Source organism: Chrysoperla carnea, chromosome 3, assembly GCF_905475395.1.
Source record: "Chrysoperla carnea chromosome 3, inChrCarn1.1, whole genome shotgun sequence".
In the NCBI taxonomy this organism is placed as follows: domain Eukaryota; kingdom Metazoa; phylum Arthropoda; class Insecta; order Neuroptera; family Chrysopidae; genus Chrysoperla; species Chrysoperla carnea.
This window is the reverse complement of record NC_058339.1, coordinates 30,650,194-30,722,282: the sequence shown is the minus strand read 5'-3', so window position 1 is coordinate 30,722,282 and position 72,089 is coordinate 30,650,194. Positions and strand designations below refer to the sequence as shown.

At 28.3% G+C, this 72,089-nt stretch overlaps 2 protein-coding genes across 2 annotated transcripts; one reads left to right on the top strand and one right to left on the bottom strand.

Moving 5' to 3' along the window:
• Window positions 1–12,979: 12,979 nt before the first annotated feature.
• Window positions 12,980–58,311, top strand: LOC123295550 (frequenin-1). The gene is made up of 7 exons (XM_044876937.1): window positions 12,980–13,043; window positions 23,487–23,511; window positions 25,307–25,355; window positions 32,512–32,601; window positions 55,802–55,880; window positions 57,251–57,339; window positions 57,916–58,311. The coding sequence occupies exons 1-7, from the start codon at window positions 12,980–12,982 to the stop codon at window positions 58,081–58,083; spliced, it is 564 nt and encodes a 187-aa protein (XP_044732872.1). The 3' UTR covers window positions 58,084–58,311.
• Window positions 58,312–68,124: 9,813 nt separating this feature from the next.
• On the bottom strand, window positions 68,125–69,547 carry LOC123295317 (major royal jelly protein 5). Its single transcript, XM_044876622.1, has 2 exons — window positions 69,072–69,547; window positions 68,125–69,011 (listed from the first exon to the last, which is right to left on the bottom strand). The coding sequence occupies exons 1-2, from the start codon at window positions 69,462–69,464 to the stop codon at window positions 68,265–68,267; spliced, it is 1,140 nt and encodes a 379-aa protein (XP_044732557.1). The 5' UTR covers window positions 69,465–69,547; the 3' UTR covers window positions 68,125–68,264.
• Window positions 69,548–72,089: the final 2,542 nt, after the last annotated feature.

Below are 72,089 nucleotides of genomic sequence, written 5' to 3'. Positions count from 1 at the left end.
AGTATAGGTATATTAATATGGGATTATCAGTTATGTATGTGTGACATGTATATGTGTAATGTGATATAGTAATCAACACTATCCATACATGGTATTTCAACAATTAACTCAGTCAATTATTTGTTTTCACTTATTTTTTATATATAGTTGAAAGATTTTAATTTGTGATTTGAGTACACAAAAAATAAAAAATAAAAGAATGGAGAAAAGAGAAAAGAGAACAGCTTTATTTGTGCTTTTATACTCCAATGACAGAGATGACGTTTATTATGGTAAATTCAAACATCATATGTCATTGACGCGTGATAATATTTATTGAAAGAATTTATTAATTAAAGTCGAGACAAAATGTTACCATAATATATTTTATGTCGTTAGATTGAAGATATGTTTGTGAATTCGTGTAGATTTGTAATGAAGATTATGGAGGCGACTTTCAATTTACTAAAAAATAATAAAAATTTAAGTTTAATTCATTCTTAGAATGAATTATGTATCAAATTTTTAAATGTCCGCCATTTACATAGATTAAATCTTAAATATAATTTTTTTTTTAAATTTAATTCGTGGAAATGATAAAACACTCTCAAGGTTAATAGAATGACAGAAAAGCTCGATAGAATTTAATTTATTTGTGTTTTTTGTATGAAAAATTATTTACTTTAAATTATTTAGTTCTTAATTTGTTTGCAACTAGTTTTTTGCCAATCTAGTAGTAAGTGTTTACCATGACTTTTCTTATGTACTTTTAATTAGCATTAAACGAAAAAATTTATACAAACACAGAGTTAAAGTTTCTAGTTGCTCGCATAAACAACTTTGTTGTTTTTGCCTTGTGGTTTTCTATCATAATGAAGTGGAGTTTCTTTTCTTTTTTTGGTGTACGTGTTATTGAAAGGGAAAATAAAGAAACGTGTAGTTACATAGGATATCATCATTTCGAAATCAAATTTTCGATTATGGTATATCGTTTTTATTTTTCAACAACTTGTTTCTGCTTATTGTATATGTATGTGAATGGTAGGAATTTGTTGTAATGGTTGCAAATTGAGCAATGACTCGTTTATGAATATATTATCGATCAAAAATTTTCTTATATCTTGCATTCCATTAAAAAATTTTCAAAGACTTTAAAAAAAAAAAACCACCTTAAAAAAGTTTTTTAAAAAAAGAAAAAAAATTATAAGTTTTTTTGAAAATAAAATTTTTGGTAATAAAAAAAAAAAGATATTATATCAAAGCTTTATTGATCATCTAAAATTTTTTGTGCCCTAAAATATCTATGACTTCGATAAAGTGAGTCAAATCTATTTCATTAAAATTATCTTTGCTTGAAAGATTTCCATTAAAGTCTGTTCAATGACTTGAATTCTAAGTAATGTGTTATATAATTTCTATAAACACTCCTATTCACGTAACTTGTTCTCAAAATAAATAGCAATTTCACTCCAATAACATTTAGTAATAGCAATAATTTTGAACTAACAACAACAAACTCTGTCTATTTGCTTAACTCTGTCGAATGTTAGTTTATTTAATGTCACAAATTCAAACTCTATCACAGTTATCGAGTATAAATCGTTTCATTTTGGAAATATGAAATACAAATATGTACATCAAAATTATAAAGATGGGCAGAATTATATATATATGATAAAACTGCAAAAAAATTATACACTGGTCTTAACAAAATCACGAGCGGCTACTATGCAGAACCAATTTAGAGCATGCATAGTCTCTATTCGAGTAATTAAACTCTTGGTAAATACTTTTAATAATGGCTACATGAGTCTCTCATTTCAAGAATATAGTCCAAGCGATATCGGTGGGACTTTATAAGCGTAAAACGTTAAAACAGGACGATTTTTAAACTCACTAGTAGGCGGGAAAATGTCCTCTTCAAGATAAAACCTATTAAAAAGTGAACAAACGTGGATCACTGCTGGTTATTTATATTGTTTAAACAATATTTGTGCAACTTACAATTACAATTAATACAGGAAATCACTCAAAAGTGATTTTTTTCTTATATAAGTTTTATAAATTCGTTATTTTTTAACGTTTTATCGTTATAGTCCCGCTGTTATAGTTTCAATGAGAATACATGACTTAATTTGAAGTATTTACCACAAGTTAAATTACAATATCCCCTCGAAATTTCAAGCTTCTATCATTAGTGATTTAGGTTGAGCGTACAATATTATTGGCGATATATCAGTTTCTGATTTTAAATAATATAAAAAAAAGAACCATTCAAGAAAAATTTATCAAAATCGAAGCTGTTCTTGAGGACTTCATATCTGCAAGACTAGATAAAATTTGCAAAATAAATTTCTCTAGATATGTATGCAGAAAGCAATACTTTCTTTTAATTAACTTTGTTCTGATATTACAAAAATATTTAAATTCCATCAAAAAATTTTTAGTATATATGGGTGTAAAATTGTCTATGTTTGTAGTAATTTGATGTAAAAATCCGTTCTTGCTTGACAACTCTATTAATAGATCATTTTATCGAATCGATCGTAATTTCTCATCTCAAAAAATACAGAATAGATTACAATTCATTTCTCATATGATCCGAGATCACAATATCAATTTTATATTTATACAACATCTCTAGCTTCAAACCAAATTGATTAGCATTTTGCAGATATACGATGACAAATCACATATATTAGAATAGAAATATCATCTCCAGAGAGACGAGTTGGATGATGATGTATGTGCTTGCTGACTTTTTACAAGTATGAGATAAATATTTATTGTTTTATAATCCCAATGGCTTTGATTCCTTCGTAACAGTTTTTGGAAAAATCAATAATCGTAATAACTCTATAATTAATACGTGATGTAAAGAATATGGGAAAAATACGTTCATTCATCTTGCCCAATCGCCCCTAAATTGCTGTGCTAAAATGAACACACTTTTTCCCTATCTAAGATGCTTTCATTTATTATGTTGTTTTTTTATATTTAAGTAGAAGATACCCGCCCACTTTGCTGGGCTATTTCTCCTTTTAAAAAAAAAGACCATCACGTTATACCCCTCACTTATCCTTCTTTTTGTTCAAAATTTTATGGATTGAAATTTTTTGGTTTGGAAATCTAACTTTTTTGATAATGAAGTTTTCTCCATGATACTCGCTGACATTGTTACTTTCTATAGGTCCAATCATCAAATTTATCTGATTTTTATACTTTTTGGATCAAAATAACCCCATCCACCAACTTTCATCAAATTCAAAATAAAAATTTTGTTGCGTTTTGTTTTCTCGATTTTATCAAAGGGATAAAAATGATTTTACCCCTTAAAAAAATTGCAAAAACTTTTTATATCTCCAATTTTGATAAAACTCGGTATATTAGGTAATTTTGACCCAAAATGTACAAAAATCGGGTGTATTTGATGACTGGTCTAATAGTTGTTGAGATACGGGCTAAAATCGATCCAAATATTGCGATATCTCAGAAACTTTACATCCAATCATTAAATTAACTTGATTTTTATACTTTTTGTAAATCATTTTCTAACGCAGTGTATGTATGATATGTGCTTCGCAGCTACAACACTATATTATATTAACATGTGGTCTGCATTGTGTCACTATTTTCTCTTCCTGTCTCTGAATTCTGATGTTGGTGTTGCTACATTAGTATCTCATCACGTGATACATAATAAGGCATAGCGTCGAGATACACTCACTGGAATGTAGAAAAGGTGGTGCATTTTATAGATACGAATACCATCATCACTATCAGCTTGAATGATAATGAAAGTTTATTAGTTCTAACTCACATAACTGTATACATTATTTCAGTGAATATACGATATCTAACGTCCTCTCAGCAAAATACTGTCTAAAAATCATTAAGAGGCTTTATACACATTTTTGATTGGCGTGAAAAGCGGTTTTCTTGATAAAAATGGTTAAAGCTAGGATTGAATTTCAAGCACTGCGACTATACCCTTTACTCTATCGATTTGAAATTTAGATGTGTTTTAGGTATTCTTTTTCTATCTTGGGTAATTTTTTTTTTCGAAAATCCTATTAATTTTCCTAATTTTCATTGTTCACATCCAGGTACAGTGGAATAACAAAAAAGTACTTGGATGTGAACAATTAAAATTGGGAAAATTAACAGGATTGTCAAAAAATAAAAGTAATAAGAGCATGTAGAAAATGAATACCTATAACATATCCAAATTTCTTGTCTTGTAGTTACTTACCACATGCCATAGTTTTTCCAGGATTTGAGTCACTGCTTGCAAGATTAGTGCATCAATATTGCTAAAATATTGTTTTGACTAAATGAAAGGCAAAGAAAAACGTTAGAAACAAAAAAATCATGGTTTACTGATTTCCAATACAATTTACTTATTAAACAAACTTAAAAAGGAATTTGCTTCAGTACATAGATTTGCCAAATTCTTTTTTATTTAGTTAAAAGTAATATGAAGAAATTTGACAGAAATTCTGTTTACAGAAAGGGAAATTTTTTTAAAGCATTTTCAAAAACACACACTTCTTTTTTGCCACCAGCTGTAAAGATTGTAGTAACGAGATAATTCCTCACGAAAGGCGTGGAAATGTAAAGTGACTATAAAGAAGGGTTCCACCATATTCATTAGTTCGAGAAAGGCGCAAATTTCTTTTTGCATGAACAACTGTTACTATTTCAACCAATAGGTTAAAATATAAGATTTTAGAGAAATATACCCTAAATAATTAGCATATTCTAACCAATATTTTTTGTTTGTAAAACGAATAGGATTGAGCGTCTTGATTACGGACTAGGTTTGTTTTTCAACAAGTTGACTGCTATTTATTAAATATAATAGCAATAGTATCCCCTGATGTAACTTGTATCCTAATGATATCTGCATTATGCTTATGCTCTTACCTAAATTACGGGAGTACAATATATTATTTTACGAATTACAAAAAAGCATTATTCTATTAAAATATTTTTAACAAAAAATAAAATATGTGACTGTGAATTTAAAATGAATTCTAAAGCATAGACAAACGTTTTTATTGCAAGACTGCATTGAGTTCATTATTCAAAAAGGTTGCGCACAAAGCAAGGTAACCACCACAAGAAAATTTAAATATTTTAAAACAGTTATTAAAGAAATGCGAATTTTTGACTTATTACCTAATATTTTCATGAACAACAAAATATTTGATGGCTTTCATATAAAGTACCAAATAGTAGAAGCTAATTTATCAACACTTATCACAATAGAAAATTTTTTCTCTTTGAACATAATAATTAGATATTAAATTAAACAATTATTTTAAAAGAAGAATACCGCCCTTGGTGAATCAAATATCTTGGATATATGCTATGAAATGAATTAAATTAGACATAATTATTTTAAAAGTGGAAAATACAGTATTTACTGTATGGGAAAGTTATCTAGATAGATTCTTGATCTAGTTCAGCCCACTTGTCTATTGGCTGAATTATCTAGATTAGTATTATGGATGTATGAGGAATTCAAGGTTGAAAATATGCTGAGTTTCAACTCATGGTGTATTTGTGGTGTTGTTAAATTGAGCTTTTCCACACCACAAATTTTCGATTCTAAAATATGAAAATAATGCGAAATTTCGATCTGTTTTTATTTATTATATGGAAACATTTTGGAATTTATGATTAACCTATTCTTTGGAAATATAACCCATTGAATTTCTCTCGAATTATAATTCCTGTACTACAGTAAAAAAATAAAAAAATTATTGTTTTTCAGCGATTTTCACAACCAGGATGAACATGGGACTAGCTTTCTGATTTCATCCAATCTATCGATAAATAGAAAAAAATAGAGAAGCAAAAATACCCCTGTTAAAAAATAGATGTTAACTATTGTGTGCTTGATTGCCCAAATTATTTTTTGTACGAAAGTTATGCCACACCTAGACGTCCTTCCTATTTAAAAAACGTTCAACATTCGTAGTAAAGACAGAAAGTACTTACATTTCTATTGTAAAATGTTATAAATCATTGATGCAATAATGTATTTCATTCTCTAAAGAGTCTAAAGTCTTATTTTATGCATTCAATCTTTTGTCAGCAAAATAAAACATACAATTTTTAAAAGAGTTGTTTTTATATTATACTAGCCTGATACCCGCTCGTTTCCCTTGGCTTAAAAGTAAAAAACACCGCTTTACTGCCTCTTCCTCTCTTGATGCACACATCTTCAATTTTGTTAAATGTAAAATAGTCATATTTCATTGAGTATATCAGAAAAGTTTGCCATGAATGGTTTGACATTGACTATTTTAAATTTTTACAGAATACTTTAATTTATGGTACAAAATGATGATTATAGTAAATGTCAGATTAAATTTTATTTTTTTTTAATATATCGTTATAAATTATAGCACATGTGTTATTCTGAAGTATGAGCTATATTGCTGTACAGTTTCATTAAAAACCGTTCGCTAGTTTTAGCGTGAAAGCGTAACAAACCAACAAACAAACATCCTTACTTTCGCATTTATAATATATAGAGATAGAGATTACTAACATAGTATGATATTAGTAAATTTCATCATTCTCTAATACCAATATGAAACATTTGTCTAAAATATGAATTTCTTTGTCATATCACATTTGTCAAAATTTTGTGATAATTTAAAATCACATTTCCTATCTATAGTTAAAACAACATAGCAAAATGCTATTTTCAGGATTTGATTAAATGCTCACAAAGCTTTGTCATATCCTATATGTTAAAGTACTGTCATTACATCCATGTCATTTCTAGTCCACGTTGAATAATCACAATCTAATTGCATATAAATTACAATATTACTAAATCTGTAATTTTAAAACAATAAACACAGTGTATTGAAAATTCATTGAAAATTTCAATGAAAAAACATTTAGTGTTTAATAATTATTCAAATGTAATAATTTTGATTCATTCTTGACGATGTATACCGAAAGGATTTTACTCATAGTTTTAATAAAAATGTGTCAGTAATAAAAATAGAACGTTGAATTAGAAAAAACAATAAGTGAATTTATTTTTGCTCATTACTAATGTTCGTCGTCGATACCGAAAAAAATTTAATCCGTAATTACAGTAATAAATAAATAATGAGATTTAGCCTCCGTTTCTCAGGCAAATACGTCTAGATTATCACGTTATAGCCCTTACTTATCCACCCTTTTGTTCACAATTTTATGGATTTTAATTTTTTTCCCATGATACTCGCTGACATTGTAACTTTCTATAAGTCCAATCATTATATTAACCTGATTTTTATAATTTTTGGATCAAAATTACCCCATCCACTGATTTTCATCAAATTCCAAAACAAATATTTTTTTGCGATTTTCTCGATTTTATCAAAGGGGTACCCCTTAAAAAATTGCAAAAAATCGAAAAATTTTTTGTATCTTCAATTTCGATAAAACTCAGTATATAAGGTAATTTTGACCCAAAAAGTACAAAAATCGGGTTCATTTGGCGACTGGTCGAATATTTTTTGAGATACGGACTAAAATCGATCTAAATATTGCGATATCTCAAAAACTCATTAAATTAACTTGATTTTTACCAATCATTAAATTAACCTGATTTTTACACTTTTTGGATCAAAATTACTCCATCCACTCAGTTTCATCAAATCGATTTAAATTTTTGTTTGTTTTTGAAGTGTAATTTGATCGAGAGTACCTATCCTTAGTTGTGTTTCAGTAAAATATGCCTAGTCGTTTGAAGATCATCACGTCTTTTCTAGTTGATATCGCGTATGTAACTGTATACTCGCACTTGAAACATAGCTACGAACAGTCTCGATTAAATTAGCATCCAAAAACAAACAAAAAAATCAAAATCGGTTTATCCGTTTGGGAGCTACGATGCCACAATTCAATTTTTTAATTAAGCTTAAACAAATAAATAATAATAATTTGACATACCCACTAAAAATTAAAATGATATATTTTTGAAAACTATTTGTAAAAGAGAACATATGTGGGTAATTGAATAATTCATAATATTAATGAAAAAATAATAAAAATTTCATTTAAACAAACACACACAAAATTTAAATTGCTTTTCAAATAAATATATATAATTTCATAAAAAATATTTACATATAACATAATTTTTTGTTTATTACAGTTTTAAATTTAATATTTATTTTAATGTAAATTTTTTTTTAAACATTATGCGTCATAAACTATTTAAGATGGTTCATTAAACTAAAGCTTCTGATGGAAAGTTCTTTAATATCTTACTTCATTTACCCGTGAAGTAAATAACAAATATAGATATAATTTCAATCCTGATTGGGCATTGCTGATGAGTATTGACATAGAATGATAAAATCGATTCCGGGTTGTTAGAAATCACCGGCCTCTAGTCTTCTTTTAAAAAATAAATATTTCTTGTATATTTAAGTATACGAACATATTTTCTTGCAACTAGCACTTTTCTGATGAGGAGTAAATATTAACCTGCTTAATTTTCAGTTCAATAAAATAAAAACTTTAGGTTAGGTTAGGTTAGAGTGGCTGTCCTGGGGTGAGACACACTTCGACGATAGGGTCCCTTGTGATACCGAAAAAAGGGTTGGCCCATCCCCGGCCACTAATCCATGAACCATTTGGAGCTGTTTAAGAACAGCAGGAGAGCTTTGATGTCGACGAACTTTAGGTCGGAGAGGTCGTCAAAGAGAGGCTGGCTCAAGTAAGTCCATCTCCTCATGAAAAGGGCAGTGACAGAGAAGATGAGACATTGTCTCCTTTTCCTCACCACTGTGACAGCTCCTGCAATAGTCGTGATACACTGCTAGGCCCAATCGTTAAGCATGCCTGCCGCCCAACCAATGTCCTGTAGTAGCCGCAACAACTTTGCGAACAGAGGCTCTTGGAAGTGATATATAATCTTCGAAACGCCTGTGATTGTACTCAAACCATATTTGTCTTGTAGTACCACAAGTACGTTCCTCCCTCCATCTAAGATTGGCCCTTTTTAAGATATCCTCTTTTAGAAGCAACTTGCAGTTCGCAAATGAAACTCCCGGATAATTATTTATGCTAGTGTCCGGCAGCATTGTGCCATTTCTGGCAACCTCGTCGGCTTCTTAATTTCCAGGAATATCCCTGTGTCCCGGTATCCATACCAGGTTTACATTCATTTCTTCTGCCAGCTCATTTAAGGACGTACAGCAGTCCAAAATAAAGACTTTACCTTCCAACATTTTTATTAATTTTAATAAAAGTCATTGATATGATTTATTTCACATTCCAAAATAATATGTGTAAACACAAAATTAATGTCTTTGGCTCTTTTTGTAATACAATTGTATGCAAACAAAGAACCAAACACGCTATTTGAGTTATATTCGTCACTATATTTAAACAAAAACCTTATATAATGTGCAAAACACTACCTACTATTTATTATATTTTGGGTGGTACTAAAAAGGTCATACGAGAAAAAAATTATTTTATTATCATGTCATGTGTTGTGTCATGAAAATGTTATTATAATATTATGATTTCATGACACCAGGTACATTTTCATAAATAGTGTAGACACCATCTGTTTATTTAGTCAAATACCGAGTGTTTTAGAATACATTCCCTGGCTGGCGCTTGTAATATGATACTCTTAGTCTATAGACTAAGAAAACTCTTGCTACTCTTAGACAGGTTGTATGTAAAGAGGATAGGATAGAGGGGAAGTAGAAATATAATAGTAAGTGACATCTGGAGTTTGTGGCAAGTTAGGTACACGTTACAAATTTGGCGGATGAGATCTGGACTCAATAATCAGCAATATTTTTATGGATATAAAACTCTTTTTTTCCCATGAAAAACATTTGATGAACCTGAATACGAAGCGATGTGACCTATTTTCGGAGTCAAGTGCACATTCCATATATAATTACTTTAATACTAAGGCAGTTGGTTTGTACGTTTTATAGACTTTTTAAACAAACAATTTTCCAGGCGACTCGACAAAAGATGTTCTTTCAGCCCCCGAAACTTAAGTGCGGTCAAATTTCGAAATTTTTAGGCGGACAGCATAGGTATTAAGGTTCCCCGGAGTCTCAAATATTCAATACATATTTACTTTATAAAATCACTTCAAAACCTGCTTTATCTTTCTATAAAACCAACTTTGCACATGTATTTTAAAGTTAGGGTAATTATAAGTTAAATATTTAATGAATACTTTACGGTTATTATTTTTTAATGATATTTTCTGAATAAAGAAAAAAAAACAAATTTAATAATATAGAAATATATTTTATTAATAAAATCAATAGCTGATAGGTATTTTAAGTGTTTGTAGTACATTTTAATCACTTGTTGATATCATAACGAAAGCATATCGCATCATCGTTATTTGTTGATAATGTGTGTGAATTGAAGTATTTTTAATGATAACGTTGGCGTTTTTAACGATTTTATGAAAAAAATCGTTTTCCGGGTGACCATATTTAACGCTCCACCCCCGGCTTTTTTAGTGTGCGAAATTTTCATAAAAAAAAAAAGTACGTTTTACACCATGTATATATGAAATATATCAAGGTATACTAAGTTTAGTCCCAAGTATTTAACGCTTAAAAATGTAGATGGCACGAACAAATTTTTGGTATAGCTATTTAAAAAATCATCCCAAGAATTCATTTACCCTTCCGTCTGTCCATCTGTCAGCACGATAATTCAAGAACGAAAAGATATATCAAGCTGAAATTTTTAAAGCGTGCACATAAACGAGCAACATAGGTGAATTTGGTCTTGTAAACCGTAAGAGATGGAATAAAAGTTTAAATACAAAGGCTTCTTATAAAAAAACAAACAACTTTTGGTTGAAACATTTTTTCGTAAACATCACTTTTTACCCACGAGGGCGCAAATTAGTGCAAAATTTTGTGCATAACTTTCAATAAACATCATAAACGATATTCATTTAATCATTATGAATATAGTTTATTATTAATAAACGTATATTTTATTTTCTCAAAATTTCGCATTCAAAGATTTAAAAGTTTATGGAGCATTAAAAACTGATCACCCGGTATTTTTATACTTTATTATTTATTTATTATTAATATTTTAATATTTGTGTTATAGTTGAATGCGTTATTAAGTATTTAAACGGTTTGTTAATTAAATTTGTTTATTTTTGATATATTTTTCAATTTTCTAGTGATAAAAATTTAATTTATTTAAAATAGATTTTTAAGGCGTTAAATGTTAGGGGATCTAATTAAGTACATAACAGTTTCGACTTTTTTATTATCTAACCGGGTGGATAAAATCAATATCTGAGATAAATATGTGGTTCTTAAATATATAAAATTGCAAGGACGCACGGACCGTTAAAGACAACATAATTTCTACTTTTAATTTACATTACCATTTAAATTTAATGAATACATATTTAAGCAAATAAAAAAATTTTCTCGACAAGTGGTCGACATGGTTCTAATATTTTAACGAAACTTTCTCCAAAAGACACTGCAAAGTACCAAATGTACTATAAATTTAGAAAAAAGAGAATGGATTATTTTCTTTTTAATTATTTTATTAAAATTTTGCGTCAAAGACTGTTTATTAAATCGAAAACTTATGAAACAACCTTGATTACAAACAAAAGAGGTTCAATTAAAGTACAATAGCAAATAAATCTGATAAGTGACTGCATCGTCATGACAAAAAGTTTACCCTTTTCTATAAGCGTTAAAAGCAAACAAAAAATGTGGGCAAACATACACGTCATTTGTTTTCTTTTTTGTTTAAATAAATATGTCCGTGTTTGAAAATTAATACAAAAAATATACTGTTTTGTTCTGTACGTCTCTGATATAAATTAGCAGTGCTTAGTCGGTGTGGTACTGAAGTCGTGTGAGTGCGACCCCTGTAGTCCGAACGAATAACTTCCCAGAGGGGGAAAAACATTAAAAAAGGTCTTGTAAGCCTTTATAGATTATTCTTCGAACATGTACTGGAGCTTATGCTGGAACGATCATTATCTCCATAGATAAATTATGTGTTTTATTCACTTTTCAGCTAGATTCTGTTTATTCAGTTTTTTCCAGTTTTTTATTACCATTAAAAAACGGCTCCACTAATTTTGCTGAAAACTCTTTCAGTTCCTAAATACGCGATTACGCGTCGAATAAGCTCAGTCACGTGTAAATGTCATAAGTGGTTCCGAAATAATCGAGGCGAAAGAATCCGAACGAATATGCGAACATACGCACATACGTATATACATACTCACACACAGACATCACATTGAAAAGGTTTGATTCGGATATTGCGGCCTTGAAACCGCAAAAGTATGTAAAACTGGAGATTTTCAAAATCGGGTAAATTTTCAAAAATTCCTCTGGGAAGTTAATAAATTCCATTCATGTAAAAGTAATATTATTTTTAAATCTATAGTTAAAAATTGAAAAACTAGAATCTTATAAAGCATTATGAATAAAAAAATAGTTATTATATTCAAAATAAAATAAAAATCATACAAAAAATTCAATAAAATTTGACGATAAATTATTTCTCATTTATTATTTAATAATAAGCAAACAAAACTAAATTTCATTTTTCTTTCTTTTCTTTACAGACTTTGGTTGATTTTCAAAACTGACCACATATCATACAAACACATCTCATAAAGAACAGAGAAAAAAACCATCATAAGAAGAATTCAAACGTCATCAGTCAAGAAAAACCAACGAAAACAACATTTATATAACATTTATAGTGAGAACAAAAAATATAATATAATAATAATAAAATTATGATTTCATAAGAAAAATTAATTAAACGAGTGTGGTATTGTTGTTTTTATAGAGTTGTTTGTTGTTTGTTTTTATATAAAAAAATATAACTTAATAGTGTTCTTGTTTGTTTGTTTTTGTGTTTGTTTAACAAATATTAATAATAATAATAATAATAAACGTAATATTATTGTGATAAAAATAACAAAATGGGTAAAAAAAACTCAAAATTGAAGCAAGATACAATCGATCGATTAACGACTGATACATATTGTAAGTATTTTGTATTATAGTTATTTTTTAATATTCATTGAATCGCAATCTCAAATGAAATCTCAAGATAATGTGATTACATTTCTTTTGTGAGGAGAGGTCATGAAAACGTCATATTTTAAATAATTTTTCTTTACTTTATGAAAGCTGGTTTAGAATTAATGGTTTTAATTCTCTCTAAAAAGGGTTTAGGTCTCTCTAGCTACTTATCCAAAGTAAATTAGCACACAGAAAAGGCTAAATTTGCCGTTGGAGGCACGGAAAACAATGAAAATGAGGGTATTTAATCCATGAGTAAAGAAAAATAACTTCTCGATATGTACTTATGCTTTAAGCCTCTAAACAAGTGGGTATTCATTATACCGATACTTTTCTGTTAAAAATTTTACTGCCCAACAATGGTTGGGCTATCTTTAGATACCTCCTTTTCCTTATTTGCTAAATCTGGAACAAACAGCTATAATGGAAACAAACCGATTAAATTATTTTACTAGGTTACATCTTTTAATTAAGTTTGTTTTTTTAAATGAACAAAAATATATAGCCCTGACGAAATCGAATCTATTTAAATCGAATCGGTGAAAATATCCTTAATCAGTGGAAAAGATAAAATGTCGAATGTTAAGAATATAAAAAATAAACTACATTATGTTAGCAGTATTTATAGTATTTATAGTAATAATTATTAGCAATATCCAGTTCTATTTACGTTTTATGTTTAGATAAATAGGAATTTATTTTAGTATTATTGGAGATATTATATTTCAATAAACAACCATATTGATTACATCGCACCATATTATTTTTCACAACTTTTGCTACAAAACAATTTAAGACATTGCAAATATACATCGTGCCGCGAAAAGGAAATGGTAGACTTAAAGCTTCAGGGAAGCGCCTACTTACTTAAAAAAGTCAATGATTTGAATATTTTACCCTAAAACAGGATAATTGGTTTCATACTGGAAATATAATCGTCAAAATGCTGTAGGCGTTTTTTAAAGTTTTGTTGTAATGTAAAAATCATGGATTCATAATCTTAAACTGCGTACTTTGCTATCTTCATCGTAATAGTTTGCATCTGAGTACTACAACTCTGGTGGGAAAACCAGTTTTTAAAACTACCATACTTGGCTCCAAATTTTTGTCACTACACTCTTATGTTGAACTTTTTTGATACAACGGAATGAATCTGTGGGAAACACCAACAATATTGTTGCTTACGCCATATTGACAGTGTGTGGATTTAAGCACCAGGTGGCAGAAAGTATACTATTTCAGCGTCAAGTATCTAAACATTATCCATCCAAGGGATTTGCCTTATTTTATTGAATGGCTGAATATCGTTCAGGCCGCTGGTCGAACGCTACCGATTAGTAAAAAGTCTAAGCTATTTATTGAACGACTAATTAAGTCAGTTGGCAGCGACATATATGTTTATAATCAGAAGGTTCACTCTTTAATATAAACTACATTCATTGGCAAAAATGTCTCACCCAATAGAAATCTAAAAGAAAACAGTTGATGTTTTTATTTTTAATGGTAGTTTATTCAGTTACTTTTCTACTCAAGACCTAATACGATAGTGACAAGTGATTTGTAACGTGCCACGTATTTATTGTAAATTGTAGTCATAATACCTTGTTAGTTGTTTACGTTTTATATTGTTGTTTATCCCAAAGATTACTTACTGAATTGTGTTTTACCAATGTTTATTATTGTTTAGTAAACGATATGAAAAACTCGTTGAAAATACGTACATGGACTGCCAGTCATGAAGATTTTCCGTATATACAAATTTACAATATATATGCTAAATTTTTCAAAAATGGATGGGAATCTTAAAAAAGAGGAATTTTTTTTTTTATTTTGTAGAGATTCTGATTCTCTGCCTAAAAAAATCAATCTCCAAAAATAATATTCAAAATTTTTTGTTGTCAGCCTCGTTTTTTGGTACCTGATTTTGCTGCTTTTTAAGGCTAGGAGGATTGATCTATTTTGTCAAGGTTTGATAGATTTTTGACGATCATAAGCAAATAAAATTATCTCTAGATCAAATAAAATTTTTATCAAGTACATGTACCCTTTCTTACCAACAAATTTTATTGCAAAGACTAGTTTTCCAAATAAATATTGACCGACCTGGGCGCTTTATTGGGATTACACAAATTTCTGTTTAACTATCAATCCATGTAGGTACGTATTCTAAGATGAAATTCAAGTAGTAAGGCGTTGCCATGATTTAAGACGTTGCGCATCGGATAAACTACTAAATTATTTGGATACAGGATAATATTGGAGTTTATTACATACTTACTAATACGGTTAGTATTCAAGTCATTAATTTACTTTAATCCTTTTCTTAAGTGGTTTGGAGTATTTGCCATGTGTTTAACCAATTATTCATTACTATATCTATAATTCAAACCATTAATTTACTTTAATACTTTTCGTAAGTGGTCTGGAATATTAACAATGTGTTTAACCAATTATTCATTGCTATCCGATTGGTTAATATCATTTTAGGTATGAGCATATAATTACGATTTAAACATTGGACTGCACAAACCTTTTTATTTGCATTGAAGTAAGATATTACTAATTTTTGTCCGCAGTTGATCTATGAAATTTTATGGTATTATACCTAGAAGTATTTTGTCCCTAATTTTCCACCAACAAATTACTTTAGAATTTTGAAATACTACAATAAAATTATTAAGAACAATTTGGATAATTTTTAATTTCTTATCTTTTAAAATATTTACTAATGCTCTATTTTTAATGGTCACATAGTTTTTTCGGTTCCATAACGCTTGAAAATGATGACAGCTAAATATAACTCGGATAACTCGTTATAAGAGGTTTTCAAGAATTCTTCTTATAAATTATTATAACGATTGATTTTTAACTTTTTTTATTATTTTTCCTACTACTTATTCTATATTGTGTTCCACTGAGAGTGTATAATATTATATATGAAAAAAAAAAATCATTTCTTAGATGATTTCCACAAGACCTATTTCCACATATCGTTCGTACATGTGGATACACATTTATTACAGATGAATGATCAAATAAAAATATAAGCTTGTACAACTATTTAACTCTATATAGTACCGAAATACAGTGGCGTGCCAAACATAAACTCAGTAAGAGTGCCTACCCTACTTAACACAGATAAATATTTATAATATTGTGTAGCTAATATTATTTTATCTATGAATAGTAATTAGTTGTTAATATCAATAAACAAAAATTCTTTATCTACGCCAGTAAGATAAAGAAGTTGCTTAGAATATTGTTTTATTCCTATATACCGATTTTCATGACAAAATTCGAATTTTTGATTTTATCATGATTTTGGTCCACACTCATAATTATTAGAAGTTTATTGAAATATTTGAATACAGATCACTATTAAATTATCAATTTGTCCAGTTTTTACATAACATAGCACACTAATTATAGATTAGTTTATTTTTTAATTTTGCATAGTATGTAAAAACTGGACAAATTGATAATTTAAGAGTGACATTTTTTAAATATTTCAACTTGTAAAAAATTTGAGTATGGATCAAAATAATGAAAAAATTAAAATTGCAGATTTTGTCATGAAAAACGATATATGAGTTTATAAAAATATTCTAGGCAACTTTTTCCATTAATTTTTTTTCGATAAACACAATAATACAATGACACAAGTAGCGCACACAACCTTATAGACTAGATAGACACTGTCTTTCTTACTTCACGACAAATTACAACACATTATTAATGATTTGTTCTGGTTGTGAGCTGCTATATTATCAGGTACTTAAGATTTTAACGTTGAAAATAGTATAAAAAATGGATAATACTCACTGCGAAAGATGTTCAGGCGTCCTAAAGGGATAATAATTCGAGGTTGCAATTACCTACATCATTATTTAATCAACACGACGGTGAGCAAAAACTAACATGAACTATTTTTGGTTAGATAATAACTCTTAAAAAGTTCTGCCTACCCTGTCTAAAAACTGTGTGGACGCCTCTGCCGACATACATACATACATACACACATACATAAAAACTGTTACATCGAGATATAGAAAAAAATGAGTGGTGAGTCAAGTGATGATCATTATATGATGATAATGATCATAATGATAATGATAACATACTCGACGACATTAACGATTGTAACTACAACTGGAATGATAGATAATATGATAAAAGAAAATCAATAAATCTGTATCACCAAACTCTAAAAATATAATTTATTGTTAAACGAAACGATTTATCATTCAACAAAATATTTTTAACTTACTGTGTGGTGCGTCTTAAATTTCCACCCTTTGTTTTTAAGAAATTTTTAGGAAAAACATTCACCTATTGGCTATACGCAATCACCTTTAACCGTTTGACTACTGACTGTAAGCTTGTGGGTTCGAATCCAGGCAGCGACAGTCTGATCAATTATAATTCATGGGGCGGTAAATTGATCACATTGTCGTCGCTTGAATAAGAATGAAGTAACCAACTTTACCCACATCATTAGTTCAAATTTCAAAAGCAATGGCCGCCATTATGAATTTTAAGGATGGATTCAATTATTTGCAAGTCTATTGATTTAACGTGAAAACGATTTTAACAACAATTGCACGAAATCGTGTCTTTAATAATTTTTCCACGTAAATCAAATATTTACAGAGGCAGTTGGGGTTCGATGTGTTACCCTTTTTAAGACAATATTATTTAATTTTATCAGTGTATAGTATTCAAATTAAGTTTGAACCACTATGTAATATGATGCCATAAATATCATATGGATAAAATTGATATAACTAAACAATAGTACAACACTATTTTATTTTTACTATCCTAACATATACCTAGCTAGAAAGCTTTCAGAGCTCTCAAGCTGTATGGAAACTCAAAAATGTTATAATATAGAATAAAATAAGTAACAGCAAACATAAAAAAAACTAACAATTTATACATAGAATACACCTTAGAATATAACAAATCCAGGTGCTTATAGTCTTTAAAGGGTAGGCCAATTACTTTCGAACTATGTAAATTATTAATAAATTACAAAAAATTTTATTCATTAATTATGTTCTTTTACTTAATTTTGTTTACAAATTTTAAACGTCAAAGTCTTTTAATTCAAATTGACGCTCTTTATAATACAATATAATAATAATAAGGTTTAACCTCCGTTTCTCTGACATATACATCTATAACAGAGGCCACCCACATCATTATTTGTTAACCTTTATTTATTTACTTACAAACATATTTACAATTACATTTTTGATGTGGGTGGAGTCGGCTGCTTCGTTCTTATCCACGCGACGACAATGTGATCAATTTTACCGCCCTCATTAATTATGATTTATCACACTGCCACTGCCTGGATTCGAACCCGCAACCTAAGTCTAAATGGACAAACAGTCAAAGACAAACGCCTTAGACCGCTCGGCCATTTAGGCTCTATAATACAATATACTTACACACAAAGAATTGTCAAGTTAAAAAAATACTCACGTATCATTAGTTGAACCCGAGTCAAAGCCCTTAACCAACTAGCCTCAATGTGTAATTTTTTCAATTCAAGTTGAAATCACTTCATTCCTGTTTTCAAAATATTATATTTTTTCGCTATTAGTCGGAAAATATCTAATTCTGAACGTCTCCAGACATTCAAACTCACAATTTCAAAACCGGTTAGTGATATCAGCCCTGGTTTCGTTAGGATGGCAACTTCACCCTTATTTAATAATTTTTATTTGATTCCAAGAAGTATTTGACTCATTTTCATTTGACTTATTAATTCTCCTCTAACTTTTTTTTTTAAACACTGTAAATATTTTCTCAAAACGTAATAATATCGAAAACCTTGTTAATTTGATTTTCAGATTGAACAAATAACTTTCTATCAGAATTGGATAATACCTTCGTATACCAGTCAGTCAGTCAGTCAGCAAAATGTTGTGGCATACGTGGTTACATGTTGTATGGGGGTAATATTTATAGATTTAAATGAACATTCATATCATGATACTCATACGACGTAACTTCGCATACAGGTATACACACGTACACAAACACGTCTTCATGTAAAGTATTTTAACAGTTTTATAACGTATAGCTCCGAACATCTATAACAAAACACCTGGGTATTCTTTTTGATATCCATAGATAGAATATTTAAATCATACTTCTTGGGGTTGGTATTTATTTTTTGGTGGTAATACCAGCGAATACGTATCAGACGAGTAACGACATATATAAGTAGCTATTTCAGAAAATGCAATAATGTATTGTACACTCAATTAAATTGCAAGTTAAGATCCATTATTAATAAGTAAGAAATGCGTAAGGGATTTGAAAAGTACTTGCAGTCTATCGTATTTTCAACAGTTTCCTGAAAGTTGTGTTGGCCGTTCTTCCTACTCTCTCTGGCGTAAATCTTCCGAGATTTATCGTAAGCTTAGCATGTGTGTATTCGCCACGGAATATTTTCAAAGTTTAAGAGTAGGCCTTGCTCGAATTAACAAAACAAAGGTTGCGTTTTTATCGCATCAATGAACGAGTTGCCTAAACGCTTATGCCATCTGCTCTCTGATATTTTAGATTCAATATTTGACTCTGTACTCTATTTACTTTTTTGTTTATACTCTATTTTGCGTTAAATCAAAGTTCGTGGATACATCTTTATTTTGCATCCTAAAAGTTGCAATTTTGGTTTGTTTCACGACATTCAATTATCTTCTAGCTATAATAGCAAAATGAAAGCAAAGTCATCACATTTATGTTGTCGCTAGTAAAAATGTACGTAGCCCTGTGGAGAAATGGTTCAAGAAAGAACACCTACAGATATTTTCCTGTCATTTTGAGTCTTAAATTGTAGTTTACCTGAGTAGAATTAAAATCTCTACGTAGCAATTTCAACGCACTATTTCAAAAAAATCCTGCTACATACGAAGCTTTGAACCATGTTAATCAATAAATAGAGTGGTCTATTTTTTATTAATTGCACAGCCATATCCTTAAGGTTGTTGTAAATTTATTAAGGCTCACTTGACCGATTTGTATTTTTATACATTGCAAAAAATGTATTATGTTTATTATTATTTATTATTTTTTACTGTTTTCAAGAGAACCACACGCAGAAAATAAATTACATTGTACAAGTGAAATATTAGGTACCACATTTCAATTTTCAAAATAATGTGTCCGTTGAACACGAAAATATAATTTTTTTTTTTAAATAATTTAACAGTTACGAGTGAAATTTACAGAATGGAAAAAAAACCGACAAATGTGGTTCTTTCCTTGTAACTTTCTTCCAACTGTATCAATTTTCTTGAAACATATCTAAAACACTATCTTTTAAATTACCAAAACAAAAACAAAAAAGATCAACAAAATCGATTCTTCCGTTTAGAAATTGAAGCCGCAGCCAATCAGACCAACGCAACTCTTCTTCCCCAACCTCCTTTATTTTATTTTTATTTTCACTTATATGTAAAAAGATTTTGCTGCTTCTTCTATGTTAATCATATTGGAATTCGAAATTACACGACGAAATTTTCAGACGGTTTGTTTTATTTTTGTTTATTCAGAAACTTTCAAATAATATATAAAAGTAGATAATCTAATTTAATTAAGTTCATCAAAATTTTATCTAGCATCATTAAACTTTGAAGTTGAGACTATGAGAAAATTAATGAATTTTGTATTGCAGTATAAAATAAGTTTGCATCTCTCAAAATGTGTTGAAGAAGAGTTCAGTATCTATTCATTTAAATCAACAAATGTGTTTATATTATTCAATGCACAAAACTTTTCCACTCGTCACTTAAGTTTTCAAATACCGGGTGTTCCTGTAAAAGCTACTAAACCAAAAATTTTATAGGTAACTTTATTTAAAAAAAATTACTAACAAAAAATGTGCGGTCTGGTCTCACTTATTATATTAAAAACCAATTATGATTTTTCTTTTTCCTTTGACGTTTATTTCTTTCTCTTATAGGCTAAAAGCTCGTGCCATTTTATCAGAAATGTGAGATGCTAATTCAAAAAGTACTACTCACAAGTTCACTTGCGTTGACTACTTATATGTTACTACCCACAAGTAGTCAAGTGTATTTCGCTACATGGATTAGAAACTTTTTTGTTCTCGCAAGCAAAAACTTTTGTATTATTCCCGTGATATTTCGAAAAACACTTCAGTGGAGCATTTTGATGTAAGAAGAAAAGTCCCGTATTTGAAAAATTGAAATTTTGGCTCGTGTACCATTGTTATTTTCATGTTTGTCTAGACAAATAAAATGAGGAGGATACCCGATATTTGCACATTGAAGTAATACCTTTTACGATAGCTAGCTAAAGAGAATTCATTGATTAAAATTGACTTTGTTTTGAATAATTAATGAACTGTAAAAGTAATAGATATCTGTGTGTAATATTATATAGTACACTTTACAGGTTTCTCTGACTAAACTAATTCATTTGAAAATTAATTGACTCGATAATTGTTCATTATATAATCATTTGGTATATTGCTTAGTAATTAAGTTTATACAGTGGTCAAGTAGATGTTCATGCCAATATCTCAAATCATCGGGAATTTGCATTAATAGAGGTTACGATATAAAACTTAATTTTTATACCCTGTACATATATAATATAAATCCAAGTATACTAAGTTTAGTACCAAGTTGGTAACGCTTAAAATTATAAATGCTACTAATTAGTCCATTTCCTGTTGTCCGTAACACGATAACTCAAAAGATAAAAGAGATATCGAGCTGAAATTGCGTGCTCATGACGTTGAGTTCGTAAATGAGCAACATAGGTCAATTGGGTCTTACATTCGTAGGACCCATCTTGTAAGCCGTTAAAGATAGAACAAAAGTTTATATATAAAAAATTTTCCTCATAAGAAAGTAAAACAACTTTTGTTTGCAACATTTTCCGTAAACTTCACTGTTTACCAGTGAGAGCGCAAATTAGGACAAAACTTTGCTGTCCACTTTCTCCAAAACTATAAAAGATAGAGGATTGAAAATTTGCAAGTACCTCTACTTAGTGGTTTTAGTGGTTTTGTAAAATATTCTCGAAAAATGAAAAAAATTCTAGCAAATACTTTTGAAAATTTTTGAATTTTTCTATAAGCAAAAATGTGGGTCGAAAGGCCGCCATATTTGTGTTGATTTTTTTTTAAACTGCTCTAGTTTATGAAAACTAATGAAAGCACTGATAATTCAACACACTGAACTATATAATTATGATTCAATCAGCAACTTTTGTTCTGAGTTCACTAAATACTCAACACATAATTTGTAATTAATATCGACTAAAGTAAAGTAGATATTTTATTTGTATACTTGTTAATATATGTTATATATATTTTGTAGTATATATAATCTACCCAACCATAAAAGTAGAGTTATATCGCATCCTATTACATTTTAATATTTATGAATTGTAATTGAGTTTAATTATAGATTATCAAACAGTATTGTATACCAATTATTTACTAAAAGCTTAATTGTGTATACAAATTAAACGCAACATTAATAATTATATATTTTGATATATAAAAGACTATATTACAATACAGGGTGGGACAGCGATGTACAATGGTAGGGTGGGGCAGCGATGTTTTTAAAATAACATAAACAGCTTTTAAGAAAATTACGTAAATTGTACCTTTAAACTTATAAATTGTATTTTTAAAGATTGGAAAATGACTTTCTGTGAAACTTTTTCGAGCGCACCCTAAAATATTCTTTGGATCATTCTGATCAAAAGCTCTCACAACCACAAAAATTTTTAACGCTTAGTTTTCGAGCTACGGCTGATCAAAGGTACGATTATAAAATAGTTTAAGTATGTGACTAGGAAAATGGCGTTCTGAGAAACTTTTTGAAACAGCCTCCAAAATCTTCTTCAGATCGCTCTGATTAAATACTCTCATGGCCACAAAACTTTATAACGAATAGTTTTCGAGCTAAAAATACATTCAAGAAAATAAGCTAAATATTACAAAGCAAAAACTACCTCCAGTAAGTTGACATCTATTTAGACGTACATTTTCTTTAAGACGAATAAGATTTATTACATTCCACAGAATTTTAATCACCAACTGACAGTTCCGTTCTTTCAGTGCTTCAACCTCTGCGGGTCAGTTATCTTGCTACCGTTTCGCTCTCCATGAAGCCTCTTTTGCTTAAGTAAACCCACAAGAGAAAGTCAAGTTTAGAGATCCAGCTAATTAAGAAGTCAACTTCATTTAGTTGAAATTTACAATTTATTTAAACATTCAATTTTAGTATTTTTTTTTTTTTAATTTAGAAAAATTGATTGATTTTAAAATATATAATGTGTCAATTATTTCTATAACAGCTTTTTTTTCAATAAATTCATGCTTTTTTTAAATTTTTGTTCCAGTTACCGAAAAGGAAATACGACAATGGTAAGTTTTTTTTTTCTAAATTAAATATCTCTATAAAAACTAGCGAGAAAAAGAACTACTTTAGCCATATATTTTGTAAAAAAATTTATTTATGGCAGTAAAAACATTTAATTTTTTATTCCTTGAAAACAGATTCCACTGCAGAAGGTAAATATGCTGAAAATTTTACCGATGACAAATTTATAAAGAATAGAACAGACTAATTTGTCGCTCGATTATTTGTCCAAAAAATTAAGAATTTAATTTCCTCTTATTCTCTTTTTATCTCGTTTCTATCGTCTTATGCAGCATTAATAGGTTTACCGTAATTTTTTGTCTCAGAACACAGTGGTGGGGCTGTGGTGATCCTCGTGATTATGTCTCTATGCTTGATCTTATTACTGGAATAAAAGAAAAAATAACTTTTATAACTTACGTTCTTGAGAAAATCCCTCAACATTAATTGATTTAGTTTCTTAAAATGGTGTTCAATCTTACAATCAGATTCCTGATACCTACACAAGTAAGAAATGCTTTTATGATTTCGAATCTGCATGCCGAAAAAGGGTTCAAATGAAACTGAAGTATATACCTATACTACATTTTATCTACGTTTGTGAAAAGTTATTTTCACTATCAAAAAGACAGAATTAATTTGGATATAGGATAGTTATTTACATTACAAAATAAATTTCGTAAAATTTGTATTTCATGTAATATGTTTATGCCGGTATTACAGATTCCTATATACCCATATAATAATAATATATGTTGATAATATTTGTACATTATAAACTATGTATACAGTTTGTACAGAGAAATATTTACTTTCGTGTACAATTTATTTGAAAATTTTACATGTACAAGATAGCTTACGGACTCTTCTTATTATTTTATAATTTGCAAATTTCAATTTCAATTTCAAAAATTTTATAAAAACTATTTCTTATTTCTTGCTTCTCTTTTTTATACGTTCCGAACGACCTCAACACTTCAAACATGAAAATCGCGCGATTGAAAATTAAATTGAAAAATTTTATATTTCGAATGGTCTAAAAATTGTACTTAATTTTTTTTATACTCCCAATATAGAATTTCACATTCTGTTTTTTTACTGACTGCCAGACAAGTCTAATAATACGCATTTCCAGCAGTCACTCACTGATTACTTAAGCCTCATTCATCCCTGAAATTACCTAATTACAAACTATAGATTGGATAATTCGATTAAAATAAGATACATTAACTACATTAATAATTAATATAATCCACAGTTTTTTAACTTTCTTTAACAGCTTCATCCGTTTCGTTTTTATAGCACGCGAGCTGGCATTTTCGAAAGTGAATTTTAAGTGGTGGAACTTCAAATATTGCCTTCCTTAACGATAATAGAAGTCATTTATTTATTCAAATAAAGGAACCTCTAAAGTTTTCGGAATTGATTTAGACTTAGTCGAAGTTGGACTAAAAAAAAATCAAGCTTTTTATTTAAGATTGCCTTGGTGCTCGTACATTCTTAAAGCATGAATTGTTTTATTTTTCGTTTACAATCGCTAGGAAGGTGTAAAAGTTTTCGTTAATTTATAAGAAGTATGTGCCTTATGCGTGGTAGACCTTTAATAATTGTATGCCTATGCAAATCGTGACAATATAATATCGGGATTATAAATAAATTATTTAAAGGAGCAAGTTCCATTAAGGATAGGATACTCTGTACGTGTTGAAATATTCATTTAAGAAATTTAAATTGAATTTAAAATGTTTTTTTAATTAAAAATTGATTGATATATAATATTTGTTTTTACTTTGTTCGCAGGCATAAAGGATTTTTAAAAGACTGTCCAAATGGATTGTTAACGGAACAAGTAAGTAAATATTCATTACAGTTGATTAATAAGTATATAAGGGTTGTTAAGTTTATAATTGAAAATTCACGTAATAATTTTATGTTATGTATATTTAAATTTTTAATTTGTTATACGCCTAGTTCTTATTTATACAAAACGTTCGGAAATCATCTGACGACGATTATTTACAAAATATTAGATACATCAATACCTTGGAAATTGAAAAAGGAGACAAAATAATGAATTTCATTTATTTTTCTATTATTTCTTTTAATATTTATAGTTTTTAAATAAACATATTGTAACTGAATAATCTCTAATTCCTAATCACTACTCTTAGGGATTAGGATCGATAGTTTGGCCACTATGTTCCTTATCACAAGTTATCGTTCTGATTTGTTTACTAGTTGAGAGGTAAAACCAAAAACCTACATGTAGGTAACTTAGGAAACTAAAACAATTCCAATCGATTGCGGTTGCCATGAATTTTGAGAAAATGCAAAAATATTAATTACATTTAACTCTTAATTTGAAGTTTTTGTTAAAATTTTATTTTTTATCGTTAAAAAAATTGACTTGTGCAAGACTAACTCTTAATCAGAAGTTAAAGATAACCGAGATAATTTAAAGAAAGGACAATGAAATTTTTATGTTAGATCATAATTAATATTCCGATCAAACCAAACGTAGGGTACGCAAATATTGGGTTGACAACTAAACCAGAAGTATGTCTTTTTTAAAATCAATTCATTCATAAAGTTAAAACTAAAAGTAGCTATAAAATTTAATTATTTAAAGAATCAAACAAGTATTTGAAAAATATCTTGTAACTAAAAAAGTACGCTGAATTTTTATGTTCCAAGGTGCGCAAGGAATATGGTTCCTACCGGGTGTCATTAAGACATCTCCCGTCTTTGTAAATACCCCTAGGTAGTTAAAACCTTTTTTAACATTCCTACTTAAATTTTTTTTTATTTATCACCTTTATTACCTTATTGTCCTCGTGTGGCCATTTTCATGCAAATTTGTTTTAACGATTTTAAAAATAGCTATTTTCGCAGCTTGTTTCAGGTACACTCACTGTCAAAAAAAGTGCCACAGTTAAAACATTCTAAGCGTACTCATCATATGTTATGTTATAATAGTAACACTTAGAATGTTTTAAAACGAGCATTTTTTGTGACATTGAGTATATGTGCACAATAAACATTTCATCTTTACCTAATTTCAGTATGAAATAAACTTTTTCGTGGCGCACTAGCTTTATATCAATTTGTTGTTGTTTCATAAAATAAGTATTAAAAACAAAAATATTAGAACAACAATATTTTTATAAATTTTATAATCGATTTTTAACGGCACCTTAATAAATCGTATAAAAAATCATAAAAATAATAAAATGCGAATCAAGAAAATCATATAAATTACATCATGAATATGAACACCGAGAAAAGTCATTATAAAATCGACGTGGTATAAAGTCATGATATAAACATAATTTATAACTTTAACATCATCTCTAAAGCCTACTTTACACATTACTTACGAGTATATATTATTATGCAAGCTTTGTTCGCCTACAAACCAAAAACTTCGAGTTTAAAAACCACCCTCACAAAAAACTTTTTTTTTGTCTTTTTATATTTATGCTAAACTTTATTACAACATTTATGAATTTGTTAATAGAAAAAGTTACTTTTTTGTGTGCTATTAGTTTTATGCAACAGTTTTATAAAAGTATAGAGAAAAAAATAATCATTTGCATAATGAAGGCACGTAATATATTAAATACGAAAAAAATGAAAATAAATAAGGCAACTAATAAATGAAACAATGGTTACGGAAGGAAAAGTATTTTGTGAAAACTTTTAACAGGTATTTTAAAAAGTTCTTTTTTGTGTAATCCGAAATTATTATCCCATTATACTCAGGTTCGTAAAATTTTTAAAGCGTATTAGTAACTTCGAAATGTTTTAATTCATTTCTAGAGTTCCAAACATATATTTTAAAGAAATAAACTTTATTCATTAGGAATATTATGCAACAGATTATTTTTTTAAAATTATAAATGTTTTTTAGCAACCTTTTATTTAACTCCACTTTTATGTCCTGGAAATATGTAATCAACATTTGACCTCCTTTCCGATTTTCGATTGAGTTGAAATTTTGCATACCTACATATGTAAATCGGATGCCAATGCTTATTAATTCCATGGCACATTTACATTATGTGTAAACCACGATAAACGATCATAATGTACCATGGTTCACACACTAATGTACCTAGAATCAACTCCACCTGCAGTATTTTGTAGAGCATGCTATCGTTATATTTCACTCTAGTGAACTTCAGCATAGAATTTATGTGGACATTATTTCTGTGTATTAGAGAATGAGACTTTTTCTTCCCATGCAATAAAACAAAATTTAAGGCATATATATAACCACGTTAAATGGTTTATTATGTTGTAAAATTCAAAGTACATCAAACAAAACTAAATCGCATTAACAACCAGTCTTCAGCTACCCTGCATTCTGATAAAATACAGTCCAATTAGCAGTAATTTCTACCTAGAAATGGAATTATTCAAGGTATATTTGACTCTAGTTGGTACAAACATCCTAAAACAGACTAAATGCTTTGGTTGTAAAATCACTTCGTATTTATATATTTATAATTTTAATATAAAACCAATATACTTTTTGAATATTTTGTAGGTAATTTATATTCATAAATAAATAAATACAAAACTTTTTGAAACAAAGTAATTGTAATACGCCTAAAGTTTAAAAGATTAACTGCTCTTTCTGTGTTGTGTTGTCTTTGTTAAGTTAATACAGGAAATATAATATTTAATTTATTATTCCACCACCAAGTACCAGTTTATAAATACTTGGAAATGAGTTGTGGTGGTTTAGCGAGCACGAAGCAAATTGTGCTCTTCTTTTTTAGCAACAAGCTACAATAAATGAATTATTTCAGCAGTAATAATTATTCAATATAGTTAATTTGTAATTTGTTACGTGTTTTAGTTTTATTGCCTCGATTATCTCGCGAACCAGTTACGACATTAACACGTGACTGGGCTTATTCGACGCGTAATCGCGTATTTAAGGACTGAAAGTTTTCAGCATAATTAGTTGAGCCATGTTTAATGGTAATATAAAAACTGGAAAAAACTGAATAAACATCATCTGAAAAGTGGATAAGACCTTTTTTTAATGTCTTTCCCCCCTCTGGGAAGTTAGTCGTGTGGACTATAGGGGTCGCACTCACACGACTTCAGTACCACACCGACTTTATACTGCCAATTTATTTTCATTGCTTTTGTGTTTTAAAATGGTTACAAATAATTAGAAAAATATAAGGGTTTTTGACTTATGGCGTTTTCAAAATCGTATACTTCTTGACTTCGTCCTGTATTTTTTTTTTTAAATATAGAGAAGACTTTTGGATCTATAACGTGTTGATGCTTAAATATATTTTACTTAATTCACATTCAGCAATAAAATTCATTGTTATGATAATTTATATTTTTTATTTCCTTCCACCGCGGAAATATTTTAAAATATATCATACATGCTAAATATTATTTTCAAGTGAATATACAGAAAATATATTTACGAACCGTAGAAAGATTTTTCTTAATAAACATCCTCCATAAAGCTCAGTTCATATTAGTTTGAGAGGCATTTCTAGAAAGTTATCACCAATCGTTGGCTCATACGGAACTAATTAATGCCGGGACAACCTGGTGATTCAAATTTCTTATCTTATGCAATTGGATATCATGATTACCATTCATACCGGAATAAAAGTTTGTTTAGTCCAACACGGTCACTAAAATTGAACAATATTTTCAATCCCTCACAAAGCTTATTTCTCTGGAAACAGGGGTACCGTATATTCAAACTTCGTAAGTAAGTCCATGAAGGGGCCCTGAAAAGATTTTCTTAAAAATGTTGTCGAAAGTATGGAATTTTTCTAAGAGAAGCTCAAAAATTTTTGAATTGAATCACAGGCATACATTTGATGCTTTTATACTTGTCGAACGCTTTGAATCATGTCTCTTCGATGATGCATATGTTACAGTCAAACTGGCAAAATCGGTCAAAGGTTATTTCATTTACCCAATAATGTTGGTCAAAAGTGCTTTTGACTAACTGATTTTTGCTTATTAAATTTAATAATCATTAAAAAACCATAACGTAATTCTCTTTTTTCCAAACTTTAGTGTCAATTTTTTAAGTGCTTTTAACCATTTCGCAATATTAAATAAATAGTTTAAAACCCGCATATCCATGCTTATTCGCTCATGAAAGAAATTGCAAACCCGTAGATCAGTGACTCAATCACAAGGTTAAAGCAAGGCCCAAAAATCTGCAAACCTGTGCTAGCTCGACCTCATTAAAGGCATGGCCAACCCGTGGGTCAGTGAGTGAACGCAGACGCAGGTTAACGCGAGTCGTTTTTTACCGAGTAATTTTGACCGAAGTTGTTTTGTCTGGTACCATTACACAATTTTGGGAGATTTAAATTACGCAACAACATTATTGGTGCACCAATTTTTAGATAAGGTGGTATTCCCGGTGGGTTGAGTGTGTATAGAAACTCGGCAGGATAGTGAACAGTATCTTCTACCTCTATGACTGTATGTACAGAAATATAAACTACAAAAAATCCGTTGGGACAACAAATATCCGTTGGGATAGGAATTCCGTAAAATTCTTAGTTGATGTCTATGTCACGAAAGAGGTAAGTATGCGAAATTTAATCGAAAGTTAATCGGACTGATAGTTTCGAAGATTTCGTGATGAGTCAGTCAGTGGTAATTCGCTTATATATTAATAACGTCAATTCTTGGACTACACTTCAACGTATAGTTGTTTTTCATTGTGTAGCATCATCAAAATATGCAGATCACTATCGGATATGAAAAACAACATTCTCTGGTTTCAGGTATCCCACTCTTTTTTTTCGCATATGATGAAACTGTATTACTCCGCAGAGATAGAAATGTTATTTTTTTGTTTTTTAGTTTAAATATATGAATAAAAATTTGAAAAATGATTATAATGTTGTTTCACGTAGAACATTTTATATTTATAAATTTATTTTACGTCGTATTAGGGAGGGAAGAGTTTAGCTACTTTTTGTTTTATTTCTATTTTAATAAATTCTGACATTTTTCATTCAACAATACGTAGGTACTAAATTTATTATTATATTTTACCAAAAACAAAGATTTATGGTTTTTATACCAACGGGACAGTTATCATATTCAAATTTGCTAACCGATTGTACTGAACTCTTTGTCTTTATGCGTACATCTACAAATTTGACTGTTGATTTGCACAAATCAGTGAAGCCATACACAACCATGGGTGGGTCGTAATATTATGCTCTGATTGATAAAAGGCATTGTACATTTTTTACAATTATGCAATTTGCATAAATTTGTACAAATTGCATAATCTATCAATAAATAAATAGTGTTTTTAATTGTGGAGCATGGATAACTTTAGCCTTCAAATTTAGAGTACCGAACAATGGACAAGCTGTTTAACCTGGTATAGACAGAAAGAGTTCTAACATTTCTCACTATTTTCTTATCAGAACAACAAAAAACAATACGTATTTAATCTTTATTTAAACTTTACAAAACGAATTGAAACTTTAGCATCTTAAAATTTAACTTTGTGTTTAAAATTTGTAATATGGTATGAAAACTTACTCACAAAAAACCAATAATTTACCTTAATTATGATTTATAATTTACTTCCTTATTTACAATTAAAAAATTTATTTACAATTAATAAAACAATGCAATGATCGGCTTGTGAATAGGCAGTCAAAAGAACCAAAATTTTATAAATTTTTCGCAAAGAAAGTTTTATTTTTAGTTTATTCATAAACAAAACCACATTGACAACCAGTCGTCAGTCTACTTGCATTATCATAAAATACTATCACAATGATTCAATATATTTTTATTCTGGGTACTGCAACTTTCCGACTATGATAAATACACGTAACATACATATATTGGACCATCTCAACCGTATGCTCCAAAAGTATTCGAAATTCATAACGATAATCATTTTAATCAAAGATTAAACAAAAAATTTTGATCAGGAGTTAGAACGAAGATAGATGATGGGTACTAAAACAAATGAAAAGTAATTTTTTTTTCGTTTTTCTTTAATTTAACACAACATTAAACAATTTTGATTAAAAAATTTTTTTCATATTTATGATGATCTACAATGTGTACTCTGCGTCACAAAGTGTGCACAGGCTTTACTATTCTAGGTGATATAGCTGTGACATATCATACAGTAATATCACTTATATTTTCAATAAAATTTATATTAAACTCAAAGGTTTGGTTTGTTGGCATTGAAAAACGTTTCAACACACATTGACCAATTCATTTACAGACAGTTTTGCAACCCTCTCCATGTACACTACGAACAACATATTCGCACCGTGCGTGAGTTTTATTGGAAGCGTTTCCATGGTAACGATACACTACTTTAATTATAGAATTGTATGGATGCATATATAATTGCATGGATTGCAATTATGACTTACATTGAAAATTTAATATTATTGTCTTACAAATTTAAATAAATAATTATGATAATTTACATGAAAAATAATATTTGTGCAATTTGATTTCTTATTTTCACAATTTTTAATGCATTAAGTTTAATTAATTAGTGTTTTTCAATAATTTTAATTTGACATTTTGTATTATTAATATGTAAAGAGTTGCCAAAGTTGCCAAAATTTTTCACTGGAAGCGCTGGCATCGATTTTATTGTCCCTACCATGACTACGCACACAACGAATATGTGCAATAAGAAACATTAAATACAAAATACAGTCATACAAAAAGTGTAATAAAAAACTCCCATCACACAATGGCCAAACATTTGGTTTTTAAACAATAAAGTTTGTTTAAGTTTTATCCGATCAAATGTATCTATAGAACAATTAGAAGAAAAATATGAGAAAAACGTCATCCGAAATTTTTTTAGCCAAAAGATTTCGTGCTTTTTACAATATTTTAATAACAAAATAAAAATACATTGACAAAAATAATAATAAATCAACAAAAATATATTTTCAAAAAAATCATGATTACTAACAATTGTTTTTTTTTTATAGGGATTCATAAAAATCTACAAACAGTTCTTCCCACAAGGTGATCCGTCAAAATTTGCATCCTTAGTGTTTCGAGTATTTGATGAAAATAATGTAAGTATAAACTTTTCACCATTCCAATACAATACATTCATTTCCTTAGTGACAGTTTTTTTAATTTGAAAGAATTGGCACTAATTAACTGATAATTAAAAGAAATGTAGGGTTTCCATTTAAATGGTAACATCTTTTTTGACAAAATTTACGTGATAACATCTTATTGAACAACCTTGCATATACTTGGTAGTACTATTAATAAAATAACGTAATTATTCAATTTTTTTATATATATTTCTCTTCCAATTTATTTTTTATGCTCGACGTGACGCTTAAATTAGGAAACCCTCTTCAAAGAATAATTTTTATTTATGTAATGGTTTCTTTTATATTTATATACAATTTTAATTTTGAAAAGATGTTTGGATTGTGGGTGTCATACATTTAACATACAAAAATATTGGTTTTCTTATTTCTTTAGTAACAATTCCTTTTCTGCTTCTTCGTACATTTAGCAAAATAATTTATCAACCTCACAACTTATAAGATATTAAATAATATATTTTCGTATACACTTAAAGTATATTAAATATTCATAAATATATTACACCGAAATATACCGAAAACTGAATGTGTTCTATATTGTTCGGAATACATGCTGCTTATAACAAGCCCAATAGTCAATATATGCGGGCATTTCTCTTTACATATAGTCCGTTCCACTTCATTATAACCCGAAACTTGCGTATATTGATTATGGGTTTGTTAAAAACATTAGGAACAACAAAATAAATAATTTAAGCAAAAGCCCGACTGCGTTAAATAAAATCTGAAAAGAAAGAAACAAATCCCGCAGTTTACATACCAACTTTAACAGACGGGTTCAATTATTGGGAAGATTCAAGCCGTTATATTGAACCTCGACTGTTAAAGTCGCAATATAAACTACTGAACTCGTTTCTTTTTTCATATTTTATTTAACGCAGCGTTTATTCTCAGCCAGTCGGGTTCTTTATTCTCAGGAAGTCTCATACAAAAGAGATATTTATTTCGAAAAAGGTAAAAAACTGTTAATCATTCTATAAAGAAAAATTCGAGCATTGTCTACTTTCAAACAATTCAAATAATATATCTAATCTAAATTTTTATTGTCTCTCAAAAACATACTTTAATATAATTGTGAAACCAACCAAACTTAACTATTAAAAGCGTGACCAGATTTGTATTACAGCAGATGACATAAACTCAACATGTAAAAACGTGTTTTCTGTTGTTTTAACTTCCATTAGTTATATGATATAACGAATAGAAGAAGAATATCTGCTCAATATAGTAGCGCAGTATTCTAACAACAACTGTTTAACTAAAAACACATTTTCACAGGCGTATAGTAAATTTTAAGATCAGTGTTTATGACGAAATTGAAATATATCGTTATGGGTAAAATTCCCTTTATATAGGCTAAAATGATCCCTATTTTGAGTGAGATAAAATGATCCCTATTTTATGTGTAAAATTATAATAGATAAAATGATCCCCCATCATGTAACGGGTTTTGAATGCAGTGACTTTTTACCCAGTATCCTTGCAAGGTCCGTGGAAATGATCCCTTTTGAGAAATATTGAATAGTTCTAAAAATTTGAACATATCAAAAGAAATTGACATGTCAATATTGTAACATTTGAAAAAAAGAACTCGAAAATATTTCGACGTTGTACATATGTCGAATAGTTTGGCTATAAATTACACTTTTTCTTAGGGGGTCATTTTCGACCACCTTCCAATACAAATATAAATAATTATACAATTATTTATAATCAAAACTAAGTAAACCTAGACAATGTGGCCATTAAAAGAGAGTTTCTGGCAATGGATTATACACTACAATGCCAAATTATCGTAATTTGTTCAAACAGATCAATAATTATTGTTTATATCGTTCGTCCATCTCGATAAAAAAACAATTTAAATCTCAAAAAATGTGTATGATCCGTGAATCTTCATTCTTCAAGAAGCTATCGATTCTTTTTCAATCGACATAATTTTCGTTCCAATGCACGTAAGATAAAAATTAATGGAAGTCATATGACCTATTACACGAAAATATTTTTTTATCACAATAAAGTAAGTTTGTAAATAATTTTCAAGTAACTAAAGAAAATGCCTCTTGAGTTAGTAGTAAAAAATAGGTATATAAAAAAACTGTGAAAATACATTATATTTTTATATGTTTTCCCATTCTCGATACACTTGTTTTTGCATGTTGCGTTGTTATTTTTTGCTCAACGTCATGATATTTAATTTTCTCTTTTACTCACACATAAATATTTTTTCATAGCAAAATGTATCAGATAATGCTTGAATATTAAATATTCTTAGACTATCGAAAAACGCAAAATCAACTCCTATCTATTAGTGATTAATTGTTTCATCCAAGTTACCAATCCTAAAACATTTGGTCTGTCATTGTGAAGGCGAGTAAATATCCTAAGGCAGTTTTCTGGCCTGGAAATTGGGAAAAATCGATTTTTTGTGTGCATATTTTTAAAGGATAGATCTTTCAAAGATTTTCTACTTATCCTTTGTCAATCGTCCAATAGACTGGTAAGAATTTCCATAAACTGTTTCATTTATTAAGACTATGATCTTAAATACTAGATATATTTAAGCAACAAATGAAATGATTTTCCAACACTGAAAATTGTTTAATATTTTTATTATTTCAATATACTTAACAAATTTCAAGCTGAGTTTATTATTTAAAATGATAAATCACCATTAATTTTAATGAAAATAAAAAAAGTTATCACAATATTTAATATTTAATTAACACTAAATAATAATTTATAACCATAAAGAACGTCATGGAGTATGTTTGAAATAAAACTATACATATTAGTTAGTATCAAATATTTTATCTATACATATATTAAATGCAATTTATATGCGACGTGCATGCAAATTGACAAATTGAAAACAAACAATTGACTGAGTTAATTATTGAAATACCATGCATAAACAGCGTTGATTACTCTATTACATTAAACATACATACATGTCACACATACATAAAATTTTGTGCCTAATTTGCACTCTCACGGGTAAACACTCATGTTTACGAAAAATGTTTTTAACAAAAGTTGTTTATTTTTTTATAAGGAATATTTTCTTACATTTAAACTTTTGTTCTATCTCTAACGATTTACAAGATGGATCCTACGGACCCAAGACCCAATTGACCTATATTGCTCATTTACCAACTCAACCTCACTTTTTACGTCCTGAGTACGCTATAAAAATTTTATCTTGATATCTCTTTTCGTTCTTGAGTTATCGTATTGACAGACAAACGAACAGACGGACAGACAATCGGAAATGGACCAATTAGGTGATTCTATGAACACCTATACAAAACTTTCTTTCGCAGCATCAATATTTTTAAGCGTTGCAACCTTGCGACTTAACTTAATATACTATGTATATTTCATATATACATGGTAAAAAGCCATTTCCTTCTATGAGTGTTTTTGTAGTGAAAAGTGAAAAATATTAATAACATCAAAAAGTTGCCATTCTTCAGTTCTAATTACGAAAATTATAACTACTGGTTTTTCCTATAAAGAACTTACGACGCTTGAATTCAACAAAAATTGAGTATTAATTTCATTTCCAGAATTAACAAATATACCTTATTTAAGGATTTTTTCAATTTTAGTTATATAGTTTCTTATGGAGAAATACGGAAAACTTGAGAAATATAATTAATATTTTACTATGAATAATTATTTCTATAATTAATATTAAAGATATTTTCCACTATGCGTATTACATTTGACTAAAATATGCGTCATAAGATCTAATGTAAATACTAATAAATTATGAATCATTTTTAATGAAAACTTTCTAATTAAACATGCGGTATAATTATTATCTTAAACATAGCAAAAACAGCGAATGTCCGATTTTCTCTGAACAAAAAATTTTTTAAATTCGAAAAGGTTTTATAATTTGTTGATAACATTTTCCCATTTAAAACGTCTTATAAAGTAAAAATTATCTACTTTGATTTTCAAAATATCGAAAACTGAATATATTTTTTTATTTGTTTACCTGAAATTACTTAATCATCATCATATGATTGAGTTTGATCAACTTTAAAAGATTTTTGAATTAATTCTTACAATTGATGTAAGAGTCGTCTAGGCGGAAGCCCAAACCCATTATTGAGGCTAGCGCTTTGATTTTTCATTGTATCAAGTTATGCAATGCATCGAAGACGTTCGATTTTCAACAAGTTTCATCTTGTTATACATAAGTTTTAGAATATAAATAAAACAATATTATATAAAATAGAAAACTTCATAATATTAGTTAATATATCAAATACAACAAATTTACATTAACAATATTCCTCAAGTAAGCATTTATAACCTGTAGTACCTAAAATGTCAGAAATTATTATCTCAGATACACAATTTTATATAACAAAATACGAAAATATATTAGACCGTGTGACATTACGGTTTGATATAATTGAAATCTCGTTAGTGGCTTCCTTTTGACGAGTCTACCAAACATTCCTCTGCGATGTTTTTCAAATAGGTTGCGTTTTTAAATGAGCATGATGACGTCATATTTTTCGTTTTGAAAAAAACGCAGCAGGGAATTTGTCGGACACTATGAAAACTTGATAACATAATAAACAATTCAGCAAAAGTGAACTATGTATCTCAATGTCATAAAAAATGCTCGGATTACATATGATAGTATATGTAATCCGTGCATTTTTTGTGACACTGAGTACTCAAAAACAAAAATACTTAAGTACGGCATGTTCGAGATGGTATGGAAGCTAATCGGTGCAGTATTTTTGTCGGACAAAATATTTTATTGTTTAATAATTATTTTTCAGAACGATAACTCAAATATGACGTCATCATGTTCTTTTGAAAATGCAGCCTTTTCGAAAAAAAATCGTAGAGGAATGTTTGGTAAACGCGTCAAAAGGAAGTTACTAACGAAGTTTCAAGTATGTATTGATAATTAAAAAAAAACCCGTGGTGTCCCACGGTCTATATATTCCTATACTTATAGATATCGCCCTAAGCAAATCTAAACTATGAACAATTTAGCTGTAATAGAAAATATGATACATTTGAGAATATGATTATATCCGACATGAAACAAAATGTATTTGTAATTTAATGGACGGATTGACCTTTAATACGGGTTCTTATCTGGTACAGTTGTTTTATCGTTTCTGAAGAATGTCGCCGCAAGATAAAGTGAAATAAAAATAGACAATATATCGTATTGTCACGAAAAAAATTATTTACAATTATTTTTCTTGAGCCTAAATATTCACGAAATTTAAATTAGGTTCAAATATTTTTTTCTTTAACTCTATTGGTTGGACATTTGAACCAAACCTGTATTTTAGTAAATAATATCTTTTTAATTACTTAAAATTAATTAATAAAAGTACTAATTCAGATAAGTTTAAATTTCTAAAACGGACGTGACGTCATAGTATGTGGTTCGTCATACTTGTTGACATATTGTATGGTATTAATTACTTATTTTTTGTATGGTATTATATATAAATATAAACTATAATTACTACATCCGTGAGTATTACACCTGTAGTAAACAGTACCTACATTGAACTGTCACCAACTGACAGCTCACATATGCATACGTCATCAACAGAGATTGTCAAAAAGACTACGTTTAAACATCTCAAAATTAATCTCAATTTTAAATATTTTTTACACTAAATTACAGCATTTTTAAACAGTATTTATATTTTTTACTATGTTATAACGGTGTAAACAATGAATTAAAAATATAAAAAAATACTTGAATCTTCCATAATTTCTCCTTTATTAACAAATCCTCCAAAAGGTAAATAAAGAAATCATGGAAATTTCGCTTCATTATGGGATCTCGATCTAAAAATATTACGTCAGCAATTATTATTTTTAAAAATAATTTTCCCGCTCGTGTTGTAATTTTGTTACAGTTAATTAATACATTATAATTGATATAATATAATTTGCAATGTGTTAATATTTTAAACCTATATTGTACAATTAGCCATCGATATTAAATGATATTATTTTGAAATGTCAAAAAACTATTTATAATTTTAATTGGGTCATTTACAATTCAAATATATGCACACAAAAAAATATTTGGAATGTACCTAATATAATCTATTATGTATATTATCTAGATACAAATAGTTATACAAATATTATACAGAGTTAAGGATACTTGTAATGTCACACTAAAAATTACATCGAAAATCCTAAAAAATTGGAAAAGATATACATATAGATTTTTAACTATATGTGAATTCTTTTTGTTTTAAGGGGGCCTTTTTTAGAATTTTTTTAAAATATTTTATTTATTAGTTTAAGTCCTTTTGAACTGTACATGTCATTAAATTAATTAATACAATTGTATAGAACTTTGATCCTCTTTGATCGCTCCAGAGAGCGTCTTCGAAATTTAAAAAAAAATTAGTGTTGTTTTCTAACTTTTCAGAAGTTTAGTATCTAATTTTAGTTAAAAGATATCCAAAAGTTTTTGGTTTCAACACTGGTTTAATTTTTTTTATAAAGCCCTGCTTTATCGGTTCAGGTGTATGGCTATAATTTTTTTTTTTTTACTTCAAATTTCTTCATACAATTTTAGGAAAGTGTTTCTATGATAAAGGAACACACATGTAAGTAATTGCAAAATAATCATATTTTAAATAAAACGTGTGATTTATCGCAAACATCAAGAGAACAGCGTCATCGATTCATTGTCCCCTCCACATACCTTGAACGCAATCAATAAAATGAAATTCCACGGAATAAGGCAATAAATAGTCTTTGAATCCATTTTATTCGACTTTAACTGTAGGATATTTGAAATACATATTGTGTGGGAATAGCGATGTATAATATATACCTATGTATTATTTATGCAGGGCTGAGAGAACATTGAAAATTCTGTATTATACATAAAAACAATATAACCGCATATGGTGTTCACAGAATGTTTTACAAATTATAATACAAAATATCAAAATATTACAAGATGATTCAGCTATAGTTGTGTGGTGTTAACAATCCGTATGTGTTCACACACATACTATCTTAAAAATAAATAATCTCTAGATAATTTTAAAAAGAAACAAACAATATCGTTTTATAGTTAAAAATATGCAATAGAACATACGTGGCAGTTCTAGAATTTAGTAGAACAATTGATTGTTACTATATAAACGGTGCACAGCGTGTGATACAGTCAGATTACAATAATTGAGATTACAATAGGTGAGATTACTCATCTATCATAATAACATTAAAATAAAAGTGTTGTGAATTGTATTATATTTGTATGTAGTAAAAAAGCTTACTAATAAAAATTCGTATAATTATTTGAGTATAGACAGTTCAATTTTTTATTACACAAATTTGATTACTAAATGGAATAGAGACTAGCCACATTTTGGTCTTCAAAATGCATTTGTTCACTTTTCAGTACATGAGTTGATGTTTTTTTGTCCAAACCTTGTAATTTGATCAGTTTATCATACATTAAACAACTCGGATCGAAAATATCTTCTAGAAAGTTGTATCACTTCATTGCCTAAACGTGCGAGCTGGTAACAACATGTGATGTAGATAACGTAGAAATGGTGTCACCCTAGGTATTCGTTAGCAAAATAACAATTCCCAATGGCCCAAACATAGAATACAAATACAGCCCTGCACACACGTTGCAAACAAAATAAAATGCATTAAGTATTGATTTTAATGTCCACAATGTGTTTTGTACTTTTTAATAATACAGTCAGTCCGTTTATGTCCATCTATCTTTTACTGACTGTAGAAGAGAAGATCGTCAAGGTGAATGCGCTGTGTTTTTCTTGGTGATAAAGAATTATTTCCATTGCAAATTTGGAAAGTGTTAGTAAAACATGTTAGGAAAAAAGTTTTTTCATCAAGGTAAATTCTATGAATGTATTGAGGAATTAATATTTGAAAACCTTGCGAAGAAGTTATTCAAAACGAGTTATAGTGTAAAAAATAATACGTCACTTACAGACAGCATAAGCTTGACATTATATTTTTTTAAATAACCATTCCTTACTTTTTATCCCATTAATTAATTGGTGATATCCAGGAAAATTACCAGAGATCTTTGTAATTATATACTTGGATTAACTAACTAATTACTAATATATTCTTTATACGTAAATTAATAGACAAAAGTCGATGTTGATTATCTTCCCATATGTCCCTTGGCGATCTTCCCATGCAATAGTAACCTATATTTGTTTATCGTTTGTACATTTTAACACACAAAAATAACTATTTGTAGCTTTGGTTCAATTTGTTTGTTTTTGATAATCGGATGTTTGTTTTTAGTAATAATAATGATCATTGTATGAACCGGATATCTAACAATAACTGTCCCTAATTTTCGTTAAGAGATGGCAGTTCTTGAAGATTTCAATCTATTACTTTTCTCAACATTTACTCGTTTATATCAGTTACGACATATATAGGATATGATACAAGTGGTAATAAGAAGTGGTTATTTTTAAATAGATGGATAGATTTTCATCAGCCATAGCTTAAAACCGCTTTGACCAAACCACAGGTACAACTTTGCCATTATCTGAGATAAAAGAAACAGAATAAGATTACGCTAATCTTTCTAACATGATTTTACATTGCATGATGATAAGTTTTTTGTTACACAATTATTTTAAGACTCTCTGTGAACAATATATATTTCTTAAGATATGCAAAAAAGTAAACTTTCGAATAACATAACTTTCGAAATATTATAGTTTTCAAGGTATATATTCCATAGCTTTATTATTTTAGATTCTAAATTAAAACCGTACCTATAATTGAAAACATGCTTCTTATAACAACTCCTTTAAAAAATATGGTATTGTGTTGTGTTTATAATAATTTTAAGTTTTATTAAAAACTAATAATAATAGTTTACTATATGGTGGAAGCGGTGGGAAGAATATGTTAATGTAGAATCGCGAAAAAATTATATTCTTCAACATAGTGAAAAACAAAACAAGATTTTTGGTTTAAAAGCCCGCTAAATGACTCCTTTATCCTTTATTTCAGTTTTCAGTGTCTAACAAATTGCCTTGTTGTAAATATTTCCTAAATATTTACGCTAATATACACGATTTGAACATTTTAGTTTATTTTAACTACAAATTGGGATATACAAAACCATTAAATTTCTACAGTTTGTCAAGAAACACAAAATGTAAATTAAGGATGTATGAGCATGGTAGTGGGGGCACAAATTTAAAAATAGATATTTTCAATTTTGATGATAAATTTATATTATTACTTGACGATATAAGACGAAAAGTAAGAATAAAATTTTTCGATATCTGGCTTAATTTTCAAAATATCGAAAATTGAAAATTTTGTTTAATTATTTAGCTTTCGATATTTCGAAAACCAAGACACATATCGAAAAATTTTATTCTTATTTTTCGTCAGTTGAAAATAAGATAAAAATAATTTCAACCCTTAATCTACCCTGCTCTTACATCCCTTATATGGACGGTGACACTTAGTTTTTTTCTTTTCTAATTCATTGCTAATATGTTTATTTTCTATTAAAAAGTTTTTTTTAAATTTGTTTTCATTCATTCCAAATGAAAATTATCAAAAACTTCCAAAATATGTATGTCGTTTTTTGAGATTCCTCCATAAGAGCCAATGTATTTTATATCGATTTTTAATGACTTTTTTCTTAAAAATTTGCACGGTTACTTAAGCTGAAATTTTAACCACATATTCTTTGAGTAAAAGACTACCTACAAACAAATTTTGAGCCTTTAAATCAAACATTGTTGTCATGCTCATACATCCTTGATGATTGGAGTTTTTCAAATTACTGGGTCAATTTATTCTAAGTTAATATTCAAATTCCGTAATGATAAAGTTGAACAGTTTAAGCTTTGTTAAATTTAGACACTCCGAAAGATGTAACATTCACGAAATTCATCCATTTGTGATATGTAAGTGTAAAGACCTAATTGTTATCGAGATACTTATTGATGTTACAATGAAAACTCGTAAGACGATCAAAACTACTTTTGAACTTAGTTCATTTGTGAATCAATTTTTGCGATTACAATATCTAGGACGTAAAATAACATTCAAACTTTTTCGATTAAAATAGCTTTTGGCCAACTAAGAACTTTGACTGTAGCATATGTTACTTTTATTATAACAATTATGTTTCTTGTTATTTCTCTTGTTTTTATCCTTTATTCAATTTTATTTTGTATACATTCTTATTTATTTATCTGTTCATAACAATTTGTTTGAAATATGTTTTGATAGTGCATATTATTAATATTAGATATTATTCTTTAACCAGAAAAGTTCGAAATCAAAACTGATTGAATCCAGCCATAGTCCGGATTTTATCCTGTCATCCATATATGTTACCCTTAGTTTACAGATCATTTCTAATAATCACTTGAAGACTTTTCAGTAATAATTTCATTTATAAAAATTTTTGTTTAAAAATGAATCCTTACGTTAAATAGATGCTTTGAAAAGTAAAACCGGAAAATTTTTAATAAATATTGTTGGAAAGCGACCACTGCGTAATAATAGTGATAGTTTTTTAAACGATCTGCAGGAAATAGCAAATATAGTAGTCAAAAAAAGACTATGCAACTTTGCAATAAGATACAGATTCTACAAGTCAAAGGACTAAAACCCTGATTATGGGCTTTGTGATAATTAGATTAGCATGTATATGGACCTCAGTTCGAGCGAAAGAACAGCGTAGCGAACTGGAATCCAAGCCATAAAAATTGTATCCTGATTAACTTTTATAATGAAAACTAGAGTGATACCCACCCGCTTCGGTGGGTATAAAAGTAAATATTGATAAAGATTGCTCTAACACTCGAAATAATGGTAAAGATTGTTTTACACAAGTAATATATATGTATGGTTTATTATTATTTTTAAATGTATAATAGTCGTAATTATTCATTAAGTATATCAGAAAAGATGGCCGTGAAATATTTTATATTGATTATTTTTTCAGGAATCTGTAATTTATGGTAATGTTAAATAATATTAATTTTAAAATTTTTTTTATTTGTTTAATTATATAACTTTATAAATTATAGCTCATGTGTTATTCTGAAGTATGAGCTATATTTCTGTACAGTTTCATTAAAAACCATTCGATAGTTTTAGCGTGAAAGCGTAATATAGAAACAAACAAACATGCTTACTTTCGCATATATAAATATTCAGTTCGCACTTTGACTATTACAATTTTAGTCTTTGATCGTAGCAAATGTTGAAATAGTAACAACACGAACCATGTCAAAATACTTTATTAAATGACATAAAGTTTACAAAAAAAACATAAAAAACTTGCATTTTTATACATTATATGAGTTGTTTTTCTAGTCTTATTTGTGTTTTTCATGTTGTAAAAACAAATATGACTTTTTGACGTGAACAAATACGTCCTAATGGTCTATTTTGTTTTTCTTTCTTTTATCTTTTTTCTTTGTATAATTTGTGTTTGTGACAAAAAGATTCGAAAAATTCTATTCGAAGATTCTTAACTATGTTTTGACAGATTCCTTTAAGCATTTGAATTAGATTACTGTTTCATCAATTGATACAAAAAATTTGGCAATACACTTAGCTCAAGCAGATTACAATCGTCAACCTCTACTAATCTGAAAAATTTTCGAGTTTGGCTGACACCGACTCCAAAAACAACAATGATTTTAACTACATTATATTATCGATATTTTTTTAATTTTTAGTGCATATTAATTTGTTTTGGAAAATTTTTATCTTTTGAAGTCGGTTTGTTTTTGTTAAAAGTTATTTTTATTAATCGACATTTTTGAAACACAAAAACTTAAACATATTTTTAAACCATGTATATATGAAATATACATTGTATATTAAGTTTAGTCCCAAGTTTGTAACGCTTAAAAATAATGATGCTAGGAAAAAATTTTTGTCATAAGTGTTCATAAAATCACCTATTTAGTCCATTTCCGGTTGTCCGTCCGTCCGTCTGTGGACACGATAACTCAAAAACGAAAAAAGATATCGAGTTGAGTTTTACAGCGTACTCAGGACGTAAAAAGTGAGGTCAAGTTCGTAAGTGAGCATCATAGGTCAGTTGGGTCTTGAGTCCGTAGGACCCATCTTGTAAACCGTTAGAGATAGAACAAAAGTTTAAATGTAAAAAATGTTCCTTATTAAAAATTAAACAACTTTTGTTTGAAACATTTTTACATCACTGTTTACCCGTTAGGGCGCCAATTAGGCGGAAATTTTAAAATATGTGCTATACTTGATTATCAGTTATGTATATGTCACATGTTTGTATGTGTAATGTGATAAAGAAATCAACACTGACTATGCATGGTATTTCAACAATTAATTCAGTCAATTGTTTGTTTTCACTTGTTTTCGTACTAATATTGAATAATTAATTGCAGTTTTGCGTGTAATATATATATCATATTGTAAAACAGTATATTTTACTACTCCATCTTTCATTAAATTCTACCTTGAGGTAGTCAATAAATAGAAAGTTTTTATTCTTTATTACCTTTCTACTATAAAAATAAATATATATATATAGAGAGCTTTAAGTTCAACAAGCAAATTAATTAATGTTTTTAATTAAAATACATTAAAAATATATATATTCATATTTTCCTTTTTTTTTTTGTATTTTAAATATTATTTTTTAATGAATGTAAATACAACAAATAATATTGTTATATTAATTCTCATAAAGTCACAAAGAATAAAAAGTTAAAACTAAATCTGAATGTTGTTTGCATATTAATGATTTTTTTTCTTTTTATAATAAATATTTTTGTTAGGATTTTGTTTTGTATTTATTTTATAATTTTCTCTGCATTAAAGGTTTATATTTGAAGCGTTATGTACGTTAATTAATTTATTTTAATGAATACAGTATAAAGAATGTTTACTACAAGGCCTACAACTTTAAACTGAGCTTTTGAATGATTTATTATGAACTAGTTTTTAATGACGATTTCGTTTGCTTGTGAAAAGTTTCCGTTAGAAATGAAAAACTACTTATTTTAAGTCAAAACTGCATTTTTCCCATAAAAAAAAAAAAAAAAAAAAAAAAAAACAAAGAAAAAAATATAAAGTCTAACTTATATATTGACAAACAGTAACTGGCATGCGTTGCAATGCCACATAAAGTAAGAGAGTGTTTATTAAAGTAACAATATTTTTGGTTTTACCGTTTTGTGTGCACACGGAAAGTCAGGCGGTTTCCCGACGCGCCAGCAAGCCACATTAAGTTTTCTATACTGCAATAGTTTTTACATTTTTTTAATTTTTTAAGACCCTACCAGTGTTTTGTTACAATCCATCGATTATTTTTTGAGTTTTGCAGACACCAACTAATCTGAGCTGAATTTTTATATATGTAGGCTATCTATACTCCTTACCAAGACTATCACGTTATAGCCCTCACAAATCCACTCTTTTGTTCACAATTTTATGGATTTTAATTTTTTTCGGTGGGGATCTCTAACTTTTTTGGAAATGAAGTTTTGTCCATGATACTCGCTGACATTGTAACTTTCTATAGGTCCAATCATTAAATCAACCTGATTTTTATACTTTTTGGATCAAAATTACCCCATCCACCGAATTTCATCAAAATTCAAAACAAAAATTTTTTTCCCGATTTTCTCGATTTTATCAAAGGAGTACAAAATTTCAAAAAAATCGATAAATTATTTTATTTCCAATTTCGATAAAACTCAGTATATAAGATAATTTTGACCCAAAAAGTACAAAAATCGGGTGCATTTGACGACTAGTAGAATAGTTTTGAAATACGGACTAAAATCGATCCAAATATTGCGATATCTCAGAAACTCTACGTCCAATCATTAAATTAACCTGATTGGATCAAAATTACCAAAACAATAATTTTTTGCGTTTTTTTCGTTTTTTCAAGGGTAGCTACCCCTTTAAAAAATTGGCTAAGTCTCTCTCAATTTCTAACAATTTGTCAAATATCACGATAGCCTTATATTTGATGTAAAAAAGGAGCAAACACATTCGACGACAATTCCGCAGATTTTTGCCTAGACTACTGTATTTGATAAAATCAAAAACTAACACTTAAAACATTGTTACAAATATTATTTAAATATGCTAAAAATACAACAATTAAATTTACATTTGTAAATAAATTTAGTGTATTACATGACAAACCCTCTAAGTTTTTTATGTAAATAAAAAAAAAAAAAAAAACATTAAGCGTTAATTATCTATACCATGTATGTGGTTCGTACAAAAAGCTCTTTTGTTCATTTTCGATTCAATTATATTTTTTTATAATTAAAAATAATGCCCCCATCAAAAATAAGGGCATACATAATATTTGATATAGGTTTTTTGAAGGGTTTAATACATGTAAGTATGATATATCAACATTCACATGATAGATTTGTATCTCTATATATACAGTTATAAAGAACTCATGTTTCCCACTCAAAATTTCAATAAAAAATTCTTGGCGGGTCCTTGACATTTTAAGATCAAAAAATCAAAAATACAATTTCAATCGTTGGTCTGTAATCTGGTTGAATGGATGACGGATCAAATTGCTGCCAAACAAATGCATAAGTATAGTTCAAATTTCACACATTGGTTAATGAACCGAACAAAGTTAATTTACCGTTAATGAGACATGTATAAATTAGCTATTATGTCCAATAAGAAATGAATATTAAGCTCCAAATTTTCAAAAATCCTCACCTAAATTCTTTGAGCCAAGATTTTTATATAATTAATAGCATGATACCATAAGCCTACAGTCTTCACCTTCTTTACCCACACTCAGCCAAGTTCCAATTTTTCTGACAAGAATTTCTCTAAAGAAGTTATCGATTTTTGTATTCTCTCGATATTGACGAAATTAACGAAAAAGAACATAGAAAAACTAAAGGTCTGGCAGAGAAATCTGGAACCAAGTGTGCTTGATGACAAAAGGTTGAATAAATTGTGATGCTCTTGCATACGTTCTAAAACGAGAATTAAAGTAGTGACCTTCTCAATTAAAAAACTAAAATGGAATTGGGCTGGGCACGTAGAACAAATAAGAGATAATCACTGGACAAAATGCTCCACTGTGTGGATGCCATATGAGGCAACTTAAAAAAAAAGGCGACCCCTAACAAAATGGCGTGACAAACTTATAAAATATACAAGTACACAATTATGTAAAAAACGTAAAAGCAGAAACTCATGGATTTCATTTGGAGGAGGTCTTTGCCCAACAAGTGGGTTAAATTTGGGCTATTTTATTATTATTGATTATTATATCCAGGATACATGGTATTCACATCAGATTTTTTTTTTACATTAAACGATCACTGATTTTATTTGTTATGAAATATATACGAAATTGTCTGATATATATCTGACAGTATATTTTAAGTTTGTCAAGTTTCATGTGATATGGGTCAGACAATTTATACTAGAAAAAAAAAATTAGAAATTTTCTGTTAAATGAGAATTATTACTATTGGTAATGCCGTAGGTGTATTAAGTGCAGGCAAACAAAATTCGATATACATTATAAAACGCCTACGCTCTTTCACTCTTTGTCGATCCAAAAGGTAGTAACCAAAACCAAAACATTGCAAGATCCTAGCTAGAATTTTTATTTAAAAATTAATTTCTAAAATTTGTTTATTATACCATGTATATATGAAATATACATAGTATATTAAGTTTAGTCCCAAGTTTGTAACGCTTAAAAATAATGATGCTAGGAAAAAAATTTTGTCATAGGTGTTCATAAAATCACCTAATTAGTCCATTTCCGGTTGTCCGTCCGTCCGTCCGTCCGTCCGTCTGTGGACACGATAACTCAAAAACGAAAAAATATATCGAGTTGAAATTTTTACAGCGTGCTCAGGACGTAAAAAGTGAGGTCAAGTTCGTAAATGAGCATCATAGGTCAATTGGATCTTGGGTCCGTAGGACCCATCCGTTCCTTATCAAAAATTAAACAACACTTGTTTGAAACATTTTTTCGTAAACATCACTGTTTACCCGTGAGGGCGCCAATTAGGCGGAAATTTTATAATATGTACTATACTTGATTATTAGTTATGTGTGTGTCACATGTTTGTATGTGTTATGTGATAAAGAAATCAACACTGACTATGCATGGTATTTCAACAATTTACTCAGTCAATTGTTTGTTTTCACTTGTTTTTTTATTGATTAGAGATATGCCAAATGAAGAACAGACTTGAATTAAATTTTGAATTTGTATATAAAAATAAAAAACTATTATAAAAACTATTAACACCCAAGGCGTAACCTAACAAATAGGATTTGCCAACTCTCCTGTTTTGAGTCAGAGTTTCTACCTTTTGTGGTTTATTTCCAGTCTCAACTCTCCTTCAGATAATAATACAAAAGTTTTGTTTCCAAAAACAAAGGAAGAAAATAACATAATTTCTTATAAAAGCATTCCATTCGAATTAAGTCCCAATGAAGCGATTCTGGCAATTTAATTAAATCAAAACAGATTAACAAATAAAATTCGAACTAACACATTAAATAATCCTTAGAATTAAATAATCCACATTTACTAGATTTTTTTAAGTGCTTAAAGATTATTTGTCATCTTTTTTATAGACCAAAATTTCATTTTAATACAGTTACAATTCTCGGCCTTGAACTATGTTTAAAACTTGTAAAAGGATAATTTATCGAAAAAGAATACAATACACATTTTTTGTTAAAAATATCTACGAAAACTGGCCGGAGTTTTAGAGTTAAAGTAGTCGGTAGAAATAACAATGTATAAAAAGAAAATTCTCAAATTTGCGAAAAACTTTCGAACACGGTTTCAAAACTGAAGTTTCCGGTTTTGAACTACTACTACTAACAAAATATTTTATATTTTTTATTTATTTTTTGCTACAGATCCTTGTGCATCAATAAAACCAAATAAATTTTACACATTTATTTAAATAAAATAAAATCAAATATTAAATGAAATACTATAAATATTTTAGAATTGTTTATTATTATTAAATATATACACAAATATAAATAAATAAATAGTATATATCTCTCTCCTACCTACCTACATATGGGTAGTGTGGACCAGGAGCCAACACTATAAATGTAATGATTTTCGCTAAAGCTGGTCATAACTAAATATATTCCTGTTATCTACACCATTCTAAATTCTAGGTCATACCGTCATACCTCCATCACTGAAATTATTCCAAAGTGCCCGGAGATGGCTGAAATCAAAATAAAAAATTAGGCTTGCACATGTTCATACTATTTTCATTTAGTATACGACCTTTGAAAGGTGCATGTCAAAATTTGATGACATTTGGATTCTGGAGATACTGAAGTTTTATGAAACACTGTTTGCTATTGCTATATCAAATCTATCTACACTAAATTCATAAAATACATTAAAATGCTTATAGTACAAGATCCGAATTAAGGTCGACCTTCACCCATCTGTTTACCGAATGAAAGTTATTTTTTATGAAATGTAAAATATTTACAAATATCCCTGTTGTGGGTTGCCCTAAAAAATATGGTCCAGAAAACTTTTAATAAAAATATCAAAACTTGGAAAGCTTGTAAATTTTATTTTTTGACTGATATTTTGTGGACAATCATATAGCACCGTATTTTCAATAAAATTATCTTTATTTATATATGTGAGGCAATCAATGAATTAACAGATGAACGTAATTACTATTCACAACTTGTATAAATGGGAAAATAGTGAACGAAAAGAGGCAGACAGCATAGCTGCTGCATATTCTTTATGGCTTTTACTTTCGAGTAGATCAATATTCGTTAGATATGCAAGTCTGAAAAATTTCAAAAAATTTTACTCTTGATATTTTCACTAAATGTAGTCTTGACCACATTTTTTTAGGCAACCCATTGCATGGATATTTGTTAACATTTTATATTTCATAAAAAATAACTTTCATTCGATAAACAGATGGGTGAAGGTCGATCCTAATTGGTATCTTAGACTATTATAAAAACACCGTATTTTCCAGATTTGATCTTTACTGATTATTACTTATTTAGCAATACACTGAATGTAGAAGTATTTCGCTGTATAATTTATGTTATTTTGCGAATCACCTTATAAAAATTGCCATTGTTACGATGGACTTGTAAAACGGTGCATTTACCTTTCTGGAAGAGCAGAAAGGGAGTCGCTGAAACTTCACTGTTTCGAAAATGACAAACATCAAAATCAATCGATATCAATCCCGAGACTTCTTAAAAGAGATAATTTTTTGTGAAAATAGTTTTGAAGCATGTCTTTTTGTTTTAACAATGAGCAAAAATCATTAGAATTTTCATTCCCGCTCTTGGTCTAGTATGTTTTATGGAAAATGTAATTTTAAACGATTTTCATTTTATTTAATGAAACCTCATATAATACCTGATATTACCTCTTTCAAATTCTTTGACTTCAATTTAAATATTTTATTCTACCAATGTAGATTAATAAAAGGTTTTGCTTTTTACCAACATTTTATGATATTCAATGGATTTCAATAAATAAAATTCTTCGTAATATAATAATAGTAAAACCCAAATGCTGAACACAAGCTTGATGCCAAACATAATGTCTCTAATTTTTTTGTTTACGGCTTAAAATATAAAAACTTGCAATGCTCATTATAAATTTAATGACCACATTAAATATAAAGTACAATTAAGCGTCTCGAGCCTTTAAATATAGTCATTTCTGTGTGATTCACAGAAAAAAAATTTAGAAAAGCCACATATGTAAAAGCCAAAAAGTAATATAGATCGTTGAATTTTAAATAAATATTTCTAAATGTCATATCTCCTTTATAGCAATTTTTATAGAGTTCTATTTTATAGTCCTTTTCTATTAGCGTTTCGTAGCCGTATGATTTTTCGTTTGAGAAGTTTGTAAGTATTGATTAGATTTGCCCTAACATACTAATATGTCGAAACATCATCGAAAATATAAAAAAAACGAAAAAAATTATTGGTTATTAATTTAAAGAGCATAAAATTCTCTAAAATAAATGATCCTTACCAAATATGCTGTGATTTTGACAAAAATCGAGCTCAAAAGAATTGTGTATGTTGAAGAGATTGTGTACGAATTTATAAGTTTTGTATATACCATTCAACTAAAATTGTACGGTTTTCGCTTACCAATATGCCTATATCACGAGAGCAAGAACAATGCGGTTATAAATTTGAAAGGGAGAAATACGGCTCTATAACGATCATTTTTTCCCTTTAACAAATAGTCTTGAATTTTCGTCTACCATGGCAACACTTATAGTCTTAGAGTAAAGCGGAATAGTGCTTCTTAAATTTCACTTCTTTGTCCTTAAAAGGTATTATGGTTATCCCCAAAAGAACCTGGGATTACAAAGTTACAAAATTACATGCATACAATATTGAGTATTAAAAAAAAGTGTCGCGTTTTAATTTTGCGGAGAGTTTGTAGATTTGCGAAGTGCGGAGTGTTAATTATTTATAGCACATATTTTTCTATTATATCTATTCAAAAATCAAAAGATGAATTTTATATAGATTTATTTTTAATGTAATAAATACATAATAAGTTCACAAAAGAAATGTTAGTGGTGATAATCTTTTTACAAACCACACGTATAAGAAATTCAAAGTGTATTCCATATGTATTTCTACAGAATATTCTAAGATAATTTTATGTAGAAAGAATTCATTCAATATTGAAGATGTATTTCTATTATTGTAAAAGGAAGAAGAATTTACTTGTCTCAAGTCGTAGTTACTTTTGAGAAATTTCTTCGATTTATATTGTCCACTTAGTCCCATATACCTACCTTGATTTTTGACACTTTTTAAACTTAAAATTCAATGTAATTTAAACTTAAATTAAATCATTAAATTTGTATTTTCATTATTTTTTCTTAAGTAATATCCGTATATACCACATATAGCTACGTCCATGTTGTTAATGTGATAAAAATTTAAACAAAAATTAATAAAAACTATGAAATTGATCTTATTGAATAGTACGATGATCTTAGTTTTATAAAAATGTAGAAATATGTAGAAAAATATCAGTAAAATCATCATTTTTCACATTTAACCTCCAAATAAAACTTCAATTTATGAATTGATGGTCAGATTTCGCATGAAAACCGCCAGCTATGAGAAAATCTTAAAGTATTATCTAAGCACCGATTCGCATTAGGCTACTGCAATCTATATTCCTGGTACACTCTCCTCTATTGCTATACTGTCATTTTCTGAGTGTAGTTCCACGAGTTAAAAAGAGCAAATAATCTTGATAATATTACCTTGAAATTTTGAAATACTCTCTGTGCCATATAACGTCCATAAAACAAATAATCTTATCTACATAATTAAGGATTACTCTTCTTCTTGGTTTGAACCATATTTTTCATAATATAATATACTACCACCATAAGTATAATATCTACAGCTTCTTCCATGGCTGTGTTCTAAATAGCTAAGAATATTTTTGTTACATGCAACATATATGATGATTATGTGTTGTCCTGGTTAATAATATTATCTTATATTACCCATGTATTCTACTTTATAGCAGTCAAATGATAGTTCTTCGTTCTACATTACTTGTTGTTTTATACATGAAGTAGTAAAACTAGTAGCGGGTAAGAAGATGAGAAAAACATAATCCTGACGTTAAATTTCAAGATATTTTAATAATAATTTAAAATTATGCGGTTTGACCTCACTTTTTACGTCCTAAACACGTTATAAAATTTCAGCTTGATATCTCGTTTCTGATTTTCTGAGTTATCGTGGCAACAGACGGACAGACGAACAACCGTATATAATAAATAGGTGATTTTATGAACACCTATCCCAAAATTTTGTTGTAGCATCAATATTTTTAAGCGTTACAAACTTAGGACTAAACTTTGTATAACTTGATATATTTCTTATATACATGGTATAAAAATGAATTATTCGAAAATTATAGATGCTTGATGAAGATGATGTTTTGTGGAAATGATTGTCATTTAGGTACATTACCTAAAGAGTCATTTTCAGGAGTGGCTTCTTCTAGATGATGTATTATTGTTTTATTTTCATTTTCATATAGTAAAGTTATTGTATTTTCATTATAAATTATATGCAATAGTAATTTCATAAATACGATGCATTCAGCATATCTTTTTAGTAAGTATATTATTTTATTTGAAAACAAAAACATACACTTTAAATTTATGAGCATCATGTGAAACAAACAATATGAAATTCTCATATTCACTTTCGTACACATAATAAAGCCATAATTTAATAAAATTCAGTCGAAAGTCAATTATCAAGGCCCATCATACTTTTGGTTTGTCTACAGCTTTCACCAACCCCTCTTTTAACTAAAAATTTCAACTAAAAGACTCTGATACCAAATTTGTTGTTTTTCGAGTACGAAGGGTGGAAAATAATTATTTTACAAAATATTAACCTGAAGCAAATAAAATAAATATAATAAATTCTTAAAATCATGCTTTGATGTAAGAAATGATCTCGCATTTTACGTGTATAGCATATACTGCAATAACATAGATAAGTAATACAAGTCGCTATTTATTAAACTATTTGTCTGTTTAAAAAATTTTCATACTCTCAATTTCATTAATTAACAATTAACTGTTGATTAATAAATAGAAACATTTGCACCATTAACTTATACATAGGATATTTGACACTTAAGAAACACAGTCCACTAAATTTTGGCAAAATGCGAGCGGTTTCTTTCATTTTTCTTTATTGGTAACACCTTCAGCTGTACCATGTAAACTTTTTTGAAACAATATTTGGATAAAGAATATCATGAAAGAGCTAATAGTGACTAGAACAACAGAAAACGAACTTACCGTGGGAAAGTTTTTGTATAAATCTTTAATCTTCAAAAATGTAAAAATATCTTTATATTTGCCATATTTCCAAAAATCTTCGTGGTGAAAAGCTCATTCGATTAGTGAAAAATATAGACATCGAAATGTAATCGATGCTTCAATGTTGTGTATGAAATTTCTGATGAATAAATTTTGGATATACATAGGTATACATAGCTATTATGCAAAATTACTCCAAATTTATATTACCGACACGAAAGTATTATTCATTTCAAAAGTTTTTTTTTAATCCTCTATTTAATTACAATAAACTACAGCTTGTTGTATATAGGAAATTTAAGGGTGTGTTAATGGTTCGAACTCACCCTGGGATGCTTTAAAAAATAATACCCAATTATTCGTTTCGATACACCATATTCACTCGTTGCGTTATTATTTCTGCAGCAATACATAAGCGTCGTTATAAAATAAAGTGAAACTGTTTATTATGTAATGATACAGCTTTGATTATGCTTTGTAAAAAATTTATTTTTGCAACGACAATAAATTCATTTAAATGCATCCTTTTTCGGGAAAAGTGTTGTTACCTTCGGTTAATACCAAACTAAACTCTCGAAAATAACTGAAAAATTATTCTAGCGTGGTCAATTAGTACAAAAAATTTTATTGTTTAAAGTTATACCATAAAAAACAATTATGTAATAAAAGTTGCCTATTTAAAAATAATGTTGCTTTTTTAAATAATTTTTATGGTACGAAACAGTAACTTAATATAATTTGAAAAGGCTCATGAAATTGCTTTGTTTTTTTGTTCTACATATTCTAAGGCCAGCATCAATAACGACCCCAGGCCCAGGCTACACAATGGTATCGAACATACTGGCCGTGGGCTGTTTACCATTTTTCTATTCTTATTTTGATTCCCCAACGGCAATTACGGTCTTTCCTGTCGCATTTAACTCCCACAAGAGTGAATTTTGGGTTGCTGGAATGTTGCTATACTAATGAGCTATAAAATTCAAGTAATAATGCCATTTTTATTGCACCTTTCGATTGAATTAAAATTTGTGGTTTTTTAATGGTTCATTAGCACTGTAGAATCAAATTGAGTGAAATATTTTCAAAAATGATTGTAATATCCTATTAATAGGTTTAACTGTAAATTTAAAAAAAATATTAATAAAGAAACGATTACATTTTTTATATAAAAAATTGTTTTAATATGGTTTTTTTTTTGTTTTCAGGATGGTTCAATTGAATTTGAAGAATTTATACGAGCGTTATCAGTCACTTCAAGGGGTAATTTAGATGAGAAATTACATTGTAAGTATTAGATTTTTTATTTACTTTGCCTCATCAATTAAAATGTAAGATTAATTTCATATCTCGTTCTTCAATAAAAAGCTTTTTATGATCGTCAAAAATTCATTATGTTATAAAAATGTTTTTTTAAGATAATCAATGAATCATTACTATCTGAATTAGTCAGGCCAAATTTTACCGATAACCAGGAAAAATAGATTCACAACTCCAATTTTCAAAAAAAACAATTCACAACTCCAAAAAACATAAAAATTGCTGAAAATTAGTATTAAATTTTTTCGCATTTAAGTAGGGATTCATTCCGCTTATCCACCCTTATGTTCACAATTTTATGGATTTTAATTTTTTGGTGGGAACTTTCTATAGGTACAATCATTAAATTAACCTAATTTTTATACTTTTTGGATCAAAATTACCCCATCCAATGAGTTTCATCAAATTCCAAAAATAAAATTTTTTTTCGATTTTCGATTTTTCTCGATTTTATCAAAAGGGTACGACCCCTTAAAAACTTGCCAAAAAATCGAGAAATTTTTGTATCTCCAAGTTTGATAAAACTCTGTATATATGGTAATTTTAACCCAAAAAGTACAAAAATCGGGCGCATTTGACGACTGGTCGAATATTTTTTGAGATACGAACTAAAATCGATACAAATATTGCGATATCTCAGAAACTCTGCATACAGTCATCAAATTAACCTGATTTTTATACTTTTTGGATCAAAATTACCCCATCCACCGAGTTTTATCAAATTCCAAAAAAAAAAAATTTTTTTGCGTTTTTTACGATTTTTTCAATTATTGAGATCGTCAAATTTGAAGTTACCAATGCTCAATGCCGAAATTATTCGTTTAAATTATAGAGGTTTTATATTTTAAGTAAAAGAGATTTTAGGCTATGAATAGAAGGGAACAAAAAAATTTATTTATATATAGAGGCTCAGTACTGAATTACAATTATTTGCAAAAAATCAAAGTTCATAAAAAAGATAAATATAAAAAATAACTTTCAGGAAATTATCATTTACCAGGGAGGTTTTAATTTTTTTTCCTTGTTATGGAATAATTAATATAGCGAGGTATTGAACCAGTAGTATAGTTTATGATTTATAGTGACACAAGAACTGCTATAAAGCGGCAATGGTTTCAACGTAAATTACGTTTCTTATTAGAATGTCTTATAAGATCTTATCATTTTCCATTATGACTTTATTTAAACTATTTAAAGCGATGCAGAACCTCAATATTCCTCAAAATATATAGATATACCAGAAAATAAAAATTTGTAACATCAAGAAAGGTTTACAATGTACAGTCGGCACTCCTACTATTTCCCAATTAATCAATTATTTTCTCATATGTTCACAGGGGCTTTTCGACTGTATGATGTTGACAACGATGGTTTTATTACACGTGACGAGATGTACAACATAGTGGACGCAATTTATCAAATGGTGGTATGTATCTCAATAAATTATTAATTATGGCATGCATGAAATATTCAGTTATTCAATTTTAAAATCGAACAGTAATTATATCGATAATAAATAAATAAAAAAAATTTTGAACAATCAAATGTGCATAATTTTTTTTTTTTTTTTTGCTCGTGCGAACAGCGAACCTAAGACTCAAAAATCTTATTGTCTACCACTGGTCAAAAGAGGGTTTCCGTTATCCAAAATACTGGAAATAGCAATTTTTTAAGAGTCAAGTGATGGCCACGTTCTTCCGAGTGCTCAGCAATAATATTTTTACATTTTTTTAGTCAGAAATCTTCTTATTTGAATATCTGTCTTGGGTTATTAGGTGATTGCTTTTAGAGCAGAGTCAAATTTATGAAACATTTGTATGTTTAAACTTAGCTGATGGGGTAGGCCTTAAACTTAGCTGACCAGCATCAAAACTTCCAGCCTACGGTCAACAGATTTTTTTAAAATTTCGTTTGAAATAAATATTCGTTGATTTCGACGCTCGTGTGTCCTCTTTGATTTAAAATAAAAAACGGCTTTCTAATTTTCACATTTATTGTACAGGGTCAACAACCACAACCAGAAGATGAAAATACACCACAGAAACGAGTTGATAAAATATTCGATCAAATGGATAAAAATCATGATGATCGATTAACATTGGAAGAGTTCCGTGAAGGTAGTAAAGCTGATCCACGAATAGTGCAAGCGCTATCGCTGGGGGGTGAATGATCATTAACAAATCCGGATCCACAACCGTCGAATACGGATCAAACCGTATTATCAGATCCGTCAACATCAAATCATTCTTGTGATAATATTCAACAATGATCACAAGTCACAACCAATAACACCAACAATAACCAACGTCTTCAGCAATAAATCATATAGTGACGATCATGGTGATAAAAAAAAACGAGACAGTTAAATTAGAATTGTAATAATAATTGTATTTGTAAGTTTTCTCTTCGTTTTTAATTCATAATTATTAATTTTTAAAATGAAAACAAAACACAGATGTACTTTTCATTTTGTAAAATATACAAATTTTTTACTAATAATACTTAAACGAAACACACACACACACACACAAAATTTCAGAATTGGAACGATTTAATAAAAATGTTTCCAAATTTTTTGTTGTTGTATTGATTATTAAAATGGGAGCGATTTCAGCTCCAGTATATGAGCGAAGATTCAACAGCACTGGTAACAATAATACCTAAGGTTAATTTATTTTTTTTTTTTGCATAATTTCTTGTCAGGGTTCATAAAAGCGGCTGATTCGGCGATACTTGATCCGTACTTACTTTGATATATTTATAAAGGATGATCCGATAAGACTTGTACGTTTTTAAATTGAAATAAAAACAAAATGATATGATATATCAATATAATTTTTTTTTTTTTGTAGTTTTATACATGTGATTATGGAATTTTTACTTAAAAATAATTTTATTTTAACGCCTGTTGATTGAAGTAAAAAGATTTTTTGCAAAATAAAATAGCATTGTTGTTACCTTGAAATGAGCTTGCCAGAAATGGCACAATGCTGCCGGACACAAGCTTTAATAATTATCCGGGAGTTCCATTTGCGAACTGCAAGTTACTCCCCAAAGAGGATATCTTAAAAAGGGCCAATCTTAAATGGAGATAGGAACGCACTTGTGGTACTACAAGGCAGATATGGTCTGAGTACAATCACAGGCTTTCCGAAGATCTGATATCACTTCCAAGGGCCTCTGTTCGCAAAGTTGTTGCGGCTATTACAGGACACTGGTTGGGCGGCAGGCATGTTGAACGCTTGGGCCTGGCAGTGCATCACGACTTATGCAGGAGCTGTCACAGTGGTGAGAAGGAGAAGACAATGTCTCATCTTCTCTGTCACTGCCCAGCTCTTTTCATGAGTAGGTGGACTTACTTGAGACAGCCTCTCTTTGACGACCTCTCCGACCTAAAGTCTGTCGACGTCAAAGCTCTCTTGCTGTTATTAAACAGCTCCAAATGGTTCATAGAGAAGTGGCCGGGGATGGGCCAACCCTTTCTCGGTATCACAACGGACCCTATGGTCTAAGTGTGTCCCACCCCAGGACAGCCACTCTAACCTAACCTTACCTAACCTACCCTGAAAAAACGTTCAATTACTTGAAATCGTTTTTAAATAAAAATACTATAATCCAATGTTCAAAAATTTAAAGAATTTATATTAATTCAAATTAATTTCATTTGTTCTGAAATATTTTGTCTGATTAGTCAATGAAACTGTTTATTTTTAAATATTTAACTTATTTGGTTCAAATTTATAGTGTAAACTTATCTTTCAGCCAATTTCAAATACCTGCACTTCATAAAGTCTTTAAAAAAACGTTGTGAGTCTTTAGAAAGAAAATTTTATGTCCCAATTATTCTTCAATTTAAGTATGAAGAATAAACTTCCCCAACAAAAAATCAAGATTTTTTCCAGTAAGAATTTTATTTAATATGCCCTTTATATCAAAGAAAAACAATATAAAATAGAATATACCTCCAGTCATTGAACGCAGAAGTGTTTAAAACTTTCGAAATGTTTAAAAATAATTATTATTTGACAATTCTTTTTAAAATAGTTAACTTAAAAATGTAATGATAAGATTTTTAAACTATAAACTCCGGGCGATTAAAAAGAAGCATTTTTATTAAATCGTTTATACAAAACTATGAATACCAGGATCGATTAAGTCCCGTTCACACATTCAAAACACAAATGAAAAACTTTATCTTTCGAAAAACAAAACCATTCCTCTATCCATTTCCCCCCACTTACAATTCAAATTGTTTTGTTTAAAACAAACAAACAAAATTGTAAAATATTTCTTGCATTTAAAAATAATAAATAAATAATATAAATTAAAAAAAAAAACATCGATGTATGCAAATATTTTGTAAATAAAAATTTAAACAAAAAAAAAACAAAAAAATTAATTAATTAAAATTAGTCGTATATACAATATTTAATAATATTATGAATTATTTATTAATATAACGCATAAATTTAAAAGAAAAGGCGCTAAAACAAAATTTAAGCCTTTTTATCTCATTATAAATATTGCATATTGTTGTTGATGTTGCCATTTTTCATAAAAGCGCTGTGAGCAAAGTTTTCAAAAATTTCTAAAAATTAAAATTAATATATTTAAAATGTCAATTAAATAATATTATTATATTTCTAGCCAGTCACATTAAAAAGAATTTCTGCAAAAAAAAAATAATAATTTCGATAATCGTTAAAGAAAATACGATTCAGAATAAAATTTAGTTGGGAATTTCGTCCCAATTGTTTCAGAAATTTGAAAAAAAGAAATTTTTTTAACGAATTACGAAATTATTGAATGCAAATAAATAATAATTTTGATATAACTGTTTTGTGACAAAATATTTTAAACGCACGCAGTTAAATTCAAAATTGCAAATATTTGATTGAAAATTAATCAGGAAAAATAAAAAAAGATAAGCTTCTTGTTATTTATTATTCTTGTTAATGCCAAATTTGATAAAAAAAGATGGCTGCTTTTTACGTCCAAGACTACTTTAAAAAGTTATTTGAAAAAAAAAATTGTTAAAAATTGTTTTGAAATAAATTTCAAAAATGAAACCGATATTAATTGTACAAATTTTTAAAATAAAACAAAGAAAAATTTAAAAAAAAAAAAAAAAACCTTTTGAAATTATTGATAAAATATTTCAGTTTATTTCTTCGTATTTCCTAAAATCAGTAACTTTGTAGCACAAAATATGCTGTGAATGAATTTATTATTGAGAATTTCTATTATCGTAAACAAACTCCGCCAAAGCTTATTGTTCTGATTTTAGAAGGTATCAATATATTTATTATTTTACATTCCAAAGACTTGTTAAACTCATTCAAAGAGCACATATGACTTTCATAAATCGTTACTTCAGCACTATTTTTCTGATAAATTTAATAATTAAAAATATTAAAAAAAATATATTTATACGCGTTGAAATTTTCATTAAAAAATTATAAAAAAAATATTGTAAATTTAAAACTCTGCCTACGTTTAGTAAAATAAATTTACAAAATAAATAAAAATCTAAAAGAGCAAAATGAAAATTAACTTAAATTGATTCAATACTAGTTCAAAATATTATAAATCGCTTTTAAAGATCAGAGAAGTGAAAGATAAAAATGAATTAATGGGCATCAGAAATTAATCAAATTGAAAATTATTTTACGTGGAACGATTATAGACAAAGTTTACCGGATACTTTTGATTACGTTTTATATACAATTTTTTTATAACCTTTGGAATTAATAATATTTTGAACATTAATTAAATATAATTAATAAATTACTAAACGTAGTCAAAAATCAATACGTATTTAATTAATCTTACAATTAAGAATTTTATATTGAAATAAATCTGTAAAATCATGAATCTATTTTCATTTAATTGAGTTAGGTTGGTGTCAAAATTGATATTATTTCAATTAATTTATCAAAAAATAAACCATCAAAAAATAATCAACTGGAATAAAAATAAATTAGTTGTCTACGATGTCTTTTGAATCTCGATTGTGTTTCTACCATTGTCTCGATTTTATCTTAGATTTAACTTATTCGACTATTATTCTTAACTTCGATTCAGATTTTTTTTAAATCCTTAAAACGCGGTAGATAAATGCCAAATGTTCATAGAATTCGTAAAGAATTCGTAGTGGATATTAGTATCTTTTAATATTTTCTGTATTTCTAAAAGTTAATTAAGACAGATACCTGATCTTTCTCCTTTTTAACCGACTTAAAACAAAACAGGAGGAGGTTATCAATTCGGCTGTATTTTTTTTTAAATATTTTTTTTTTATATTTGTTACGCCAGAACTTTCGACTGGGTGAACCGATTTTGATGATGCTTTATCTGTTTGAAAGCTGATCGTTCCCGTGTGTTCCCATTTCATTTTGGTCCAGCAACGGCATTTATGAGAAAACCATAAAAGTCCAAAATTTGCATAAAGTATGTACGACAAGAGGACGAATAACTCAATATCATGCCAACCGATTTCGATTATTCTTTTTTTAGTGATAAATTAGTTAGTGTACTTCAAATACACTAAAAATAACAAAATAAAAAAAATTTTCACAAAAAGAAAATAGACTTCAAAAGAAAAACTTTTCCAAAACAAATTAATATGCACTAAAAAGTAAAAAATAATAATAATATAATGTAGTTAAAATTGTTGTTATTTTTGGAGTCGGTGTCAGTCAAGCTCATGTAGCAAACTGTTCTGTCAGAGTTATTTCCTTGGCTACCGACTCCAAAAATAACAATAATATTAACTACATTATATTATCATTATTTTTTACTTTTTAGTGCATATTAATTTGTTTTGGAAAAGTTTTTCTTTTGAAATCGGTTTTATTTTTGTTAAAAGTTTTTCTTATTTCATGTTTCAACGAAAAATACCAGTCCTACATGTACAAGGAACTTTTTGGTTTTCCAATAAAGAAAGGTCTTTCTAATTAATATTTAAGTATCTATAAAAGATAGTTACCTATATTTAAAATACCTTCACTGCTTTTACCTTCTCACTATCTGTAGGTATTGAAAAGAACTCCCCTAGAAGACAAGTAAACAGTTTTCAAAAACCAATTCCTCAAATTAATGTATAAAATAAGAAAAAGTTAAAATGAATTAATTTTGATAAAATCATTTTTGACACAAAAGCATATAAATCTTCTAACAATTATTATTCTCGTTTTTGCTCAAAAATAAAAATAAAAAACATTGTCTATGATAATAACTAATTGATAAGTGAATTGTTTCTGTGAATGTCTTTTTCTATTGTACTTATAATGTTAATATAATTATTAATAACCAAAATCGAAAAATTTATGAGAAAAAAAAACTTATATATAAAATATTAAAAAAAAATAATTATTCTAGTCATTAATATAAAATATAATTTACGTAAATATTCATATAAATAACATTTCTAATTTACCGACTGATTAAAGATCCGGTTTCAACTTTCAAATCATAGTGTATTCAATTTTTGCTGGATGCTTGTCGATGGCAAAATTGATGGTTCTCGAACACTAACGATATCATAACGAAAGTGCCATAACAATTTGTTCATTTACAGACATGTTCGTTGTCAGACATGTTCGTTATGATCGTTGCTATTCGAAAATACACGGTCTTGCAGCGGCAAGCATTTAGCACAGAGCGAATACGCTATAAATATCTTTGATTAAGACCATTTACACAAAATATTGGATTGTGTAATACAAGTTTTATCAAATTACACCATGATATTTTCAAGAAAAAACTTTTTATTATTATCTTTATCAAAGACTTTTTACATTCGAAAGCCGGTCTTGGTCGATATTATACAAATTTTTTAATTTCATTTTAATTGATAGGTTTTTCTTGGTTCGGTTTATTTTTCTCTTTTATATAATAACAACTTTGATTACAGAAAAAAAATTACACACGACTTTTCGAAAATATCATCTCTTTTAAAGTAAATTTTTTTAAAATATTTCCAATACAATACAATATTTTTGAGAGTTGAAGCACCGTCAAAATGGACACTTCATAAAAAAATTGATTTTGCCTTAGCACAGCAAAGGTGAGGTATGTCTAACCTTCGTGCTTACCACCAAAGAGTTAAAATACAGTAGAGTCTCGAATATCTTTCATTAAAATTTGACAATATGCGGGAATAGATGACATAATCTAAAATAAAATCGATTTATTAACAAGATATAAACAATTAAATAATTTTTTTCTATCCTTTTTTTTCTATTATTATTAAATTCTTCATATTTTCGAAGTTTTTTTATTATCCAAAAATTGATTGCACACGATGTTTTGGCCCGATTGATTGAGGAAATAAAAAATTTTAGGATAAGGGCTATTGCAGATTATCGAGGCTCTGCTGTATCATTATTATAATAAAGTTTTCAAACTTAAGTATTAGAATAAGCTTCATTTTAAATTAATTTCAATTTTAAACGTGTCCAAATTTGCTAAAACCTTTTAATAAATACAATACCAAGTCATTATAAGTGGTAATTAGGTGAGGTAATGCATTGTAGCGATCTGATAATATTACAATTGGTCCTTACTTTGTGATTGTCATGTTAAAATATACCTTCACAATCAATGGGTTGTTACCTAAACGAATTGTTCTTGTTATCTAATTTTTCCCGTTTTCATTTGAGTCTTTATTGTGAGATATTCAAATTCAAATCTGTCAGATTCTCAATTAAAACCAGAATTTTTATAACGAAAGAAAACTTTTAGCTCAAAATATCAGACACAGGGATAACATTCTCTCTCACACCTGAAACGTTTAAATAAAAAGCTAAATTTCTTATGTAAAGGCAATTAAACGCAACGTTAGAAGAATTGATCATAGCTGGATTTAGGTTTTGTGAGATTATAATTGTGAAATATGGGTTTAATTACCGACAAACCAATTTTGTTAGGGACGAAAAAAATGCTCAAAGTAAATAAAATCGACTGGTAATATTACATAACAATCATACATTTATGATGATTCGGTAAATTTTTAAAGAAAATTGTTAAAAATAAAATGTTAAGCAATAAATTTTTTTAAAATTTTTGGTAATTAGTTAATAAGTGGTAACTTCTTAAAGAATGACATAAAACATAAATGGTTCAACACTGAAAGACACCAAAGCCTTTAAGGTCGAAATACATTGGAATTGATTTATCAAAATGCGAACTAATCAGTTTTTTTTAAAATGATAAGAGTTCCAAGAGTCTTGTTCGCCATAATAACATAACAAATCGATCCGATGGGACTGACACCTACAACCTTTCAGGGGTCAATCAACTAAATTTATTATTTGTGTCTTAAAGGAGTTACTGTTTTATTATAAACTTCTATGCAAATATAAAATATTTTAAATTATAAACTCATATTTGTAAATATTATAATATTTATGCATTCTAAATTTTTGGGAAAAAATATGCATTTTGTTAATAAAAAAAAATTATGTTTACAAAACACATAAGCGATTTATTATTGACCTTGAAATTTATGTCACGTTTGTAATAAAAATTACTTATGAATAATAATATAATGTTGCTTTTTTTTGCGCTGAATAGACAAATTATTTCTTTATTCATACGCCCGTTTTAACAAAAATAAAAAACTCTCAAAATAATTTATGGAATTAAACATAGCATTATTATTGATCGTACCTTGAAAGTTCTAGTTGCTCCTCTTAAATGGTACATCACCTATCTATCACCAGATGTCACTCTCGAAAATATGCATTTAAATTCTCGTGTGGATGCCATATCCAAGTCTATTTTCATTTTATAAACTTTTATTTCAATAAAAACTAAATTCCCTATGACTAATTTTGGCATGATATCTGTGTGAATATGTATCTAGCAAAACTTTAAAACGGTTAAATGTAGAAATTATGGTTCATAAATTAATGGTTTATCTCCCCTGTTGTACTTCCTTTGTACAAAGCGATTGGTTTTCCGATTTTCCAATTAAAATAGAAATACCCATTTTGATAAACTCTTCTTCTTTTCTGCTATCATTGTTCATTTTAACTATGAAATCAAATAGAAACAAGCCATGTTCCGGTAACTATCAAGGTGGTGTATTTCAGTTGGCAGTGTATTCATTATATCCAAAGAATTGTTTTTCTAACTGCCCTGTTCTATATTTACAACAAAACTCAATTTTATTTTGAAATACTAACCACTTAAAATAAAATTCCACAATTAGGCTCTGTTTGAATTTCAATTGTAGATATTAATAAAAATTTGTTTATAAAGTTGGCCACTCTGAAAACTCTCTGCCAGCTTTTTCTCGATCGAAATAAGGTTACTCCCTTGAGACCCCAAAAGCTGTATTCGGCAGAATCTGGCCATGCAATGTGTAACGGGCATGCTGTATATAGCAAAGCTTGATTACGTCAATCCAAATAGACGCCAGTTTTGTTCAGTGTAGTGTCAAAAACGGCATTTAACATAGCTTCAGCTCAGTTTTCGTGATTAGCTCAGTTTCCGAGTCACTAAAAAAAAAGTTTCCTACCAAAAGTTTGTCTTATTGAAACATATAACACACCCGTTAGATCGTGAAAACCACACGATGGTAAATTACCATCTATGGCATTATGATAAACCAAAGTGATTCCTTTTTGGTTTGACGTCGTCCAACAATCACGTTTTACGTATCAATAAAGCAGAGATCTAAAGGTATCAAATAAAAAACAGTATTATATCTACCTGTCATGATAATAAGTAATTTTTCTATAAATTTCGTTTCTCGATAATTTAAATAGTGTAAAATTCCCGCCAAATATTACTCCATTTATAAATTCAATGCTACCAACATCATGAGTGAATTCAATACTACCACCTTCATGAATCAACCCAATCATACCAACGTCATCAGGAGTGAACTTGTTGATACCAACTTATAAAAAATAAAAGCTTACATGATTTTTGTTTAAAATAATGTTATTTTTAATTCCATTTCCGTCTTACTGAAAAAAGTTTAGATTTCCTAATTTTCAATAATTCCTATTTATTATAATCATTATATATAAATATATTAATTTTGAAAATGACATGTGGTCATTGATGACCCTGATGTTAAAACACGATCATAAATAAATTAAATAAATAAAAAAATAAGAATAATTCCTATTTATTATGTTTTCATTTAATTTCTTACAAACATTCTGTGATAAGAACAATCATTAAATTGCAATAATGAAAGTTGTGTCTTGAATTGTGGTAAAAAAAAATTGTATAAATGTTTTAATTTGTTAATTAATGTTGTTATTATAAACAAAATAATGAATTATCACCAATAATGAATAAAAAAAAATTAAATAAAAATACATATAAATAAATTTAAAAAAAATATTAAGTGTGGGTTAAAAAACGCACTTAATTTAAAAAAAAAAAATTAATAATTAATAACAAAAAATTTGATGAAAATATCGTTGTTGTAGTCCATACCAAAAAATGTTGTTTTCTCATTTATTAAATAAACATTAAATATTGGAAAATGTCGGTAATTGTTTATTTGGTGTCTTCTTTCCCTTAGCTATTTTCAGCCATTCATCGTTTATTAAAATAATTTGATTTTATCCAACTGTTCACTTTGAAAGATAATTTTTAATGAAAAACTAAACCTACAGAGTGGTACATAAATACAGCATAAATCGTAATGAATGTAAAAGTAGACCACACAAACAATAAAAGGTCGAAAAGCCTTTACAACATTTCCATAGCATAAAAACATTATTTTTTAGATAAAAGAATCTTTAATATTTAAAGAGAAGATAAGAAAATCTTTAATATTTAAGCCATAAATTTAAAAAAAAGAAGTTTTTTGCACATTTAAGTCACACTGATTCGATATCTTAAATTTAGACACTTGTGCTTTCAAACTGTAGAATGCTTAAGTTTATTTCGCAATGTTCTTTTAATCATATGAATATATTTAGCACATATCGGAAAAAGTTTTCTTTTGTCATAAAATATCAAAAATTTTTGTCGAATTTCGTCTTTAAAAGCTGTGTTGAATATTTTTAGATTTAAAAATTGTTTGAAATGATATTACAATTTAATTTTCAGCTTAAATGGTTTTTCTTTTCAACAATAATTATATTATTAAAAGTTTTTGAGCCAAAAGAAAACAAATTTAAACAAATAATCTGGAAAATGGTAAAAAGAAAGTATTTCATTAAAAAACATTAAAAAGATATTTTAATTTTTATATCAATTTTTATTCAAAACTTTCAAAAATAACAATCAAAAAACAGATAACATCAACATAAAATAACAAGAAAAACAACTTTAAACCACTTCAAACTCTCAATCGCTCGAATTAATTGATTCTATAATTTAATCGCATGTTTTTACAAGTGGGTGTAAAGCAACAGATGCACCCATACATCCAACTGTGTTAGCAATAAAGTCTTGGAAGTTACTTTCAATAACCCACATGAGTCGTTTGTAACCTGGTACTACTTGTGTAGCTAATCTGCATTCATTACCCTTTTGTACCAATAAGAAGTTTTCTGGTTTGAAGCATGTTTCTGAATTCCACATAAAGATATCAGATTCTCCCTTCAATCTGAAGAAGATTGCTGCACCATTGTCTGTACCCAAGATAACAATTTTGTTCAAGTTTGGTTTTGGTCCAACATCGACAACAGCACCAGAAGCTTGACCGTTACGTAAGTATGCAGCCTTGATTGAGAATAATCTTGAAGATGATAAGTATGTGAAGTACAAGATGTTGTTTCCACATGATTTGCGTACGAGAGCTAAGTATAATACATCACGGCGAGCACATCCAGCTGTTACTGCTTTTGGTAAGACTACACGATATCCTTTACCAGCTGATACATCATAGACAAGGATAGCTCTGGTGGCAGCATCACTGACATATACGAAGCAACGACCATCTGGAGCATAATCAACAACCAAGTATTGGAGTCGGGAAGCAGAGCTAACCAAAGCACTGAGATCCAAGATTTTAACAACTTTGCCTGTTTTGACTGAGATAGCTACAACCTTTGGTGGGCATCGACGGACTGGTTGTTCCAAAGTATTGACAATACCAACATCAAGTACCCAGAGGATATCCTGGTAAACAATCGAATAATTAATAAAAAATACAAAAAAAATTTAAAATGTTTTACTTACTTGTGGATCCAAGAACAAATCAACAGCTGATTGTAAGGCTTGGCAGTTACCTTCTTCTTGAAGTGCCCAGCATGGGAATGGTGATAAGACAGCTTGGCATTGTTTGCTCTTCAATGAGATACGACCTAAGGTGAATGGTACACCAGATTTGTATCTAGGTAATGCGATGTATGCTTCATCTTTGAAGATTTGTGTGCGTGTTGCAATTATATTCCGTGAAATATATCTACCAGATGATTGATAGATATTTCTGGTTGATACACATGGCCATGCTAAATTAGCACCATTGACAGTGTAACTTAATTCTGGTAAAGTTTGTCGATCACATGATCCACCTACAGTGCTTACATAACAGCATATAGCTACTGTTACTAAAGCTAACACTTTAACCATATTTAGTGATGTAATTTAAATTGACTATACCAAATAATAAATCCTCGAAATGCTTGTGCTATATGCTTCGAGGATGAGTTGAATTAAAACTGTAATACTTTCAACTAATGTCTTACGGTTTTTATATGAAAAGTGTTTTCATAAGAATTTACATTTAACTTATAAAATAATTTAAATATTTATATGAAAATGTTTGTAAACTTTTAGTTTATTGTTTTTGTATTTGGCGGCTATAGCCATGTTATTTGTTTTATTTTTTTAAATCAGCACTTTTTCATATACATTTGAAATAACTGACATTAAAATTTATATTGTACACAATCCGGAAATTTGAAAGAAAAATTTTTATGAACTATTTTTTTTAACTAATTCAATTATAAATTCCGCTAAGAAGTTTTTTAATGAAAAATAAATTTTATTCAAGATTTACATTGATTATTTTCTTAAAAATGTAATGAAATTAATTAATTCTTAATGCAAAATTAAATCCTAGAAATAATTGTTTTGGATTTGAACTTAAAAGGATCATTTACATACAATCGATCAACAGAGTAATCATCGCTATGCGTTAAATATTCATATTTTCAGATAATATTTTGGGAACACTATTTGATTTAACTCGATTAATTAAAAGAAAATTACTTTAATATGTTTTAACGAAATTAAAAAAGTTAAGCTTTCAAATAAACGATTCATTGAAGTTATGCACAATATTCTAAGAAAATTCAATTTTATTTCATGTTGGTTGAGCGAGTATTGGTGCGTTTATTTATCCTAACTCCTTTTATGCAAAATTTTGTGATAGGTAACTCGTTCTCGAAAACTGATAAACTTTCATTTAATTAATCAAGCTTAACCTGGATTTCCTTTCAGAATATGATACTCATATGTGATTCGAAAGTTTGGGGGAATAACTTGAATAACTATAGATTTAGTTATACTCAATGGAGCACTAATTCAGAAGGAGTAAATACACAATACGGAGCCAAGGTGCTCAAATATTAGGATTTGAGGTCAGTTTCTAAAAGAAGTATTTTCACAACCACTAATAAAGGCCAACGACAGTTCAGTTTGAAAAGACATAATTTTTTTTATAGGGAATCCAACGATGTTATTTAAGTTTACGCTGAAAACCCTAACTTTATCCTCTAGGTATTAAAATAGTAGGTACATAAGTTATTAAACGATACACATTTTCAAAAGTATTTATTTTGATTTGTAAACTAATCTGAATACAATCATAGTTTAATATGTATAAATAATTTTCTTGCAATGTTTGCAAAATTAAATTACGTTGATGTTGGCGCTGGGAAGCTGCACAAATTGACTTCAAAACTTTCCTATTTTTATGCAATTTTTTTTTTTTTTTTTGGATGTAATGTTTTATGATGTTAAACCTTTTCACCTTTTATTGAAACTCCTAAATTAGAGCATTAAAACACCTAATAATATTATACACATTAAAATGATTATAACTTCTTATGTACTTCTACCGTCATATTTCACTGAATTAGTAACTAATTGGCGAAGTTCATTAGAATATTCGAATTACTTAAGACTTTATCATTACAAATTTTTTGTTTTTAAAGTACAGTTATTAACTAGTTTGAAACTATATTTGGAAAAAATATTTTATATCAATTATTTCATTATCTATTTTTTTTAACACGAATGATAAATGATTTTATAATAAGGTAACATATACCTAATCAATCAGTAATAATGAATGATATACCGTGAGTTTTACAAGAATAACTGACAGATATACTTCATTCAATCTATACGAACTTTAATAAAAGATTGGTATTGAATTAATAATCGAAATCCTGCTCTTAATAAAATGAAATTTCTATGATTCTTTTTTGCCCGTCATATTTAGAGGATTGATAAAGGTAAGTTTGGAAATACTAAAAAATTAAACTATGATTGTGGCTCCAAAGTTAAGAGTTAAAAAGGCTGTCGTTTGTATTAAAAGTAAGACGTTGACGGTCAATGACTTGACCTCACAATACGGAATATTAAATAGAATTTTTCGAATATTCATTCAACCCTTTCGATTTGAGATTTCTTTGTACGTATTGCGTTAAACAATCGAGTTAATAGAAATAAAATAAATCGAAAAATTAGAAAAAAAATCATTTTGCCTGATACTTGAAGAAAAAGATGATCCGATGAACTTAAAAACCATCGCCTGAAATTTTTATTTTCAATGTTTCGAAAAGCGGACACCAAGAAATATTGAATGTCGGACAAATTTATTTCGGCATTTTCATCTTCTTATTTAATCATCATTCTCAATGAATCAATCAAACTCATCCATCTTAAGTTTGCTGCACAATTAAACATTTTCCAGATCCCCTGGCTATCAAAATTTGCATAAAGAGTAAAAATTTGTTAATCTAAAATGACAAATATTAGCCCCGGCCTTAAACATTGTTGCAACAAAGCGCAAATTAAAATTACGAATTGCAAAATATTTTTTATTTCTATATCCTGTTTATTCCTATATTTGCCTTTATTGCTAGAAAAGTAAACTCATAAACAGAAATTTCTACTTATTACATTTACAACCTCCCCTAAAATTTTCAGAATTTATTAAGTCTAACTTCATATTTAAAAAAAAGA

What these genes read in the sequence shown, in the direction of transcription:
- LOC123295550 (XM_044876937.1), top strand. Translation starts at nt 12,980, where the DNA reads ATGGGTAAAAAAAACTCAAAATTGAAGCAAGATACAATCGATCGATTA. An exon ending in GAAAAGGAAATACGACAATG is followed by an intron (nt 23,512 to 25,306) that starts GTAAGTTTTTTT and finishes CTTTGTTCGCAG; the next exon opens with GCATAAAGGATTTTTAAAAG. An exon ending in TTTAGATGAGAAATTACATT is followed by an intron (nt 55,881 to 57,250) that starts GTAAGTATTAGA and finishes ATATGTTCACAG; the next exon opens with GGGCTTTTCGACTGTATGAT.
- LOC123295317 (XM_044876622.1), bottom strand. Translation starts at nt 69,464, where the DNA reads ATGGTTAAAGTGTTAGCTTTAGTAACAGTAGCTATATGCTGTTATGTA. An exon ending in ATTTGTTCTTGGATCCACAA is followed by an intron (nt 69,012 to 69,071) that starts GTAAGTAAAACA and finishes ATTGTTTACCAG; the next exon opens with GATATCCTCTGGGTACTTGA.